General features: G+C 45.1%; 1 protein-coding gene across 1 annotated transcript; it reads left to right on the top strand.

Moving 5' to 3' along the window:
• Positions 1-10,250: 10,250 nt before the first annotated feature.
• DGAT2 (diacylglycerol O-acyltransferase 2) lies at positions 10,251-46,192 on the top strand. The gene is made up of 8 exons (XM_040340028.1): positions 10,251-10,362; positions 31,033-31,161; positions 32,424-32,531; positions 35,541-35,611; positions 40,546-40,750; positions 41,262-41,436; positions 43,997-44,199; positions 44,841-46,192. Exons 1-8 carry the CDS (start codon positions 10,323-10,325, stop codon positions 44,993-44,995), a joined length of 1,086 nt encoding a protein of 361 aa, XP_040195962.1. The 5' UTR covers positions 10,251-10,322; the 3' UTR covers positions 44,996-46,192.
• Positions 46,193-70,938: the final 24,746 nt, after the last annotated feature.

Genomic DNA, 70,938 nt, shown 5'->3' with positions numbered 1-70,938 from the left:
TGCTGAGAGCCTGAGCCAGCCTGCCCCTCTACAGCTCAGCACTCAACAGTGTTTGATCGCTCGGTTCTCAGTGTAGAGGCACCTGGGGACAGATGCAGCATCGGACCGATGCTGCATCCAGTTAGGTTAGTATAAATTGGAAAAACTAAAATCAAACCCATACTTCTCTTTTATGCTTTGACAAGAAAAAAAAATGGAAGCTAATTGTCTTCTATGCAGAGCTGCACCAGATTTTGCACAGTTTTAGTAAATCAACCTCATTGCCTTTTATTCTTTACTGATATACTGGTGTTGTGCACAGGCCCGTCGGAACCCGACAGGCAAAGCAAGCATTTGCCTGGGGCCCCCGAGCTGGCCAGGGGCCCCAGCAGGGAGGGCCCTTGCCGCACCGTCCTCCTGCAGTCCGGTCGGCCGTGTACCATAACCGCGCGGTACAGGAGAATCAGGTTCCTGTTCCCGGCCGGACTGACAGGAAGTGCACACACTGAGTGTTCACTTCCTTTCAGTCCGGCCCCGGGAACAGCAAACTGAATCTCCTGTACCACGCGGTTATGGTACACGGCCGACCGGACTGCAGGAGGACGCAGCGATGCGGCAAGGGCCCTCCCTGTTGGGGCCCCTGTGCGGACACCAACATATGCCGGCGCGTGCGTGTGAGGCGGAGGATAGAGGTAAGACGCCGAACAACCCCCCCCCCCCCCCCGCTTCTCAACTTGAAATGTCACTTATTTTTTTTGCTTGGGGCCCCCAAATGTCTTCGAACGGCCCTGTTTGTGCAGCACCATTCTCCCCCAGACAGCAGGGGGAGTGATAAAGCCAAGCAAGCCCATAGACTTCTATGCAGAGTGCTGAGAATCCGGTGAGTTGTAGTTTGATACGGCAACCATATAATGGGGCCAATTGACACCCTACACTACAGATCCCAATATGCACTTGGCAGTAGGACGAGTGAGGGATAGTTTTTTTGAAAGTGCCCAGGAAAGTTCTTCCTCTTGGTACCAAGGGATTGAGAGAGAGAGCCCTTCTGTCTGAATATTCACCTGCCAGTGAGACCATACCAGCGGGAGCGGAGATCATCTGAAACTGGAAGTGAGAACACCCGGAGGGGGCAGCGCAAATCCGTCCACATCACAGCATCTGGCGTGTGATGTAGGGTGTGCGCACATCGCGGGCCCCCCACCACTATGGCCTACCTGGCCTGGGGTCGCGCGCAATGCGGAGTTCTCGACTCTGGGCCCTCCTGGCCTGGAGCAACTGATGCCGCAAAGGGGCCCCAGTGACTTACTGGGTCCCCAATTCTACTGAGGAGATCCCAGGCTGTATGCCATTCAGTGGGGGATCGGCTTGAGGAAAACCCGGAGGCAGGTTATCCAAAAGGGCTTGAACGAACCATCAGGGTTCTGGTGACCGGACATTGACAGGTACACGTGCATTGTCAACCGGTGACCCTGAAGTGATTTATTGGGAAGATTCGCTCTGCTGTTCACATTGTCAGCATTGAGCCTGTGGCAGAGGTTTCATCTGGCATCCTAATCGGTGGCAGAGACTTGTTTCTCCCAGCAATCTTAAAGTGACATCACGGCTGCCAGGTCTGTGGCAGGGGTCTGTCTGGGGGAACTTCACCCATTCTGGCTAGAGTGGCGACGAACTGTACTACTACAGAAAGCAGGATTGCTTTCCTTCTATCCAAAGCCTGATACCGCAAGGTTCCTTTACTTCATCAACCTTTTCTGTTCTACCTCAAGTTGATGTTGGTCGTGTTGGGCTGAGAAATAAAGCATTCAGAAAACCTTATCTACGAATTGGACATTCGCTTATTGCTCTACTCACTACCTTCACCCCTAGACAACACATAGAGGTAACTTAATACGCCGATCCCAAAACAATCAGCGGCTCCTGAGGGGGTAGCGCTACATGCATGAACGTGTTTCTCATCGTAAACCAGCCCGACGAGAAACGCAACGAGGAAATTGAGACTCCCGACGAGGAAAAAGAGAACTTGTTCTCTTTTTTTTCTCGTCGAGATCCACGACAGTTTTCTCGACGAAAAACATACACACGGCCGTTTTCCTCAGCAAAAAAGCTCTGCCACCAAGTTTCTTGATGGATTCTGTCGAGGAAAACGGTCGTGTGTATGAGGCCTTACTGTGTGGAGTTACAGACAGAAGAACAGGAAGTGAGGATTTCTCAGAAGAAATAAGGACATTTAAAAGCAAAATGGAAGGATGAGGTAAGTGAAGGAGGACTGCACTAAGGTAAAGGAAGCTATTTAGGGGAAATTTTTTTATCTTTACAACCCCTTTAACCACTTGAGACCCGCGCTATTGACAAAAGACGTCAACAGCGCGGCTCTCAAGTGCCAACTGGACGTCTTTGGACGTCATTTAAAGTGCATTACCCGCGCGCACCCCTGGGGGGCGCGCAGCGGGTAAACACTGTCCCGGCGCATAGCTGGGAAGCCGATGCGTGTACCTGGCGGCCGCGATGTCCGCCGGGTACACGCGATCGTCGGTAACACAGCAGGGACGTGGAGCTCTGTGTGTAAACACAGAGCTCCACGTGCTGTCAGAGGAGAGGAGACCGATCTGTGTCCCTTGTACATAGGGACACAGCATCGGTCACCTCCCCCAGTCACCCCCCTCCCCCCACACAGTTAGAACACACCTAGGATACACATTTAACCCCTTCCTCACCCCCTAGTGTTAACCCCTTCACTGCCAGTCACATTTATACAGTAATTAGTGCATTTTTATAGCACTGATCACTGTATAAATGTGAATGGTCCCAAATTTGTGTCAAAAGTGTCCGATACGTCCGCCGCAATATCGCAGTCCCAATAAAAATCGCAGATCGCCGCCATTACTAGTAAAAAAAAAAATATTAAAAAAAATCATAATTCTGTTCCCCATTTTGTAGGCGCTATAACTTTTGCGCAAACCAGTCGCTTATTGCGATTTTTTTTTTTACAAAAATACGTCGAAAAATACGTATCGGCCTTAACTGAGAAAAAAAATAGTTTTTTTTTTTTTTAAATTGGGATATTTATTATAGCAACAAGTAAAAAATATATAATTTTTTTTTAAATTGTCGCTCTTTTTTTGTTTATAGCGCAAAAAATAAAAACCGCAGAGGTGATCAAATACCACCAAAATAAAGCTCTATTTGTGGGGAAAAAAGGACGCCAATTTTGTTTGGGAGCCACGTCGCACGACCGCGCAAATGTCAGTTAAAGCGACGCAGTGCCGGAAGCTGAAATTTTGCCTGGTGCACGAAGGGGGTTTATGTGCCCAGCAAGCAAGTGGTTAAGGAGGATGGGGCTACCTCTACACTGGGAGTGAGACTACATAGTGAAGATATAGCATATATCCACACATGTAGTAATATGTTGGAGTGACCTTTTTGTTTTTTTACAAAGCCATTTACACTGTATAGAAAAATATGTTGTGCGCGTACACAGGCTATGTCCTGAGACCGAGAAATTATGATAAAGGACATTATTCTCCCCCCCCCCCCCCCCCTTTTGTTTCATCACTTTCTAAGTGCTGTTGTAGAATATCAAAAAAAAAACTTTATGGCACATGAGGGTTCTTGGCACACAGCGGGAGGAATATTACAGCTAATTATGTCGCCATCGAGTTACTTGTGCCCTCCTTTCTCAAGCACTTCTATAGATGTGTATTTATTTTTATACGATGACAAGTGGCACCTTTGTTCCAGCTGAGTGGGATCCTGTTTTGCCATTCTCTGATGCAGACGGAAATTTCCGGCCAAGGTGGGTGCTGTGCCAAGGGGGCATCTGTGGCCATCGGTGATGACAGACAGTGAAATCCAATGAAGGACAAACACCTGTCTGTATCACTTGGATGTCTGTCAGTCCGTCTGACCTTGGTGACCTTGGTCAAGATTCTATTCCTCACCCCAGTTTGGGGACAATGTCACAATGAAAGGCTTAGGAACCTCACTTTTCCTCTACAATCCAAAAAAAAGTCTGGTGAGTTAAAAGCTTCCTCTATTTTTTTTACCCCTATAATATTTATGAGTATCTTAGGGAAGTTAAAGGGGAACTCTAGTCTAGGTAGGTATATCATTAAAACATAACATAACTACATGTATTTTTTTTAACCACTTCAGCCCTGGAAGGTTTTACCCCCTTAATGACCAGGCAATTTTTTTGCGATACGGCACTGCGACGCTTTAACTGACCATTGCGCGGCCGTCGTGCCACACTGTACCCAAAGATGTCCTTTTTTCCCCCCCACAAATAGAGATTTCTTTTGGTGCTCTATGATCGCCTCTGAGTTTTTTATTTGATTTTTTTTTTGCACTAGAAACAAAAAAAGACTGTGGCCCAGATTCACGTATAACGGCGTAAAATTGTGCGGGCGTAACGTATCTGATTTACGTTACGCCTCCGCAACTTACACGGGCAAGTGCTGTATTCTCAAAGCACTTGCTCTGTAAGTTGCGGCGGCATAGCGTAAATTGGCCGGTGTAAGACCGCCTAAATCAAATTTGAATCAGGGGGGCGTGTTTTATGTAAAACTACTGTGACCCGACGTGATTGACGTTTTTGCGGAACGGCGCATGCACCGTCCGTGGAATTTCCCAGTGTGCATTGCTCCAAAGTACGCCGCAAGGACGTCATTGGTTTCGACGTGAACGACGACTTACGCAAACGACGTAACATTTTCAAATTTCGACGCGGGAACGACCACCATACTTAACATTGTTACGCCGCACTTATGCCTCATATAGCAGGGGCAACTATACGCTGGGAAAAGCCTAACGTAAACGTCGTAACTTTACTGCGTCGGCCGCGCGTACGTTCGGGAATTCGCGTATCTAGCTAATTTGCATACTCGCCGCGGAATTTGACGGAAGAGCCACCTAGCGGTCAAAAAAAAATGCAGTTTTGATCCGACGGCGTAAGAGACTTACGCCTGTCGGATGTAATGGATATCTATGCGTAACTGATTCTAAGAATCAGGCGCATAGATACGACGGGTCGGATTAGGACTTACGACGCCGTACATGGCACTGCGCCGTCGTAAGTCCTTTCAGAATCTGGGCCTGTCAATTAAAAAAAATAATAATAATTTTTACTTTCAGCTATAAAACATATCCAGTGACAAAATGTAAAAAATATAATTTCTTCATCAGTTTAGGCCAATATGTATACTGCTACATATTTTTGGTAAAATTAAGCGTATATTCCAAACTATGGAATATTTTTATGGCATTTTTATTGTTATTTTTACTAGTAATGGTGGAGATCAGCGATTTTTAGCGGGACTGCGACATTGCGGCAGACAAATCGGTAGATAGAGGTAAATAGATTGTGCACATTGCAAAGTGCAATTGCACTCTGGAAGTGCAGTTGCCCCAGAGCTTAGTAAATTAGGTAAAGCTTCACTTTGCGAAGAATACCCAATCGCGTGCAAGGAAAATAAAAGAAACAGCATTTTTGCTTGCACATGATTGGATGGTGGAAGTCAGCAGCGCTTCTGCTCATTTACTAAGCTCTGGAGCAACTGCTCTTACAGTGTGCAACTGCACTTTGCAAAGTGCACAGACTATTTGCCTTTAGTAAATCAACACCTTAGACCAGGGGTGTCCAAACTTTTTTCAAAGAGGGCCAGATTTGATGAAGTGAACATGCTTGAGGGCCGACCATTGTGCCTGACATTCTTTGAACCATTAAAATTCGGTCTAAGGGCCAGATTCTCAAAGGCGTTACGACGGCGCAACACCATTAGCGCCGTCGTAACACCTCATCTGGCCCCGGGTATCTATGCGACTGATTCTCAGAATCAGTTGCGCATAGGTACCCATTAGATCTGACATGCGTAAGGCTGTTACGCTGTCAGATCTTAAATGTATTTTTTTTTCCCGCCGCTAGGTGTCGCATCGTCGCTTTTCCCCGTCGTCTATGCAAATGAGGTAAGTACGGCGATTCCCGAACATACGCGAGGTCGACGCAGCGAATTAACGTCGTTTGCGTAGCGTACCCGACGCGTAAGGTTGCCCCTGCTAATTAGCAGGCGCAACCAATGTTAACGATGGCCGTCGTTCCCGCGTCGAATTCAATAAAAATTACGTCGTTTGCGTAAGATGTCCGTGAATGGCGCTGGACGCCATTTACGTATACATCTAGGCAAATGACGTCGGGGCGACGTCATTTAGCGCAATGCACGTCGGGTAATTTACCCGACGGAGCATGCGCAGTACGCTCGGCGCGGGAGCGCGCCTAATTTAAATGGTGCCCGCCCCATTTGAATTGCGCGGGCTTGCGACGAGCAATCTAACGCTACACCGCCGCAAGTTTACAGGTAAGTGTTCTGAGAATCAGGATGTAAACCTGTAGACCTGCGGCGGTGTAACGTAGATCTCATATATTCCGCTGCCCAGGAGCAGCGCGAATGTATGAGAATCTGGCCCTAAGTGTGTTCGTCCGAGCAACTAATACACTGCCCAACAAGAATTCTCTTGCCTTTGTGGCTGTGTGTGGTGAAGAGATGGGCTTGGACATGTTATTTGGATATACCGTATTTAGGAGGGAAGTTTCAGTGAAAAAAAATGTAAATAAAAAAATGTGAAGCAAAATAAGGGTCATTGCCCATCAATGCAGCCTAATCAGTGCCCATCTGCAGCCTCGCCATTACCTTGAATGCATCCTCTCCATTGCCATGAATGCAGCCTGATCGATGTCCATCTGCAGCCTCGGAGGGAGGGGGGGGGGGCGGTATGAGCACCAACAGATTACATACAGGAGAATTTAAACAGCAGCCTCTTTAATACAATTTCTCCCGCCTCCTATGATAGACAGAGGAGTCGTTCAATGGCATCCCAGAAGACGGGACTTCCTATTACAGATGCTGCCGAGTAAACAGGAGATTCTCCTGTATGTAATTTGACAGCACTCGTTCCCACTCTCCCTGTCCCCTCTGAGGCAGCGCCGATAAATACAGTATATATCCAAATTACCAGGGGGGCCACATTAAACTGGAACGGGGGCCGCAATTGACCCCCGGGCTGGACTTTGGACATGCCTGCCTTAGACTCATTGGAGTTGATTGACTACAGTTTTTTTGCCTTTAGTAAATCAACCCCTTAGTATGCGTTTCCACATGTTACTAGAATGTGAACTGGTCCTTAAAGTGATATTAAACACAAAACCAAAAACCATAAATGTAATATATTGCAGCTTACCAATCATTCGATGTGGTAGCTGCATATGTTTTCTTTTTTTTTGCTTACTTTCACCTTTTTTTCACCTGGTGATCTAGCCAGTAACACACCTGCTTTATTAGAGTGCCTCCACTCTGGATGAAAGAGCACAGGGGGTGCAGCAGACAACAGCATTGTCAGCCGGTGGGGGGGGCAGTGGTTATATTCTCCAAACCTTCTAAACAAAGGGCCAGTTTACTGCCCTTTAACCTTAACCTTTAGGGAGCCAGATTGTGTATAGGTGGGAGCAGATTTAGATACACTAACAAATTGAAGATAAACTCTACCTCTAGCGAGAGAGGGAGAAATAAAGAAAGAAAAGGGAGAGAGAGAGAGAAAATAAAGAAAGAAAGAAAGAAAGAGAAAGCGAGAGAGGGAGAAATAAAGAAAGAAAAGGGAGAGAGAGAGAGAAAATAAATAAAGAAAGAAAGAAAGAAAGAGAAAGCGAGAGAGGGAGAAATAAAGAAAGAAATCAAGAGAGAAAAAGAGAGAGAGAAAGAAAGAAAGAAAGAAAGAAAGAGTGAGAGAGAGAGAAAGAAGGAAAAAAAGAGAGAAAGAAAGAAAGCGAGAGAGAGAAAGAAAGAAAGAAAGAAAGAGAGAAGAAAGAGATAAAGTACAAAAGAAAAAAAGAAAGAACGAAAGAAAGCGAATGAGAGAAAGAGAGAGAAAAAGAATGCGAGAGAGACAGAAAGAAAGAAAGAAAGAAAGAAAGAAAGAAAGAAAGAAAGAAAGAAAGAAAGAAAGAAAGAAAGAAAGAAAGAAAGAAAGGAAGAAAGAAAGAAAGGAAGAAAGAAAGGAAGAAAGAAAGAAAAAAAGAAAGAAAGAAAAAGCAAGCAAGAGAGAAAGAGAGAAAGGAAAAAAAGAAAGCGAGAGATAGAGAAAGAGTGAGAGAGAGAGTAAGAAAGAGAGAAAAAGAAAGAAAGAAAGAGACGGAGAGGGAAAGAAAGAAAGAATAAAAGAAAGAAAGAAAGCAAGAGAGAGAGAGAAAGAAAGAAAGAGTGAGAGAAAGAGAGAAAGAAGGAAAAAAAGAGAGAAAGAAAGAAAGCCAGAGAGAGAAAGAAAGAACTAAAGAGACAGAGAGAGAGAGAAAGAAAGAAAGAAAGAAAGAAAGAAAGAAAGAAAGAAAGAAAGAAAGAAAGAAAGAAAGAAGAAAGAAAGAAGAAAGAGAGAAAGTGAAAAGGAAAAAAAAGAAAGAACGAAAGAAAGCGAATGAGAGAAAGAGAGAAAAAAAGAATGCGAGAGAGACAGAGAGAAAGAAAGAAAGAAAGAAAAAAAGAAAGAAAGAAAGAAAAAGCAAGCAAGAGAGAAAGAGAGAAAGGAAAAAAAGAAAGCGAGAGATAGAGAAAGAGTGAGAGAGAGAGAAAGAAAGAGAGAAAAAGAAAGAAAGAAAGAGACGGAGAGGGAAAGAAAGAAAAAAGAAAAGAAAAAAGAAAAGAAAGAAAAAGCAAGCAATAGAGAAAGAGAGAAAGGAAAAAAGAAAGCGAGAGATAGAGAAAGAGTGAGAGAGAGAGAAAGAAAGAGAGAAAAAGAAAGAAAGAAAGAAAGAGACGGAGAGGGAAAGAAAGAAAGAAAGAAAGAAAGAACGAAAGAAAGAAAGAAAGAAAGAAAGAAAGAAAGAAAGAAAAAAAGAAAGAAAGAAAGAAAGAAAGAAAGAATAAAAGAAAGAAAGCAAGAAAAAAAAGCAAGAGAGAGAGAAAGAAAGAGTGAGAGAGAGAAAGAAAGAAAAAAAAAGAGAAAGAAAGCGAGAGAGAGAGAAAGAAATATTTAAAGAGACAGAGAGAGAGAGAAAGAAAGAAAGAAAGAAAGAAAGAAAGAAAGAAAGAGAGAAAGTGAAAAAGAAAAAAGAAAGAACGAAAGAAAGCGAATGAGAGAAAGAGGAAAAAAAAGAATGCGAGAGAGACAGAGAGAAAGAAAGAAAGAAAAAAAAAGAAAGAAAAAGCAAGCAAGAGAGAAAGAGAGAAAGGAAAAAAAGAAAGCGAGAGATAGAGAAAGAGTGAGAAAGAGAGAAAGAAAGAGAGAAAAAAAAGAAAGAAAGAGACGGAGAGGGAAAGAAAGAAAGAAGGAAAGAAAGAATAAAAGAAAGAAAGAAAAAAAAGCAAGAGAGAGATAAAGAAAGAAAGAAAGAGTGAGAGAGTGAAAGAAGGAAAAAAAGAGAGAAAGTAAGAAAGCGAGAGAGAGAAAGAAAGAGAGAAAAAGAAAGAAAGAAAGAAAGAAAGAGACGGAGAGGGAAAGAAAGAAAGAAAGAAAGAAAGAAAGAAAGAAAGAAAGAAAGAAAGAAAGAAAGAAAAGGCAAGAGAGAGAGAAAGGAAAGAAAGCGAGAGATAGACAAAGAGTGAGAGAGAGAGAGAAAGAAAAAAAGAGTGAGAGAGAGAGAAAAAAAGAGAGAGAAAGAAAGCGAGAGAGACAGAGAGGGAAAGAGAGAAAGCGAGAGAGAGAAAGGAAAGAAAGAGAGAGAGAACGAAAGAAGAGAGAAAGAAAGAGAGCGAGAAAGAGAGAGAGAAAGAGAGAGAGAAAGAGAGAGAGAAAGAGAGAAAGAGAGAGAGAGAAAGAGAGAGAGAGAGAGAGAGAGAGAGAGAGAGAGAGAGAGAAAGAAATAAAGAAAGAAATAAAGTAAGAAAGAAAGAACGAAAAAGAAAGAAATATAAAGAAAGCGAGAGAGAGAAAATAAAGAAAGAAAGAAAGAGTGAGAGAGAGAGAAAGAAGGAAAAAAGAGAGAGAGAGAAAAGAAGAAAAATAGAAAAAATAAAATAAATGCAGCTTTTGGGGTTAATACTGCTTTAAATATCTATGTGCTACATTGTTGATGTCGAGACGTATCTAAAATGTAGCATAATGACTATAACATGTTGAAAAGGTACTAAGTATGTAATATAAAATATGAATGTATTAGTGTCAATGTGCAATAATAATACAAAGACTGGATCTTTGCCAAGCTGGCCTGCGCTCTCAGTTCTCCTCAGAGCGGCCACTAGATGTCGCCGTGCTCTCCTATCTATATATAAGGCGGTGCTGTTCTCTGGGCTCAGTGCTGCACAGTGCAAGGGAGAGGATAGTGACAGCTGAGCTCCTCCACAAGCACCAGCACCTCCTCCACCATGAAGACCATCATTGCTGCCTACTCTGGGATGCTGAGAGGTAAGAGCCTATAGCAGGAGCCTCTCATCACCTCCCTAATCCCCCTGCAGGAATCCATGGCTTGCACTATGTTATTGCTTTGGCAGTGAACAGGTTAACTGCATTCCCCTTTCAGTTCCTAATTAGCAATTAAGTCACAGAGCTCAAGCCTTGTAATACTGTAATGATCTGCATTTCTATTGCATAACCAGTATGCAGGTGGAGGGGGTGTGCTATAGTCTGATTTTATTTATTATATTATTTTTCCTCTTGCATGATGATGTCATTGGGTTTGCTAGGGAATTTTTAAGCCTGTTTTGGAGCTTGCCATTATCTGCCTCCAGATTCTACAGCCTTGTTGCTATTGGTTCAGTCTGCGTTCTGTCGCTGTTCTGCAGACTTTTCCATTGGACAGGGTGCTGGGTGACGCGAAAGGGGTCAGGTGCATGGAGTGTGTTTTGCAGGCCTTTTGTATGCAATTGTTAGTTGCTGCTGAACAGTTGCAGGTAAAGGTCTGTGTGGCACTACAAGTACCAGCAAGGCTTGTCAGATAAAACCAGGGGCAGCAGAGACCTGCTAAAGTGTGGCGGTGGTGGGCAACTTGTAGCTTTTATTAACCCTTTTTATTTGTAGTCCGACTACCTGCTTTATTAGGTTGAATTCAGTTCCCGACGTCTTATGTGTTTAATTCTGATCAGCTTTGTGTTGAAGTCGGGGAAAGCGATCAGAAGTTGGCCATTGCTGATCCCTTATAAGAATGCTACTAAAAACCTAATAGCTTAATCCTTTCAGGTCAACGACTTGCGGCATTAAGGGCCTGTTTCCATTGGTTTTATAATACATGAGTGTTTAACATGCATTGCATTAGGGGAGCTCATTGAAACCGCAAGTGTCATTTTTGCCTTATTTTGGGCTCCATCGGTGGGACTGATTCCACTAAGGTGCTCCAGGCCACGGTTGCACCCTTGCCTCCTCTATGCACAATGCATGGTTATTAGCCCTGCATTGTATGTAACAATGAGAGAGTGCCCACAGCTTCAGAGAGGAAATCGGTGAAGAAGGCGGGTAAGTAACCCCCCCCAAGACATAAGCATTTAACACTTGTAGTACAGGGGTGGGGGGCAAAGGTAGATTTTCCCCTTCTTGTAGTTTGGGTTTTAAAATGGACATCCACTTCCCTAAAATTGCATGTTAAAAAGAAATCCTCATTACTGCTTAACTTTTTTTTTTTTTTTCCCCTCTTTTCACTAAAAAAACTGCAAGATTTTACAGTATAGTCTAAAAGCAACTGGTGGTTAGTGGGAAGAATGCCTCTATTACAGTGGTGGTCAAAATGCTACCCTAGCTAAAATTTCCATTGGTGGCGTCATACGGCTGGCTAATATGGCCATGGAACTATTTGGGTGTCCTCATATGGGGGCGGTCAGTGGGCCGCGGCTCAGGTGTCCTCATATGGGGGTGGTCTGTGGGCCACGGCTCGGGTGTCCTCACATGGTGGCGGTCAGTGGCCCACAGCTCAGGTGTCCTCATATGGGGGTGGTCAGTGGGCCACGGCTCAGGTGTCCTCATATGGGGGTGGTCAGTTGGCCACGGCTCAGGTGTCCTCATATGGGGGTGGTCAGTGGGCCACGGCTCAGGTGTCCTCATATGGGGGTGGTCAGTGGGCCACGGCTCAGGTGTCCTCATATGGGGGTGGTCAGTGGGCCACGGCTCAGGTGTCCTCATATGGGGGTGGTCAGTGGGCCACGGCTCAGGTGTCCTCATATGGGGGCGGTCAGTGGGCCACGGCTCAGGTGTCCATATGGGCCGGTCAGTGGGCCACAGCTCAAGACACCCCTAGCAACCATGGAACGCTGGTTGAGTATAGCTGATCGAAACCCTAAATGGGTGACAGACGTACTGACATTTTGTTCATTTTTACTTTTTTTTTTCCTGTCCCAGAGGTCCCACGGCAAGTGGTAAGAGACACATGAACATTATTATTAAGACCTTTTATGTTGCTGTAAAGTGAAGGAATGTCATCCGCACATCAAGGATTTCTCGAAAGGGTCCAAAGCTTTATTTCCATGGTCTCATCATAAACCTACCTTTATGCAATGTTTCAGATCCAAGCAGGGCCCCTTTACCCAATGAAGGGGCCTGCATGGCTCCAAAACATTGCTTTGTTTATTACGGTGCTGGCCTTTTTCATATGGGGCACCCCCCTAATCCATGTGCCTGGCCCATGATCTACATGCAGGGCACCGAATGCATGGATTTTTTTATTTTAAATTTTTTCCTCAAAGCACATTGGAGCCATACGCTCTAGTTGGCTTTTAAAATGGTGGGCTTTAGGTGCAGAGCGCTGCACCCAGAGCCCACCCAGTTTTGACAATAGCTAATTAATATTTGCTATTGTCTTGATTCTCCTCCCAGCCAATCGGGAAGCAGGTCCCGAGACCCAATTGGCCCAGAGGAGAAGCGACTATTGGCGGCCGATGAGGAAGAGACGCAGGGCAAGCCATGGAGGAGAGACAGGAAGGATCTGAAGCTGCCTGTGATCTACATAGGGTAAGAATGTGGCTGGTGGGTGGACGGAAGAGCGAGCAACCGGACGGGGGGGTGGTTTGTTTTCCACTCCTTCAAAATGTGGCACCAGCCACAAAGGGTTTATGTGCCAACGGAAATAAAGCTTTGGACCCCTTTGCGGAATCCTTGGTGTGCTGATGACCTTCCTTCACTCTTTGATCATCCTTGGTTTCCAGCCTGTGGTCATTCCAGCACTATTAACCCCCCTGGCGGTGTTCCCAAGTGTGGCTCGGGGTAAGATTTCTGTACCAAAAGCGGGATCCCGAGCCACACTCGGGATCGCCTCGCAGCAGCCACAGGCAGGTTTTACTTACCTTGTCCCTGGATCCTGCGACGCTGCTGCGCTGTGCGAGCGAGCCGTGTCTCCTCGCTCGATTCACAGTGTCCCTGTGCCTGCCGATCTCCTTTCCCTGCGACGTTACAACGCACGGGGGCAGAGAACGGCGCCAAATTCAAAAAAGTAAACACATTACATACAGTATACTGTAATCTTATAGATTACAGTACTGTATGTAAAAAATACACACCCCCCTTGTCCCTAGTGGTCTGCCCAGTGTCCTACATGTACTTTTGTATAATAAAAACGGTTCTTTCTGCCTGCAAACTGGAGATTGTCCATAGCAACCAAAAGTGTCCCTTTATGTCAAAAATGGTTTTAGAGCAGCTAGAAAACAGCGATAATAAATTATAATCACTTGCAGAATTGAGCGATAGCGATTTGTGGGGAAATTCGTCATAAAAAAATAAAAGTAATGACAGCGACAATTCTGCAACTGAGAAAATTTCAGTGATTTTTGAGCTGATTACATTATTGAATAATTGTTGTTATAATTATATTATTATTTGTTATAATTATTATATTCTAATTTATGATTTTGTTTTTCAAACTTTATCATACCCGAGATGTCTACTAGACTCTTGTTTGGTCAGATTTAAGTGAGTTATTCCTAAGAATTGCAGGCCTACAATATAAAACGCCAAATTTCCTTGCAAAATAATGGTACCGCTTTCAGCACCTAAAATCTGAAATAATCATACCGCCAGGGAGGTTAAATAGCGGTTTTATTAAACGCGTTTATGGGGGATATTGGACTTTCACAGGTCACAGATCTGAACCAGGGAACACAGATCTGGTGTCCCACAACGCCTTAGTGGTCCAATCTGGACTCCTAAAAGTTGTGTCAAAATGCCCCAAAACCCAGAATTCTGGGCTGCATAATGGTGAAATTTGATGTAATAAGTCTTAAAGCGAAGCTCCACCCTAAAGTTGAGCTCCCGCTGATCGGAAACCCTCCCCCCCCTCCGGTGTCCCATTTGACAGGTATTTGCACCCACATCCGGCCACAGTCTCGGGCAGACTGCGGGCATGACGTCACCTCCCGTCCCCCCGTTCCCATTGTGTTCTGGGAACACTCGGCTCATAGTACGCAGCGGGAGCCAATCGGCAGGCGTAGCGCGACTCGCGCATGCGCCGTAGGGAACCGGGCAGTAAAGCCGGAGCGCTTCACTTCCTGGTTCCCTCACCGAGGATGGTGGGGGGGCAGCAGAGTGACGAGCGATCGCTCGTCCTCTGCAGCGGACGGCGCTGGACTCCAGGACAGGTAAGTGTCCTAATATTAAAAGTCAGCAGCTGCAGTATTTGTAGCTGCTGGCTTTTAATAAAAATATGTCAGCGGACATTCGCTTTAACAAAAATCCTGTTTTCTGCTAGACTCGGCTAAACGGTGAGCTGGCTTACCATCTGATATCTACAGCAGTCGTTCGGCTCGGGTAGCGTGACCCGTTTAGTAAAACTATCCCAGCTTATAAATATTTATACGTTGTTCTTCAGCTAATGAGTCTTCATGAAATAAACAGCGGAGGTGCTGTGTGTGTTTCCAATTTATGAGCCCCTTGTAGCAGATCCCGTACCTGCTGAATGATGGCGAGGAAACGGTTTAGCATGATGCCGGAATTTCCAGGGAGATTACAAGATCTAGTTAAGGGGTTTTCTGCGGGGGAAGACTGGGCATGATGTGTAGTCTATTAGGGCTCATTCTCACCAGCAGTGCTGCTAAATGCAAGAATTTGCCTAATGGCCGCGGTTGAAAACATGTGGTGATGTGCACTAAAAAAAAGAACAAAAAATACTTATTGTGTTTTATATCGCATCACAATGCACTGCAGCACATAGGACTATATGGGGGGGGGGGGGGGAGCAAGCCATGCATTGCAAGGCATGTTTACACTGCACACACAATGTACACGGCCCAACATGCTTATTTCAAGTCAGTGACTTGAAAACATTTAATTGACCACAGCCAGGCAACTTGCATTTTCAGAATGCAGAGGTGCTGAAATCACTACATAACTGGTCACCTACCTCCTCCTTTCTTTTCTTAAAGCGGGAGTTCACCCCAAAAACATTTTTTAACATTAGATTGATGCTCATTTTGTCTAGGGGAATCGGCAATTTTTTTTTAAAATCGAAGCAGTACTTACCGTTTTAGAGAGCGATCTTCTCCGCCGCTTCCGGGTATGGGCTGCGGGACTGGGCGTTCCTATTTGATTGACAGGCTTCCGTCAGGCTTCCGACGGTCGCATACATCGCGTCACGAGTAGCCGAAAGAAGCCGAACGTCGGTGCGGCTCTATACGGCGCCTGCGCACCGACGTTCGGCTACTTTTGGAAAATCGGGACGCGATGTATGCGACCGTCGGAAGCCTCTCGGAAGCCTCTCAATCAAATAGGAACGCCCAGTCCCGCAGCCCATACCCGGAAGCGGCGGAGAAGATGCATCTTTAAAACGGTAAGTACTGCTTCGATTGTAAAAAAAAACACCTGATTCCCCTAGACAAAACGAGCCTCAATCTAATGTTAAAAAAAGTTTTTTGGGTGAACCTCCACTTTAAGTCTCGGTACACACTAGCGCGGCTACAAAGTCTCGCTACAGGGCGCAACTTAATTGCAGCTTGCAAATGACTTTAACAGACTTTAATGCAAAGTCTTTGCAGCGACTTGCATTGACTTCAGTTGAAGTTATTTGAAAGCTACAATTAAGTTGCGCCGTGTAGCGAGATGTCGTAGCCGTGCTAGTGTGTACCGAGACTTAAGAAAAAGAGGAGGTAGGTGATTAGTTGGGGGGGGGGGGGGGGGGAGAGTGGGTATCTGATTTTGGGGCACCCACTTCCGGAGTGGGCAGGGGGGCAAGCAAAGCCCAGGATGCATAGTGCGTGGGTGTGGTCTCATTCACATGAGTGCCAGAGTAGCCCCCTGCAGCCCTCTGGCACACATCGCAGGACCAAACACTTATGCCCTGTACACAGGATTAGTTCATCTGATGAAAACGCTCTGATGGATTTTTTCATCAGATATCCGATGAAGCTGACTGATGATCATTCGTGCCTACATACCATCGGTTAAAAATCCGATCGCGTCCAACGAGGTGACGTAAAACACGACGTGCTGAGAAAAATGAAGTTCAATGCTTCCGAGCATGCGTCGACTTGATTCTGAGCATGCATGGATTTTTAACCGATAGACTTACCCACAGACGATCGTTTTTTTCTATCGTTTTTTTAACCATCAGATAATTTTAAAACCAGTTCCTAGTTTTTTGACTGATGGATAAAAAACGATGGGGCCCACACACGATCGGTTCATCTGATGAAAACGGTCCATGAGACCGGCTTTCATCAGACAAACCGATCGCGTGTACGCGGCATAAGTGTAGAACGGCTCACGCATGCAGTTGTGCGGGGAATGCAGTTGGCTGTGAAGCCACAAGGCTTCACTGATGGCTTTCCTTGGTGAAGATGCTGGCACTTGCACCGGCTTGGTTGAGGACATCACTGGATCCTGGGACAGGTAAGTGTCCTTATGTTAAAGGGGAACTGCAGCTTCCCTCCAACCACTTTGCATATTTTATATACTGTGATTCTGTACTTGCCAAATAAGCTGCAGAAATTTCCTTCCACCAAGTCTGGCTGCAACCATTTTAACTGTGGGCAGCTGAAGCTGCTGCCTGTTCACTTCCTGGATTAACACAGGCACACCTCCAGCTCTCATTGGCCCTCTTATAACCCCCTCCCCTCTTCCTGGCAAACTTGAGAGAGAGAGCCGTGCATGATGTTGTAAGCCTGAGCTAATGATCAAACAGGGAGAGGACTGTATGAGGGATTTACTGGCAGAAAGAGGACAGCTACAGTATTTGTAGATTGTTAGCTAGATTCAGGTAGATGCGCACATTTTTACGGCGGCGTAAGGGTATCGTATTTACGCTACGCCGCCGTAAGTCAGAGAGGCAAGTGCTGTATTCACAAAGCACTTGCCTTTTAAGTTACAGCAGTGTAGCGTAAATGGGGCCGGCGTAAGCGCGCCTAATTCAAATGAGGGGGCGTGTTTTATGTAAATGGGTGGTGACCCGACGTGATTTACGTTTTTTACTAACGGCGCATGCGCCATCCATGTACATATCCCAGTGTGCATTGCTCCAAAGTACGCCGCAAGGACGTATTGGTTTCGACGTGAACGTAAATTAAGTCCAGCCCCATTCAGGGACAACTTACGCAAACGACGTATAAAAATGTCAAATTTCGACGCGGGAACGACGGCCATACTTAACATTGACTACGCTGGCGTACCTCTTCTGGAAACTGCGTATCTTTACTGCAACGGGCAAGCGTACGTTCGTGAATCAGCGTATCTAGTCATTTGCATATTCTGCGCCAAACTCAACGGAAGCGCCACCTAGCGGCCAGCGTAAATATGCACCCTAAGATATGACGGCGTAGGAGACTTACGCCGCTCGTATCTTAGCCTAATTTAGGCGTATCTGGTTTCCAGAATATGCTTAAATTTAGGACGGCGTAGATTCAGAGTTACATCGGCGTATCTACTGATACGCCGGCGTAAAGCTACCTGAATCTAGTTATGTGTTTTTTTGTTTTTTTTTTATATTTGGGGAGACTGGAGCTCCTCTAAGAATTTCCTGACATGTCTCCAGTACAGAACTCTCAATGGCATAACACATACCGCAGACATTACCTGATGGAGGTTCAAACCCTTACACTATGAAAGCATTGAATACATATAATGTTTTTCAAATGTAAACCTAGCCTAACATTTGTCTATCTGCTATAGGCTGAAGGCCAACGCCGCCATTACACTTTAGTGCCCATGAGTTTTTATTTCACTTTAACCTCAGAGGGCATATGGGAGGAAAATGTAGCTTATGTCAGGTGCTCTTTGATATAATTTGCTTTATATTGGGTTTGTTTACATAATGTTTGCTCTAGTTGCTTCTGAAGCAGGAAAAGTAAAGTTGGCTGTAGAAGATGGACAGCTGTTCACTTTTGCTGTTTAAAGCGGTGGTTCACCCTAAAAAACAAGTTTCTACCATGCCATCCAGCATACTAGCGTGAGCTACAGTATGCCTTTATTTTTATTTTTTTGCGCCGTACTCCCAGTTTAATCCCGTAGTTAAGTTTCAGACTCCCCGTGGGGAATGGGCGTTCCTATGCAGAGGGGAACATGATTGCTGGCTATGGCGCGTCACGCTTCCTGAAAATAGCCCAAGTAGGACTCGGCGCTATACGGCGCCTGCGCACAGACTAGAAGCTGACTGCGCAGGCGCCGTGAAGAGCCAAGTCCTATTTCGGCTATTTTCGGGAAGCGTGACGCACCATAGCCGGCCGTCAATCATGTTCCCCTCTGCATAGGAACGCCTACTCCTCGCGGGGAGTCTGAAACGTAACCACGGGATTAAACTGTGAGTACGGCGCAATAAAATAAAGGCATACTGTAGCTCGCGCTAGTATGCTGGATAGCATGGTAGGGAAAAAAAAAAAATTTTTTAAGCTTTGCTGACCTGATCAAACCTGAAAGCTAGGATACCTAAATGGGATACCCAACATGTCAAATCTTAAACATGTCGGTGCCCTAAATTTTTCATAGGCGATACTTTAAAAGTCCCCTATAAGTCATCAGTTTAGCGTTGCATAAGGGGTCTGGTGCTGGAATTATTGCTCACATATCGCCACACACGCCAGGATGGAACATGTATCGCAGTTGCCATTTTCAGGCTACTTTTACGTTTGTATATGTTGGAGTGGGGGGGGGGGGGATTTTATGTGCTTGAGTGTAAGGTAGGGTGACCAGACATCCCTGTTTTCTGGGGACAGCCCCTGGATTAAGGACACTGTCCCCGGACCAAGTCTGTCCCCAGTTTTGTCCCCAGATTGGATTTGAACAGGGGCTTAGGCCATTTCAAAGACAGTCAGTGAAGAATAAAAAAAAAAAAATCTGAATTACACACCCCCCCTCTGCCGCTCCTACTAGCTTAGGGGTGTACTTTTTTCAATTATCTGCGCCCCTTTCCTTTTTTTAGTTTCGGGTGCATGCCTATTCAGCTCCACTCGCATGTTCTTCTGCCTTAGCTCAAGTCCCCGCCAGCTGCCTGTCTGCTTATCTCCTTGCCTTCCCTGGTGAAGTGATCTTCCTCTGCTCCCCATCCAGTAGTAGCCGGGGCCCAGAGAGTAAGACTTGAGAGGCTGTGAGGCGGGCGGCGGCGATGGGCAGTGAGTCACTTATTGACGGCATTACTAGTAAAAAAAAAAATGTCCCCGGATTTCAGTTTGAAAATCTGGTCACCTTAGTGTAAGGCCTCGTACACACAACCGTTTTCCTCGACAGAATCCATCAAGAAACTTGGTGGCAGAGCTTTTTTGCAGAAGAAAACGGTCCTGTGTATGTTTTTCATCGAGAAAACTGTCGTTGGATCTCGATGAGAAAAAAAGAACAAGTTCTCTTTTTCCTCGACAGGAGTCTCAATTTCCTCGTCGGGCTGGTTTTCGACGAGACACATATTCGTGTGTATGCTTAGAAACCCGCGCATGCTCAGAATACAGTATGAGACGGGAGCGCACCTTCGGTAAAAGTAGCGTTTGTAATGGAGATAGCACATTTGTCACGCTGTAACAGTCTGAAAAGTGCAAATCGTCTCTTACCAAACTTTTACTAACACGCAGTAACATGAGATTGGCCAAAGCAGCCCCAAGGGTTGTGCCAGTGGAATCAAACTTCCCCTTTATAGTGCCGTCGTACGTGTTGAACGTCACCGCGTTTGAGAGCGACGAGATTTTGTCTTGACAGTGTGTACGCAAAGAAAACTTGTCAAGATTCTCGACAAGCCTAACAAGGAACTCGCCGAGGAAAACGATGTTTCATTTACGACGAGTTCCTCGGTCGTGTGTACGAGGCCTAACTTCATTTTTTTATTAATTCACCCATGTGAATGAACACTAAAGCTGGGCTCGACAAACCCTTGGCACCAGGGGTGCCAGACACTAATTCTCCCCATGCCTACGCACTATGCATCCCAAGCTTCACTTGCCCACCTGCAGGCCCTGGACCGGCTTAGCAGGTGCCACCAGGTAATGAAGGAGAGCGAACACATGTCCGCCCTTCTAGTTGTTGACCTGTAAGTGACGTCACATGTTCACAGGTTTTTCTGGCCATCAAGACCAGGAAAGAACGTATGTGCATTGCATTCCATTCAGTGAAGCACAGGGGAGACCTGCAGGAACTTTTAGACCCAAGATATACTTAGGTCTAAGACCCTGGCCAGAAACACCTGTGAACATGTGACGTCACAGGTCAACTAGAAGGGTGGACATGTTCCTGATCTCCTTTCACTCTACCTGGTGGCACCTGCTATGCCGGTCCAGAGCCTGAAGGTGGGCAAGCGAAGCTTGGGATGCATAGTGCTTGGGTGTGGGGAGAATTGGTGTCTGGCACCCCAGGTGCCAAGGGTTTGTCGCGCCCTGCTTTAGGGCTCATTCACATGGGTGCCAGAGTAGAAAAGCCTGTCTCCTGCCAGCATGCTGACGAGTGGAACCCTTGCTCTCTGTGTGGGGAGGAGTGAGCTGACAACAGAGGTCAGGCCTATATCTCTGCATTCCACAAAGCTCACTTTCTGCTGATTGGCAACCACTGGTGCGGGGGGTGTGATCTCTGCATAGAAGCCACTGGTTCCCCACAGAGCAAGGGTCCTGTAGCATAATGGCAGGGAGCAGGCTTTTCTACTTGGGTTGTGGCTGAATTTTAAAGTACTGTAATGCCCCGTACACACGATCGGAATTTCCATCTGGATAAACTCCAACGGATTTTTTTGACGAATTCTGTTCAAGCTGTCTTTCATACGCACTGTCATACCAAATTCCGACCGTACAAAACACGGTGACGTACAACACGACGACGAGCTGGGAAAAATTAAGTTCAATGCTTCCGAGCATGCGTTGACTTGATTCTGAGCATGCATGTTTTTTTTTTCTCTGGAGTTCCATACAGACAAACAGAATTTCCGATGAAAATGTTTTCATCGGAATAAAGGAGAACATGTTTCTAAGTCGTCGGCATTTCTGATGGGGGGGGGGGGGGGGGGGCTCAGATGGGGCACACACGCTCAGAATATCCAATGAAACAATTCCATCTGACTTTTTCCATCGGAAATTCCAATCGTGTGTACAAGGCATAAGGCTGCATTCACACTATAACGCGGCTATTTTACCTTTTTTTTTTTTTTCTTTTTTTGTTTTTTTTTTACTACACTTTGTCTATGCCGAAAGCCGCCTGGGGGAAAAAAAGGGTCCGGGACTTTTTGGCAGGCGTACGGCGTTTCGGCGTGAGATGTGAACCATCTCATAGACAACAATGTAAAATCGCCCCTCCAGCGGCTCGGGCGTAAATACGCCAAGGTGTGAATGCAGCCTAAGACTTTGCGCACCTTTTTTGTTTGCTTTACCTGGAACATATTTGAACATATTTGGGTAATTTAAACAGTTCAATTGGGCTTGAAGGAATAAGTGCTCTTATCCTGTTTGTTCCCCTTTCCGAAGTGCGCACTTTTTTTAATTGATCCTTTATGGACTTCTATGGATCAGTCTTCAGAGGCCAATTTTTTATTTATTTTTTGTTCTGGCAATACTTCACAGCATTTAGTGCTGATTCTGGGTGCAGAAATACTGTAGCTGTGCCCATACACAGGAGGTTAATGAACACTACTTATTTACATGCCTGCGGCTGTACGCTATCAAGTATTTCTCCCTGACCCTTCCTGGCACCAAAATCCAGTTTGAGACGCTTGAGTGATATTTATGAAGTTAATAATAAAGGTCATGTTTGTATTTGGCAATATTTCAAATAGTTTGTACCAGGAGCGTCCAACCTTTAGCTGGGGGCCCGTGTCTGCTGCACCAAGCTTTACCAAAGGATTTTTCTGTAATTGGTGTCTGCAAAGGATGTACAATGTAGTTGCAGAAACCTATGGTGTTATGGGTACACCTTTTATATTCTATATTATATTTTTCTATTGGCCCTCATCCTAAATGGTGTCTTCATAGTTCCAGGGCTGTCTTAATGAGAGGGCACACCTGGGCACTGCCCAGGGGCCCCAGCTGCATCTGGGGGCCCTGCCCTTTCCCCAAAGCAGCTGGTCCTTGAGCCCGGGCTACCCCTCTACACCCCAGATATCCCCCCAGCACTCTGACCCCTCTACACCCCAGATATCCCCCCCAGCACTCTGACCCCTCTACACCCCAGATATCCCCCCCCCCCCAGCACTCTGACCCCTCTACATCCTAGATAGTCCCGCCAGCACTCTGACCCCTCTACACCTCAGATATCCCCCCAGCACTCTGACCCCTCTACACCCCAGATATCCCCCCCAGCACTCTGACCCCTCTAAACCCCAGATATCCCCTGCATCCTACCTACTCAATTTCTGTTTACCTGCACTGTTTCCATTATAGGGGCCCATGATGCTATTAAGACGGCCCTGCATAGTTCTCTCATGAGTGGGTTACTTTATAAAGGGGAACTAAACCCATTGATTTAAGTTACATTGCTTGTGCTCGCAACCAAACCATCAAATGGCTGGTGTCACAACTGATCACATACTTGGCAACATGGCAACTTCCTTGGCTGAAAACGAAATCCTCCTAATATTGGGCATTAGATGGATCAATTATGAGCCATGCTCCAATAACATAAATTGGGCTCCTCTCCCACAGCTGTTGTCCTCCACTTCTTGGTGTTGAATCCCTCTGCTTGATTCTGACAAATGGGTCCTGAGGAAGCAAAAGCGAAACGTTGACCAGCTTTGTCCAAGCACTACCATGTGTGGCTCGTCTAATGAGTCTAATTTATTTTTAAATGTTACATTGTCTAATTTCCCTGTTCGTCTTTCAGGACAGGTACTGTAGAGAGACACAGGCTCCTCCCCTCTTAGGAAACACCGCCTTCCAATTAAGGATTTAAGCCTCATCCTCCCTCAGCTCCTCAGTTTATGGTGTTTCCTCCGGCAGGAGACACCGCTGGGGCCGAGAGCCAGACAGCTGGGGAGGCTGGGGCTATGTTTTCTGAGGAGGGGGGTCCTGGACTCCCTATTTCTCAGTCCTGCAACTACCTGATTGAGCTAGTGAGCTCTAAAAATCGAAGGTACCTGTTGCGCTGCGTGCCTCGGCGTTCTTGGGGAAGTATTCGACCGAGGGGGTCCTTTTCCTTTCGTCCAGGGGGGCGCTGCAGGCGGCGTGTCGGCTCCCTGTGTAATCACACAGTTGGGTCAGGAGCTGAGACCGGCCGGATGACGGGTGACGTCAGATCCGGAAGGGGCGGGCACTTCCGCCGGATACGCGTCTCCTAGGCCCAGACGCGGCAGGGGATAAGGACCACACGCCAGGCTGGTGCGGCCTACGCTTTTCAGCCGTGGGGACGGCAATCGGAGCGTGTCCATCGACCACAGCCTAGACCGGAGATGTCGGAAGCAGAGGCTTCACACGCGCCTCCGGAGGACAGCAGCACCAGCCACTCTAAGGTAGGAACCCTGGGGTGGTGTTCCTTTACCTTCTTTCAGCTTCACTGGTGTATTCTCCTGGTGGTCGGGGGGTGAGGTAGTGTGTCCCTTGGTGATGGTTGGCTGGGGGAAAACACTCCTGGTGGTTTGCTGCTTTTAAAGAAACGCTGATAGCCTCTCATACCTGCTCTTGCTTTTTACTGTGTTTTACAGAAATCCACAGAAAAATCGGGTCATAGCTCCAAGAAGAGGTGTCCTTCCTGTAAAACTTCTTTAGGAGAGACCTGGAACAAAGCACTGTGCAGACGCTGTATTGAGGGGTTAATCAGGGAGAAAGAGGCAGAGCAGGGTTCTGAGCTAGCAACTACAGTGAAAGAGCTTACCAGCACTTTTCAATCTTTTAAGGATCTGTTTGCTGGTTTTCAGTTGCCACAGAGTAGCCCTTCTCCAGTGCAGCAGGTTATTCCACCTAGTCCTGTGGTACTTCCCTCCGTAAGTGGAGAGAACCCAGAGGACTTCAGAGAGGACGCTGAGGAAGAGCGAGATAGTGCCGCTTCTGACTCCCAAGGGGAGTCTGAGGGGGAAGGGAAGGAGGGTGAACCCTCAAGGAATTCCCGATATAAACTTTCCCTTGAAGAAGTGGATGACCTCTTAGGGGCAATCCACGCTACGTTGGGGATCCCTGAAGAGAAAAAAGCACTATCGCTCCATGACAGAATGTTCATGGGCTTAGGGGAACAAAAGAAAAGAGTATTCCCGGTCCATGAGGTCTTGGTCCAGACCATCAAAAAAGAGTGGCAGGATCCGGAAAGGAAACCCTTCTTTTCAAATGCCTTGAGGCGAAGATTTCCCTTTTCTGAGGAAGAAGCCCTAGTTTGGAACAAAATTCCCAAATTAGATGCGGCATTCTCACAGGTGTCCAGACACACTGACTTGGCGTTTGAAGACATGGGGGTGCTTTCAGACCCCATGGACAGAAGAATGGATTCACTTCTGAAGAAATCGTGGGATTCTTCACAGGGGAATCTCAAGCCTGCCATGGCAGCTACAGTGGTAGCTCGCAACATGGAACATTGGCTCACGCAATTGAAAGCGCACATTGAAGCGGGGACACCCAAAGAAACTGTTTTGGCCTCTTTTCCTACACTACTGAATGGGGTAGCGTATCTAGCAGACGCATCAGCAGAGTCTATACGCATGTCTGCGCGCTCTGCGGCCTTGTCCAATTCGGCAAGGAGAGCCTTATGGCTCAAGACATGGCAAGGGGATAGTGCATCTAAGGTTAAATTGTGCGGTATTCCCCTCACAGGAGACCTGCTGTTTGGACCAGGTTTGGAGGCTGTTCTTGACCGAACAGCCGACAAAAAGAAAGCCTTTCCCATAAAGAAAATGTTTGGGGGACAGGCAAAGAAGAAGTTCTGGTCCCAGAAGAAAGTAGAAACCCCTAAACCAGAAGGGAAAAGGAAGTTTTGGGGGCTGAAAGGTAAGGGGCGTGGAGCAGCGATTTTTCGTGCTCCTGAACAGCCCCAAAAACCACAATGACGAAGTCAAAGTGGGAGGAAGATTGGGGGCCTTTCTCCCACAATGGGAAATGATCACCAGCAATCAATTTGTGCTGGGGATCATAAGGCGAGGATACAAATTGGAATTCTCAAAGCCTCCTCCGTTAAGACTTTTGATCACCAAGCTACCAAAATGCAAGGAGAAATCATTAGCTCTTCTTTCCTCCCTTCAGGAGTTGGAGGATCAGGAGGTAGTGGTTCGGGTCCCGACAGAAGAGACAGGCAGGGGCTTCTATTCCCACATTTTTGTGGTTCGCAAACCATCAGGAAAGTTCAGACTTATACTGAATCTGAAGCCCCTGAATCTCTCGGTCACTTACAAAAGATTCCGGATGGATTCAATTTACTCAGTAAGGACCCTTCTCCCCCCCAATTGCTTTATGGCATCAATAGATCTGAAGGATGCCTATTTGCACATCCCTATAGCAGAGGGTTATCAGAAGTTTCTGAGATTGGCAGTAAGGTCCAAGGAAGGGACATTTCACCTTCAGTTCAAAGCCCTTCCCTTCGGGCTCTCCTCTTCCCCCCGCATCTTCACCAAAGTTATGGTGGAGGTCTTGGCGTTCCTTCGTCTCAGAGGGATCTCAGTGATAGCGTACCTGGACGACCTGTTACTGTTTGCAGGGTCACCGGAACAGCTGTCCCAGGATCTCCGGGTAACAAGAGAGGTCCTGGAAAGCCTGGGATGGCTTTTGAATCTGGAGAAATCCAGTCTAGTGCCATCTCAAAGGGTCACCTTCCTGGGGTACGAACTGGACTCAACCAGACAGATGGTCTTTCTCCCAGCAGAAAAAATACAAAAAGTAGACAGGGCAATGCTACTCCTTCAGGGCAGCTCTCAGCTCACAATAAGGAAAGCCATGTCAGCCTTGGGTCTTCTAACTTCCACACTTCCGGCGGTACAGTGGGCAGGGTTACATTTTCGTCCCTTACAACTTTACATCTTAAGTGTCTGGGATCGCAATCCGGGGTCCCTGGATGCTCTAATTTCAGTACCGATTCAGGTCAAGAGAGCCCTCTGGTGGTGGAGGAAGGGGGCGAACCTGTTACAAGGGCTGGAGTGGATTTGTCCAATATCCAGGACAGTAACAACGGACGCCAGTGGCACAGGATGGGGAGCACATCTGAATTCTTCTCTGATGCAGGGTACCTGGAAAATAGAGGACTCAAAGAGATCCTCGAATTGGAGGGAGCTGAAGGCTATAGATCTGGCCCTCAGAGCCTTTCAAAGAGATCTTCAGGGTCATCATGTCCGAATCCGTTCGGACAATTCCTCCGCAGTTGCCTATATCAACAGGCAGGGGGGCACCAGGAGCCAGTCCTTGTGGAAGCTGACAGAGTCCATCCTCAAATGGGCAGAGACCAACATTCTGTCTCTTTCTGCGATTCATCTGAGGGGGGAGCAGATTTCCTCAGCAGGAAAAAGCTGAGGGAGGGCGATTGGGTCCTGAACCAAAAGGTTTACGAAGTGATCACTCAAAGGTGGGGAATACCGGAGGTGGATCTGTTCGCCTCAAGGGGAAATACCAAGACACAGCTATTTTTTTCCCTGAACAGGTGGGACGGAGCACTAGGGGTGGATGCTTTAGCACAGACCTGGCAGTTCGTCAGGTGTTATGCTTTCCCCCCTCCGGTTCTGATTCCAGCAGTCTTGAGAAAGCTGCAAGGGGAAAACACAACGCTGATTGCACCCCATTGGCCCAGGAGACCATGGTTTTCCATCCTGAAGAGTCTATCAGTAGAACCTCCTTGGATTTTGCCAATCCGGGAAGATCTTCTTACTCAGGGTCCAGTCTGCTGTCCGCAGGTGGAGAGGTGGAACCTAGCAGCCTGGCTTCTGAGGAGGAGCTGCTAAGAGACAAGGGCTTTTCAGAACGACTAATAGCAACCCTTCTAAGCTGCAGGAAGAAGGAGACGCAAGCAATCTATCTTAAAGTTTGGAAGCGTTTTAACAACTGGTGCTTGGAAAGCTCTTTCAAGGTTCATAGCTCGATAGCAGTATTGGAATTTCTGCAGGCAGGAGCAGACAAGGGGCTGGCCATTAGCACACTGAAGGGTCAGGTCTCAGCTTTGAGTGTTTTCCTAGAAAGACAGTTAGCGTCTGACCCATGGGTTTCTAGGTTTTTTAAGGCCTTGAGTAGAAGAAGACCAGTTAGAGCCCCCAACTTCCCAGTATGGGATCTTTCATTAGTTCTACAGGCTCTTACAGAGGAACCGTTTGAGCCGCTAGAGAGTAGTACTTTAGAGGTGATCACACTCAAGACTGTGTTCTTGGTAGCGATCACCACCGCTAGAAGAGTGAGTGAACTCGAAGCCCTGTCAATTAGGGCGCCCTTTTTTCAGATTTTTCCGGACCGCATTATTTTTAAGACGGATCCGGCCTTTTTACCGAAGGTATCTTCTAATTTTCATAGAAGTCAAGAAATTACATTGCCTTCTTTTTGTTCGAATCCTGTGAGGGAACAGGAACACAAATTTCACAGTTTAGATGTAAGGAGGTGTGTCCTACAATACTTAAATAGCACAGAGCAGGTCAGGAAAACTGATTCTCTTTTTGTTTTATTTCCGGGGTCCAAAAAGGGGTCCAGAGCCTCTAGGCGCACGATAGCCAGATGGTTAAGATCGGCCATTATTCAGGCATATGTATCTAAGGGGGTGGAGCCTCCACAGGGTATTAAGGCACATTCCACCAGGGCTGTAGCAGCTTCACAGGCAGAGTGTGCTGGTGCTTCCCCGGAGCAGATCTGTAAGGCTGCAACATGGTCTAGTTTCTCGACTTTCGTGAAACACTACAGACTGGACCTGCTTTCGACCAAGGATCAAGCCTTTGGACGCAAAGTACTACAAGCAGTGGTCCCACCCTAGGGTAAGGTGCTCGCTTATCCTCTCTACAGTACCTGTCCTGAAAGACGAACAGGGAAAATTGGGGTTACTTACCGGTAACATCCCTTTTCCAGGAGTCTTTCAGGACAGCACTTATTTGACGTGTTCTTGTGTCTCCCCAGCTGGCCGGAGGTACTCTGGAAAAACTGAGGAGCTGAGGGAGGATGAGGCTTAAATCCTTAATTGGAAGGCGGTGTTTCCTAAGAGGGGAGGAGCCTGTGTCTCTCTACAGTACCTGTCCTGAAAGACTCCTGGAAAAGGGATGTTACCGGTAAGTAACCCCAATTTTTATAACTGTATGTGTAGCGCCTGTGTACTTTCAGTACAGGTGCTATGTCAAATTTAGAGGGGAGTGAGCGTTATTTTGCTCTCATTCAAAATGATTAGTTAAATTAGGTTTCTGTCCGGATGGACTGTCCTGTGGTTCCATTTTGTGTTCCAAAGATACTGTTCCATCTTTGGATAGCAGGTGGCGCTAGAGGGGCCCAGGGAAGGGTGCCTTCTGTAAGCACGCAATCAGGGGAGTTTATCCCTCGCAGGGCATGCTGGGGGAGGGTACTTCTAGGGCGGACGCCATTTTGTGGGGTCTTCGCTGGTTCCGGGTGCGGCACCCACCTTTAGGGTGTGCGCACATCACGGGCCCCGGCGAGATGGTCTACCAGGCCGGGCGCACGTGCTACGCGGAGTTCCCAGTTCTGTGCCCTCATGGCCCGGAGCACCTAAAGCTGCAAAGGGGCCCCAGTGACTTACTGGGTCCCTACGCTTCATGAGGAAGATCCCAAGCGAGTTGTGCTGTTCGATGGGGAGTCAGTCTGAGGTGAGCCCGGAGGCAGGCGATCCAACAGGGCCTAGACAATCCATCGGGGATCACGGTGACCGTACACTGACAGTTTGTTCGATGGCAACCTGTTAGTCGGTGACCATATGGAAAAGCTACCTGAGAGAGATTCAGCAAATTGTATTTACTGAGGATTCGCTCTACTATCTTCGTTCCTGAGCAAAGGGCCTGTGGCAGAGGTTCCACTTCTAATTGCAAATTTCACTAGAGCCAAGTCGGTGGCAGAGACTTGTTCCTTCTCAGAAGTTCTGATACTCTGGCTGCCAGGTCAGTGTGAGAGGCCTGTTAGGGTACACTTTACCCACTCCGGTTGGAGTGGCGACGTGAGTTAAAGTCCCATTGGAGGCAGGACTGCTTCCGTTTATCTATAGGCCTGAATCTGCAAATTCTCCTTTCACCAACCTATCTGTCTACCTCAAGTTAACTGTTGGGCAAGTAAATAAATCACAGAAAACGACACCCTGCTGTTTGGACATTCCATTACTCCATCATTATCCCTAGACACATCACAGAGGTAACATAATTATGCCGTCCCAATCTAACCAGCGGCTCCTGAGGGAGTAGCGCTACAAATGTGTATTCCTTTTCTGGTACCTTAAAGTCCGCACCTAAGTCCTACAATTTTTGTTAATAGTCTATATGGATGTGATACCCCCTTGGCCCTTTTTTCTTATGTTGAATGCTTGATAAATCCCCTCCATTGTGCAGACAACTCGGGTATTGTCTGATTCTGAGATGTACAACTTTAAAACATGACGGATGTTTTTATTCTGTTTATGGCACGTTCTCCCAAGTTCCTAGAACTCCCACAAAGTGTGTGTGTGTGTGTGTGTGTGTGTGTTAGTAGTCTGTTTCTGTATGGCAGTGAAATGGTGGCGCCGGAACTATGTAGGACTTAAGCCATGGGTCTTCAAACTACGGCCCTCCAGTTGTTCAGGAACTACAATTCCCATCATGCCTAGTCATGTCTGTGAATGTCCGTGTGTTACAATGCCTCATGGGATGTGTAGTTCTACAACAGCTGGAGGGCCGTAGTTTGAGGATCCCTGACTTAAGCTGATCAGGGAGGCTTGAAGGCAGAGTCCAATGTGTGACGTTTGGGACTCTTGTTTGTTCCTTGTGAAATATTCCCACTGGTTTAATGGCTGAGCCATGTCCCCGTCTACCACCACATTGTAATTGCTTCTGCAAAGTCCATTGAACAGGTCAACAACTGCTGCAATTGCTAGAGAAGGTGTATATTTTTTTTTTTTTTTTTTTTCTTATGCGTGTTGGAACCAAATTGTATCTGGCTGCTATGAAAAAGTGATCTGCAACCAAACAACCACATTTTTCTTCTTTAATTGTTATATTCTACTGACACATGCATGCCACAAAGTGGACAACACCGAACCATCAATACTTGTCCTCGGAAGACCATTCTGAACCACCATTATTGGTCCTGGAGGAGTCTTATGCCGCGTACACACCATCACTTTATGTGATGGGGAAAAAAACTACGTTTTTAAAAACGTCAATTAAAATGACTGTGTGTGGGGAAAACGTTGTTTTATGTCTTGTGAAAATGACAAAAGACCGCGTGTAGGCTAAAACGACGTTAAAAACGACGTTTTTAAACCAGCGCATGCTCAGAAGCAAGTTAGGACGAGAGTTTGAATGGAACAGAATGCCGTCGTACGTGCTGAACGTAACCGCTTTGCTAGAGCTTTTGGAAAAAACAATGGTGTGTATGCTACATCGTTTTTGAAAATGAAGTTTGATAAACGTCTTTTTTTTTTTTTCCATCACGTCTGTACGCGGCAGCATACTTTAATGTTGCTAAAGCAGTTATCACAACATACATTGCACAGTAGGACACGTCGTCTGCAAAATATTCTCACCACTTGGGTCAACCATGAGAAGTGTGTGTGTGTTTTTTTTTTTTTTTTTTGGGGGGGATTTTTAAAATGTAAAACGGCACCTCTTAAAATATTGTATTTGTACTTAATTGTGGCTTCCTCTTCTTCTAGGGACTGGATCCAGCCTCCTCTCAGCTGTGCAGGACTTTCCGTCCATGCCTTGGTTATCAAAGTCTCGGGTGGAAAGACATCTTCAGATCATCTCAGTCTTGCAATGGGTCATCAGCTTCCTCATTATGGGTAAGCTTTCTTTTATGTGTGTGTGTCAGCAAGGTACTTTCTGTAACTTTTGTGTTCATTCTAGGGGGTGTACTGCTGAAAGCTACCATCAAGTCTTTTGTGTAGCCTTCTAATGTTATGTTTTTGTAAATGCAGACCTTCAACCAAATGGACATGTGGGATATGTATGTACAGCAGGAATGATCTTGTAGGGTTGTGGCCTGCATTATATTGCCCTGCTGGTTATATGGCCTAAGGCTCCAATCTTGCATGGCATTCTGCTTTGCAGGTGACAGGCGTTCCATGATTCTGTTTGTGCGATTACAAAAATATATATATATCGCGATTTGTCAGGCAACAATTGAATGGCACCCAAATTGCAGAGCAATTTTGCCTCAAAGTACCAGGAATTGTAGGGGGGGGGGCTGCTATTTGTGGCAATTCCACCTGCAAAACAGACCTCCATGGTTTGAATGGAGCCTTAACGAAACGTTTTCCTTGTGTGCAGCTGGTAACAGTGAGGATTTGTTTAGTACAGGGGTGTCCAAACTTTTTTCAAAGAGGGCCAGATTTGATGAAGTGAACATGCGTGAGGGCCGACTATTTTGCCTGACATTCTTTGAACCATTAAAATTCGGTCTAAGTGCGTTCGTCCGAGCAACTAATACACTGCCCAACAAGAATTCTCTTGCCTTTTGTGGGTGTGTGTGGTGAAGAGATAAGCTTGGGCATGTTATTTGGATATACCGTATTTATCGGTGTATAACACGCACAGGCTTGCCATTGCCATGAATGCAGCCTCACCATTGCCATGAATGCAGCCTGATTGATGCCCATCTGCAGCCCCGGAGGAGACAAGGAGGGGGGGCGTAAGTGCTGACAGATTACAAACAGAATTTCTTGTTTACACGGTTACCTCTTTAATACAAAGTCCCGCCTCCTATGATAGACAGGACAGTCATCCAATGGCATCCCAGGAAACTTAACTTCCTATTAGACGCCGCTGAGTAAACAGGAGATTCTCTTCATGTAATCTGATGGTGCTCGTCTTTCACCCCTCCCTGTCCCCCCGAGGCAGCGCCGATGGAGTATATATCTTTTTTGGCCCTGGGGGCCACAATATATATATCCAAATCCCCAGGAGGGCCTTATTAAATCACCAGGGGGGCTGCAATTGGCCCGCGGGCCGGACTTTGGACATGCCTGGTTTAGTATGAACCCTCTGGATTCCCCCATCTGCAGCCTTTATAGCTTAGCTTTTTTTTTTGTTCTGCATCTTCCAGGCATTGCATGTACAGTGATCCTGATCTACATTTTCTGCACTGACTGTTGGCTGATTGCTGCCCTGTATGTCTCCTGGCTGGTGTTTGACTGGCACACCCCCAACAAAGGTAAGATCTTTTCTCCAAGTGAAAGATGAGACTTGCTTAGTAAAAAATATTTTCGGCTTGCTTAATTGTCTTGTCTAATGTATACAATAGATTTTGCCAAAAATGTACAATGCATTAGCAAATTTTTTTTTTGTCACAATAGACAGTGCATTTAAATGCTCTTGCTGAGGAGCAAAATCAAATTGCACATCTGAGGGAGGACACACCCCTTGCACTCATAGCAGAGCTCAGACCATTCTGGGCTTTCCTAATGGAAAACCCAGCATGTTTTGCACACCGATCATGAATGTAACTTGTATTAAATGTTTGGCTGTTAAAAAAACGAAACAAAAAAAAACTTTAAGCGGAGTTCCACCCAAAAGTGGAACTTCCGCTTAATCCACTCCTTGCCCCCTTACATGCCACATTTGGCATGTAATTTTTTTTGGGGGGGGGGGGTAGGGGCTTCAGGAGGAGTGGGACATCGTGTCCCACTTCCTCCTTACGCCCAGGGGCCGCTAAAGCGATGCGTCATATCGCCTTTTGGCGTCCCCTTGCTGTAGGCGATCGCCTGGGACACATGACAGGTCCCAGGCGATCGCCTGTCCAAGCAGATAGCGCCGCTCGCGCATGCACAGTGAGTGCCCGGCCGTGAAGCCGAAAGCTGTCACAGCCGTGTGCCCTCAGTAACAATAAGGACGCTGGCCAGAGGGAGGGGGGGAGGAGCTCTGGCCGCCGCGTCGCTGGACCGTGGAGCAGGTGAGTGCATGTTTATTAAAAGCCAGCAGCTACACTTTTTGTAGCTGCTGACTTTTAATTAACATTAAAAATGCCTGGAACTCCCCTTTAAGCTTTAAGTGCCGGTTCACACTACAGCAACTTGGGATCCGACTTGTGTCGCCCCCCCACATGAGAAATTCCATTGAAGTGAATGAGACGTCTTAATGTACACTACTGAAGTCACTCCAAGTTGACTTGTAGGCAACTTGTACCCATAGATTTCAATGGAAGTTGCCTCCAAAGTCGGATCTCTGTCTTAACTGAAGCAACTTTACAGGATAAAAAATGGTTTACCCAGGCAAACCCCCTCCCTCCCACAGAGCTGATTTTTCTGTGATTGGCCACAGCCAATGTTGTTCTGGAGGCAACTTTGAGGCCCCGTACACACGTCCGAGAAACTCGATGGGCAAAACACATAGTTGAAATTTCCCATTGAACAACGAGGAAATAGAGAACATGTTCTCTATTTGGCCCAACGAGATCCTCGTCGGCTTCCTCGGCCAAAAGTGTACACACGACCGGGTTTCTCGGCAGAATACGGCTCCGGTCGAGTTTCTAGCTGAATTCTGCCGAGAAACTCGGTCGTGTGTACGGGGCCTGAGTCGCGCTGTAAGTCGGGTTGCCCCTGTGTGAACCGGCACTAAAGGTAATCGCTAAACACAAGTGTATTCGACTTTGAAGTTTATATATAACTAGCTTGGCAGTATTTTCCAACTTCTTGGCAACAAGATGAACACTCGCCAGCTTCTGCAGCATGGCTTCCTCTATGGCCATACCAGTGAGGTTTTAGCTTTGTTTCTGGTGAGATTCTGTGGCATCTCAGCCAGCAAGGGAGTGGCACCTAAGGACCAGCTAATTACACGTCAGTACATCTCCACAATAAATGTGCAAGAATTTTCCAAGCCTGGTGAAGTTATAGGCCCGGATTCAGACGGGAGTTACGACAGCGTATATCCGGATACGCCGTCGTAACTCGAGTGTGCGGGGTCGTATCTATGCGCCGGATTCGTAGAATCAGTTACGCATAAATTTCCCTAAGATCCGACCGGCGTAAGTCTCTTACACCGTCGTATCTTGGTTGCATATTTACGCTGGCCGCTAGGTGGCGCTTCCATAGATTTACGTGAAGAATATGCAAATTAGGTAGATACGCCGATTCAGAAACGTACGTCCGCCCGGCGCATTTTTTTACAATGTTTACGTTAGGCTTTTTCCGGCGTAAAGTTACCCCTCATAAAGCAGGGGTAAGTCATGTTGGGTATGGACTTTGGAAACACACGAACAGCGTCGTATTTTACGTAAGTCGTTCGTGAATAGGGCTGTACGTAAGTTACGTTCACGTCGAAAGCATTGGCTTTTTGCGGGTTAATTTGGAGCATGCGCACTGGGATACGTTCACGGACGGCGCATGCGCCGTTAGCCAAAAATGTCATTTACGTGGGGTCCGCCTTCTTACCATACAACACGCCCACTGCATGGAGAATTTGAATTCCGCGGGCTTACGCCGGACCACATACGCTGCCTTAACTTGGGGCGCAAGTTCTTTCTGAATACGGAACTTGCGCCCTAAGTTAAGGCGGCGTAACATATCTGAGATACGTTACGGCCACCGATAGATACGCAATTGTATCTGAATCCGGGCCATAGGGAGTAATGAGCAATTTATTTATTTTTCTCCCCAAGAATAAGGTAAATATAATTTAACTTTATATATAATGAACATGCTTTAGCCTAGGTTCACACTGATGTGCAGGGAACCGCATGTGATTAAGACAGGAATCGCACTGTATTCCTGTTCAAATCGTACAATTTTTTGCAATGTAATTTTGAGCCTATTGATGTATGACTCAAATTGAATGGTACGTGTGTGTGTGTGTGTGTGTGTGTGTGTGTTTTTTTTTTCCGCACTGGAATCCAATCACATGGGTGATCACACCCGTGCAGCCCGATTCTGCCAATCGCACTGTTTTGTGAACTGTTTTTGTGGTGTCATTGCCTTGATACCCGCAACAGTTCACATGAAAGGAGTGAAATTATGATGCAGTGCTGGAAATGCACAGGAATCGCTGCAAATCCTGCACTGAACCTAGGCTTGGATGGGGAGATGAGGTCTAGGGGTTTATTAGGGAAATGTTAGGTCTTGGGGTAATGTGGGAAATGTTTGGTGTACACTTAATTTTGGTTAACTGAAGATTTTTGCATTTCCTGTATATTTTGCAGCTAAAATAAAATTACCCTTTCATTGCACAGGTGGCAGACGATCCACATGGGTCAGGAATTGGGCAGTCTGGAGGTACTTTCGAGACTACTTCCCAATCCGGGTAAGTTGACTCGTGATGTTAGAAGTGACAATCTTTACTATGCCAGCCCCCCCCCCCCTGCATGCATTAGTTTGCACTCGAAGCACACTGACTAATTGGACGGTTTTGTGGCTCAGTAGCACCCTAAAGTGGTGATATGGAGAATTGCAGTAAAGGTTTTTCACTTGCAACATAAGATGTGAATCATCAGGTCAAGTTGGTGACGTACTGTAGTTGCTCATTATCCTTTAGTGTTTTGTGTGTCGATTTAATGTATGGCTCAGTGTCAGTTTGTACTTTGTACATTTGTTCTTACAGGGTGAGAATTTTGTTTTCCACAAGGAGTGATAATGACCTTTTTAATCCAAATGATAAAGAAGGAAGCTCTGTTTACACTTCATTAAATTGCTTTGGCCTTGGGCTTCTAGATTAGGATTCAGGTGTGGTGTGTAAAGAGCATTAGAAATCCTTGCTTGATATTGGATCATCTTTGGCCTTTGGTACATGGCAGCAACTTCCCTGAGCTCCTCCATACTGGCATCCATTGCGGATTGTATGGTGGCATAACTCCCCAACTTTTTGAGGTAAAAAATGTTAGCACTTTGTGAAAAAAAACTTTTTAGCACTACCCCTGTAGGAGCTGCTGGTTTAGATTTGGGTCTTGCGCGTTACCTCGTTCTTCGTGGTCTAGGGGATGAGAGAGAGTCTGTAGTAAGTTCAATGTCCACACAGGTCCTAAAGCCTTTTTCTTTTTGCTTTTATTTTCCAAACAACTTGCATAGGTAGAGTGATGAAGGATCAGGGGAAGGTTCAGGCGCACAAGGCAGATCACTGAAGAATGGCTAAGTTTCAAGATTACTCTCACGTTTCCTTTAAGTGAGTTTTGCTCACCCAGATAGCAGTGGCGGCTGGTGCTCAATATTTTTGGGGGGGGGGCGCAAATGAAAAAAAAAATTGCAGCCTCACTGTGCCCATCAAATGCAGCCACTGTGCCATTAATTGTCACCACTGTGCCATGCCATCAAACACAGCCACTGTGCCCTTTAATTGTTGCCACTGTGCCCATTGATGTCGTCGCTGTGCCCTGTAAAGTGCCACTTACCTTTACTGGAGTCAGCCATCCACGTCCCTCGATGTCTTCTTCCGCCCTCGATGACTGACAGGCATCTCAGCCAATCAGGTTACCGGTAGCCAGAATCGGCCAACCTGATTGGCTGAGACTCCTGTCAGTCTTATACAAGGGGCGCATCCCTAGTGCGTTCCTTGTATAAGCTTCCGGGACCCGAGGGCTGTCCTCGGAAAAGACTATCAGAGCCGTTGGCTTTGATGGGCACTTCCGTACAACCAACCAGCTGCCGTTATTCAGATGGCCGGACGTGAGCGCCGACCATCTGAATAGAACAGCGGCAGCGGTGATCATAACATAGATTTGTGCAATGCATTAATCTATGTTATTAGACTCGGTGGCGGTGAGAGCCAGAGGGGGCAGCGCTCCAGCGCCCTCTATGGACGAACCGCCACTGCCGGATAGGCCCCTAATCTGGCCTAGCAGCCAGAGTGAAGCACAAACAATGATTAGTAACAGTCTGCCACAGACAGGTTGCAAGCATAAATGAACAATTCCGGAATCCTCTGCCACAGGATTTGGTACCCGGATATCCAGCCTTGCAGTCTTGGAGCCTTTAAGCCAACCCGGCACACTGCAAGGTTTCGTAGACTATGGTGCATCCTCCAATAAAGTTACCAGGCCTCTCCCAAAGTACTAGCCTTTCGCTCAGTCCTTTCCGGGACAGGTCCTCCCCTGGTTTTCTCCATTGAGCAGCTTCTTCCTGCAGGACAGACAGCACAGGATCACCTTCAAAGCATAGGCCCCAGTCAGAGCAAATGGGCCTACCTGGCAGGAACGCAACCTCAGGCCAACATGGCCCCAAGGCCAAAAATCATGCAGCACATACCTCGCGCCAGTAGGGCCACGAGGCTAAAAGGGGCCTGGGAAAATGGCGTCTGCCCCTCAAGTATCCTTACCCAGCGGGGAGACTTCTCCCACTGGGCTGTTCCTGGAGAAAGACACCCAATACACCCTGACCTGCTTAGGTTCCAACATTGGCCTGTGGTGGTAACTCCACCTATAGGGAAATCCCTCCAAGCACAGCCAAAGCCGGAACAGAGGCTGATTTAGCCTTAATTAACAAAGTCTGAGCTAATTATCAGCTCAGACACCCATTAAATTTGAACATAGCGCCTGGTCATCAGGAGCAGGGCACTATACAAAGAACATCTTGAACAATGTAGGTGAAGAACACAACCCAACAATGTCCAGTTATGTTTACCATGAGTTGAGTTGGGGGTAATTTGTTTAAACGCGCAAGGGCTTTTTCCCTAAATACCAGTTTTTAGAAGTTGGATGGAATGTTTAGTGTAGGGCATCAAGTAACAAATTTTTATAGAAGTCTAGGAAAGAGTAGGAAAGAAGGACATGGGGATTTGGTTTCAAAAGTAGGAAAATGGGGAGCTATGGGGATGAAATCTTCCTTCTACAGGCTCATCTAAAATGAACAATGAACTTCAGCACATCCTGGGTCTACCAGCTGGTGGTGAAGTAACCAAGATTAAATCAATCGTTTTCTAATCTAGGCATTTTAATGGTTTGTTTTTGTTTTTTGTGCTCCTGCATTTATTGTGAACCTTTTGAAATGTTCAACAACCTGGTGGTCATTCAATGCATGTCAACATGTCCTAGCATAGTATGCAGCAGCCAACACAAACACAACCTTGCACCACATGTGTACTCTGCATTGTGAAAAAAGGGCTTTGTACTTTTTTTATTTGCAGTGTGTCCGCTCCTTTATGTGAAGGGGGGTGCCACAGAATTGAAATTAACGTTTTCTAGCACTGCCCTGAGCTACCGCATACCACAAGTTCTGTGGCATGAGTGAACGTTTTAGGGACCATGAACCCATCACCACATGACTGCACTAGGCTGGATACTGTCATGGAGAACTGCATTGTGGGAAGGCTGAGCAAATGTTATAGGGGGTTTCAAATACGCAGAACACCAGTTATGGATGGAAGGGGCAAAGTGGGCATGTAAAGTGAATCTGTTTAAACAGCACATGCAGAAATGAAGGTGGTTCTTTTTGTTACTGCGGTTTCAGATGTTCAAATAGAAACCTGGGTGCAGCTCTACTGTTTGTGTTTTATGGGGTGCCGATGACACTTGTTTGGGGTAGATGGTTTCAAGGCTCATTCAGACCTTGGCATGCTGGTGCATTGCATTAAAATATGGCGAAGGCTCTTTAATGGATTACAGCCGTGCTGTTCGTTCTCTACTCCTGTGACCCATTTTCACTGTTGCAGAGCTGGTCCAGGCTCTGGAAAGATGTCCAATTTTAGAGTTGGAATTCACTCAGGTGCCTCTCAGGAGAGCCTGAGCCACAACACTCCCATCCTTTGCACAGCCTTCAGCTTACATGAGTGCTGGAGGGGTAGAGCAAAGGGCTGGTAACTCAACAGTTACTGGCTCAATGAAGGCAGAACTGAGCAATCGTGGCTTTGATCACTCGGTTCTCAGGCTTAGAAGTGTGTGTGTTACCCCATACTTTAAATGCTGTTTAAAAAAAAAAAAAAAGTTGCATTAAGACTATTCAAATGAATGGGCTGGCAATGCACCAATACATGCATAAAATGCATATGAACCATTTTCAGCAACACTGTGCATGGTGGTGAGATTCAAATCATGTATTGGCGCTGTAATAGCCTAATGTGGGATTTACTGCAACGCATTGCAGCGAAAGTTTTTTTTTTTTTTGGAGCTAGTAGATCATGTACTTTTCTAAATTTTGGATCAAGTAGTCCATTATGATCTTTGTATATTGGGTGCCATGATCTTATTACATGGGGTGTAATAGCAGTGGCACTTTTTTCAGGACAAGGAAGAAATTCCAAAATTGAGCAATTGTCTGTTATCATGCTTTAAGCTTTTTTTTTTTTATGGTGTTGAACTTTGTCACTGGCTGACAGATGCTCTCCCATAGAGAGGCCTTTGTCACTTGTCCATGACTGGTTCACGTGTTTCCTTTTATCTAGGTGCTACCTAATTAACGCGGAGGTTCACCCAAAAATCAACTTTCTGCCAATAGATCCAGCATACTGCTGACATCTGCAGTATGCTGAGTTTTTTTTTTTTCGTACTTATCGTTTTATCAGCATTGTTATCCGGATCCGAGCGGGGATTCCTTCGGGGAATAGGCGTTCCTAAGCCAAGCGGATTTGTTTGACCGGCTGCTAAAGCGCGTCACGCCTTCTGAAAATACCCGAAGTGGCACTCGAGTGTTTACGGCGCCTGCTGTGTAGAGCTGACTGCGCAGGCGCCGTAAACACTCGAGCGTCACTTCGGGTATTTTCGCAAGGCGTGACGCGCTTTAGCAGCCCGTCAATCAACTCCGCTTGGCTTAGGAACGCCTATACCCGGAAGGAATCCCCGCTCGGAGCCGGATAACAACGGCTGATAAAACGATAAGTACCAAAAAAAAAACAGCATACTGCAGATGTCAGCAGTATGCTGGATCTATTGGCAGAAAGTTGATTTTTGGATGAACCCCCGCTTTAAGGTCCTTGGTTGTAGGGCACAATTGGATCTATCGCTTTGCCAGGAATACTTCTAAGGCGCTGCTTTTTGCTGCTATGAGGGCTTTTTTTTAGCACTAATTTTACCATGCGAAGGCTGTTGGCTATAATTTTATTCTCAAATACTGTATTGTAATTACAGTTGGTCAAATGGCTTATGGGTAGCAAAGCATATCAATGCTTGATGACTGTTGCATACACTAATTGAGTAATGGCTGTTTTAATCATGTACCAGGACCACCCCTAAATCACTCATGTAGCAGAGTTACAAGTCCAGCTTGTATTATCTTGGTTTATTTTCTTAACTTTTTTTTTTTTTTTCTTTCCAGCTTGTAAAAACGCAAAATCTGCTTCCCAGCCGCAACTACATCTTCGGCTATCACCCTCATGGTATCATGTGTCTGGGTGCATTTTGTAACTTCGGCACAGAGGCCACTGGTGTGTCCAAGAAGTTCCCTGGGATAAAGCCATACCTTGCCACGCTAGCTGGGAACTTCCGAATGCCAGTGTTAAGAGACTACCTGATGTCTGGAGGTAATACCTGGCTTTAGTCTTTAGATTTAGCCGTTATGTAGAGGTTTGGATCCAGGTCTTATGTCCTCTGATTTGAACAAGAGTCGAAAATGAGATTCAATCGTCAACAATGGACCTTCAGCTGTGGCTCTGCTCCAGTGTTTCTTGGAGTCTTGCCAGCCACTCTAGCTTTGATCGGTATTACTGCATAGTTCAAGGACATGAAGTAGACCTCTGTAACCTGGATCAAAATATTGCTAGACTTGCCTTTTTAGTAATTATATCTTATTACTGATTACATACCTTATTACCAAATCCATTATAATGCTCATAAAAATGAATGTCCTATATTCACGGCCTGATCATAGTCTTGGAGATGAGACTGGAACCAAAGCACTTGCAAAAGCAATGCCATTCACCCATATTAAAATGCTGCGTAAACTGTTGGCACTATATAAATCACGTATAATTATAACCATGATTGAAATCTTCACAAACGCCTATAATAAACCTTGAATTGCTTTTCCACCAGGAATTTGCCCAGTGGACCGTGATACTATAGACTACATCCTCTCCAAAAACGGGACAGGAAATGCTGTGGTGATAGTTGTCGGTGGTGCTGCAGAATCTTTAGAATGTCGGCCTGGGAAAAATGTAGTGACTCTAAAGCAGAGGAAAGGATTTGTGAAGATTGCATTGCAGCACGGGTAAGAGGAAAATGCACAAGGTGTCTGTATTAAGCAAGATCCTCACTAGGGATGAGCCGAACACCCCCGCGTTCGGTTCGCACCAGAACGTGACAACATTTAGAACCCCATTTTAGTCTATGGGACTCGAACGTTCAAATTCAAAAGTGCTCATTTTAAAGCCCAATATTCAAGTTATTGTTGGAAAACGTCTTTGAGAACCCGGGTCTTGCCCCAGGGAACATGTATCAATGGAAAAAAAAGTTTTAAAAACTGTAGTTTTTTTTTTCTGGAGCAGCGATTTTTTTTTTTTTTATTTTTTTTTTTAATGATGCTTAAAGGGAAAAAAAATGAAATTCCTTTTAAATATCGTACCTGCTGGGTGTCTATAGTAGTGGCACATGTTTAGAACTGTCCCTGCACAAAATGAGTACTCTCAGAAAAAATACATTTAATACTGCTTGCGGCTTCAATGTAATGTTTGGTCCCTGCAATATGGATAAAAATCATTGAAAAAAATAACAGCAACTACGTTTGGGTGCAAATGAACAGCATGGTTGCAGTAACAACAACGTTTAGGTGCAAATGAACAGCACAGTTGCAGTAACAGCAACTACGTTTAGGTACAAATGAACAGCACACTTGCAGTAACAGCAACTACATTTTTAGGTGCAAATAAAAAGGACAAGTGCAGTAACACCGAGTACGTTTAGGTGTAAACTAAACGGCACACAGGCAATACAACATGTTGGAGCACTGCAGCTAGCACAATCTACTGCCTGACAAATGGGAATAGCTGATCTAGCTAAGCTATACAGTGTATAAATATATGTACAACTCCTAGGATGTGTGTGTGTGTGTGTGTGTGTATATGTATATATGTATGTGTGTGTGTATATATATATATATATATATATATATATATATATATATATATATATATATATATATATATAATCTCTATCCTCTACACACTGTAAACTTAACTCCCTCTCCCCGTTTTTTTGCACGCTGTGATTGGCCAAGCATGTAGGGTCATAGTGCATGCTTGACCAATCATCAGCGCGCAATGCCGCAGTGAATTATGGGCCGTTGCGCGTCACTCGAATTTGGCGCGAACGACCCGTTTTGTTCGAATTTCCTCGAATGTACGAACAGACTCAAAGCTCATCCCTAATCCTCACCTACTCCTCTAGTGTGCAGTATATGTACAATACACTTCTATATTTGCTCCTTTTTTATGGCTGTTAAATATACCATAATGGTCCTCTAAAGGAGAGTGGGAAACATTCTATAATCCTAATATACTTCCTGTCTTGACGACCGTTCTCATCCATAGAAACGGTGCAAGCAAGTAGTCATCTTGAAACAGAACACCTGCCTAAAATAAAGAGGACCAAAGCTTAAAAACGAATGCAGCACGACACATGAAAACTTATAAGCTGCAAAATATTAAATTTATGTTCTTTGGTTTAAAACCATTTAGGCTGCCATTTCACTAAAGGGTCTTAAGGAATAAGTTCCCCTTTCATAACATGTTACACCAATATTTGGGGGTGTAACGTGTTATGAAAGGACTGGCCCCTGTTCCACACTTTGACAGATGGCAATGGAGCCTCTGGGTGTCATGTTGTGGCTGTCAGAGCCTTGCTATGCCTCATGAGACTTGTAGTTCTGCAACAGCTGGAGGTCTGCTAATTGCATATCCCTGCTTTACAGGATCCTGCAAAAAAAAACACTATTTATTTTACATTGGCTACACTGTAAATGAGCACTGATGTGTAGTTCCAGGGCCATGACACAGAAACAGAGTTTCAAGGGCTCTTTAAAGTCTCAGTTGCTGACCTTTTAACCTGCTTACATGCTATCTTCCAGGTCCCGAGTATTCATGATGTCAGCACAAACTCCTGTAGTTTACCTTCCTGAGCTCTGTTACATGATGTGGTTATGCACACAAAGAAAATGGCATGTATTGCAACCATTAAACCTTGCCAAATGGCAACTATCACCATCAAGGGCCTCTTATGTCCTAGCAAGGCCTAGAGCCTTGGTCATAAAGTTAGACTCACTGAAGGGGGCAAATTTTACAAATCATACATGAGCAGGCTTGCCTATGATTGATTAATTCTTGCATAGGCTCCATTACTTTAAGTTGCTGGGGGGGGACGGGGGACCATTAAAAGTGTCCCTGACAGTCTTGTAACTTTTGTTCCAAACCTTGTCTTTGTCACGTTTGCACCATTTAATCTCTATGTAAATGTGGAGAAAGGGGCACAAAAAATAATTGATATACTAAATACCATACGCACATGCATACAGTCCCTATCGACAATCCATTTTTGCAGTGTGTGTGTGTGTGTGTGTGTGTGTGTGTGTGTGTGTGTGTGTGTGTTCAACCGAACATCCCAACTAATTTTCCCAGTGAACTTGATAGGTCTACTGTGAAAAAATTAGCTTTTTTAGATGAATTTAGCAAATCCTCTTCTTAAAGAGAAGGTTTCATATTTGATCATTTAATATCTAATTGTTTGGGCATTAAGTACTCGTACAATTCTTATGCTAGTTCTTGTTTTGTTTACAGTGCTGATCTGGTGCCAGTCTACTCATTTGGGGAGAATGAAGCTTATAAGCAGGTGGTGTTTGAAGAAGGTTCCTGGGGCCGCTGGGTACAAAGGAAGTTCCAGAAATATGTTGGATTTGCCCCTTGTGTCTTCCATGGTTGTGGCTTCTTTTCTGCGGAGAGCTGGGGTCTGGTTCCATATTCCAACCCAATCACCACTGTTGGTAAGCTCATGGAAATGAGTAGACATGTACTCAAATGGGAACTGCCTAAATTATCTGTTTATAGAATATAAGGGATAAAATACTACTGCAGGGTTTCACTAGTTCTGGCCACTGCAACTAGCGATGTGATCTTACAGCAAAGATCACCTGTCCAGATTAGGGGTCTCCAAACTTTCTAAACAAGGTCAGTTTACCTAAGACTTTAGGGTGGCTGGACTGTGGCCATCGGGAGTAGAAAAGGTTCCAACATCGGTAGGGGGGGTTTCATTGTGGCACTATGTTGGGGGGGGGGGGGGGGAGCGACCGGGTATTTTATAAAACCAACCGGCTGCAGTTAGGAAACTGGTCAAGTTTTTCACATATGCCCAGCACTGATGGGAAAGCTGGGGGCAATATTTCCTCCCAAAATGTTAAGCTGATTCTCTAGATTTGGTGCTTTCTGAGCTGCAGATATAGAGATCAAGAAGGCAGAAGTGCTATCTGCATGTGCATTTAGAGTATTGTACATCACAAATGGTTGATTTAGGAGGACAGGTTGCCAGTGACTGTTTCCCTAGCTAAAGACAATCACTTTGCTCATAATTTTAGTATTTCTGATTTTAAAGTAGATTAGGTGACTAACCTAATTTCTTTCCTTTCAGTTGGAGAACCCATTACTGTCCCCAAAATGGAACAGCCCAACCAGAAGGATGTGGACCTCTACCATGGCATGTACCTGACTTCCCTAGAGAAGCTCTTTGACAAATACAAGACCAAGTTTGGCCTCCCAGAGTCTGAGATTTTGGAAATCAATTGAAGCTTTGTCAGTCATTGACTGCAATAAGATTGTGCTTCTTGGGAAGATGTCCTCTTATTGGGAAGCCTATCCCAGGTTGCTTTACATCATTCCGCAAGGCCTGATTGTCCTTTTTTAGACTTGACCCACAAAGCTCACAATATGACTACAATTTTTATGGTTTTACTTATGTTGGCACTTAACCATTGTACATAATGGCTGTTATTACCAAAATATGTTCCATTTTTGGTTAAATTCAGATTGTATGTCAAATTCATAGGTAGACGTTGTGACACTTGAACGTGATCAAGTTTGGCACAGGTTTGTCTTTGCTTGGAGCTGTAAATGTGGGACAGTGTTCATGTTGAACTGATGACTGGAATGTACTTGCTGGGTCTGTCCACTGAAATGTATTTTGAATTGATGCCAATGGGTTAACATGCCTACTGGGATTCTGGCAATGGGGTTTCTGCATTCCTACTTGGCAATTATTTTCAAGATTCAGTCACCAATATTTTTCCATATGCAGAGCATGAAACCAGGATAGTTGAGGCTCCTACAATTATTATTGGTGAAGCAGGGAATCCTGTCAGAAGGATCTCCATACCAAAACCCTGAGCTGCACAGAAAGCCAGTGGGTGGGAAGCCACCAGTCACTGATGGTCTAGCTGGACTTGGCCTTCTATCTCCAGTTATAAAGTGCTGGTAGACCACATATGGTAATGGTATCAAGACGTTTTGCTGTATCCTTTACGGTGGAGTTATGACTCTCGTCAGCATTGTATAGCAGATGTGCCTAATGTTGGAATCCCGAGAAGATATATTTTTTTACAAATGAGCTGGAGGTTTTTTTTTTGAGGGAGAGAAGACTTGAGCATGCTTATGTGGCTTTAATGAATTCTACAGTCTTGTTCTGGAGCTCAAACAAAGCACTTATTTTGTAATGGTTGGTTTGTGTGCAAAGTATGATGGCCCTTCTAAAGGCTTTCAAAGGGCACCTGTTGGATATACATAGTTCAGAATCAAGTCTGTAATTGGACTAATATTTGTAGAGGCAATCTGTTTCTTAACAGTATTAAGATACTTATGAGGAACAAAGGACTTGGCGACTCATGGATAAAGCTGGTTCTTGCAAAATCCATGGGTAGTATTTTGCTGTAAAACAAAATGTCTGGCAAATGACACCAGATCTGATACATGTCTGGGGTTTTTGTTTTTCGGCAGAAGAGTTGGGATAGGGAACGCTGCTGATGGGGGTCGATGAGCTTTTTGTATTGGTCGTAAGGTTGCTTGGTACTGGCCCAAACCCCCAAGTAGTTTTCTCCCTAATGGTGCTTCAGAGACCAAATACACAAAGGCTGCAGACCTAGAAACAAGATGTTTGTTTAAACACTTAAATGCTTTGTGCCTGTGACCAGGTACAAGTGCAGATCAGATTGTTCTGTTATTTCTCCCGACTCTGTTGGCAGTGCACTTCTGGGTTGATGCAATGCCAGGCAACAAAGCAACACCTTTTTGTACCCATTTCCTTTAATGGTTTGCATGCCATTTAATTATCCAAAACTTTAACATTCAACCATTAATGAATGTGCCTTTTTGCGGTTCTGTTATGATTCTTACCAGCTGTAGCTTCCCAACTTCCTTGCTGCTGCATATCTACAAGCCTAAGGAGGTTTGAACTCATTAATGAAAAGGTATAGAATTTATCTGACTTTAGAGCAACCAAAAGAGTAAATGGGATTTTAAATTGTGCCGAGACTTCCCCACAGAAGGCACTTAAACGAAACCTGCTCATAAAACCAAAAAATGGTATTACGAAGTTTTGGAGTAGCATTACCTGACTTTAGTAGTCACCATGGCAAGCTATAAAGGGGTTGTAAAGTTGTTGTTTTTTTTTCTAAATCGGTTCCTTTAACCACTTGCTTACTGGGCACATATACCCCCTTCCTGACCAGAGGACTTTTTGTGATTCTCAGTGGCCAGGAGGAGCGGAGGCTGTAAAAACACGGCGAGAATTGGAACCACCCTGCGGCCGTATAAAGTCGTACGGCCGTCGGGAAGTGGTTAAGCTAGTGCATTGTTGGTTCACTTGCCTTTTCCTTCGATTTCCCTTCTAAATTTTTTTTTTTTTTTTCTTCCTGTTCCTCCTCCAGCAAGCTGTTCTGGCTGGGGGTTAGTCAGCCAGAACGGCTCAGATGGGGGCAAGCTTACTGAGGAGGAACAGGAAGTGAGAAATTCAACAAAGGGGGGGAAACATTTTAGACGGGAAATCGAAGGAAAAGGTAAGTGAACCAACAATATACTAGCTTAAAGGAACCTATTTAGAAAATAAACAAGCCTTTACAACCTTTTAACTTGGACACTACAATACACATGGTGAACTTTTCCTTTCCAAAACAAATGGTAAATCTAACTGTAGGTTTCATATTTTGGGCTGCATTAACCAAGGTTCGTAGAATAAGATTTACTGGTCCTTGAACAGGCAATCTAGAAATGACCTGTGTATCTTTTATTTTTAGGATTTTAAACTTTTAAGTTCTGCCCATTAAGTGGAGGATAGTGTTTGAGGGTTGCTTAAAGGGTTTTCATATTTCTATACCAAAAAGATCGGTAGGGAGAATGAGTAAAATGTGTCGATCCCTTCAAATCTTTGACTTGGTGATATTGGGCTTGTTTCCCTGCTTTTAAGCAATGGTGTTCAGTGGAACTGGGCCCCAAAAAGACTAAATTACAAGCTAGAGAGGTTTTTAATCTTTTTATTTTTGTGGGTTTTTATTTTAATTATAAACTCTTTAAAGCTTGACTCCAGCCAAATGGCTAAATACATGTATAGCTGTTATCTGCCCAAAGGATTGTTAAACGGCTGTTTTCTAAAAAGTGTAAAAACCCATTGGTACTCACCTCTCCTAGTGGTGACCTACTACCCCACCACCACTTGGCGTTGGTGCACCTTTTTGATTTTTTTTTTTTTTCCCCCAGTGCAACATTGCTGTTCATCAGAATCTCTGCTGCCTTCCATGGGTTTCCTAGGCCTAGCACTTTATAAATCTGGTTAGTCTGTTAGTAGTTAACATTTAAAAGTCCTACTTGAAAGCAGGTACATTACTTTTTATTGGCTAGTAATCAAAGGAAGCGGTGGTGCTACAATTTGACAGCCCATATTGGGTGGCGGCAGACAAGCTGGTGCCAGATCAGCCACACTACTGTTGACGCCTGAGTCCATACAAATCGATTTGCACACCAGAGAGCTGCCTTAAACTTTTTTTTTTTTTTATTATATCCACAGGGATATAAACTAGCAGAATAGCTGGCATGTTTCTGCCCAAAAGGGCTTTAGTCAGTCATTATGACTAAGGCCCTTTTTGGGCAGAAACGCACCACCTGAGTTTATAGCCCTGTGGATGGATTAATAAAGAAGTCTTTACTGCAGCACTCTGGCGTGCCAATAGATTTTGTATGGGCTCAAATTCCTCTTGTCTGCCTCCTTGTGGTTTTGCTTTGTTACTAATGACTTGATTACTCAGACTATGGAGCTTTGCCACAACGATCCACTGCTGTATTTCAAAGTGTGGGGGGGTGGGCTCTGACCCCTTGAGCCAAGCCATCCCCAAAGTCTGTAGTGGAGACCAGTTTAGTGAATCCAAGTGTGCTACTATAAGTAAGCAACATGTGGACTTTATAGAACCAGATGTAGTAAGAAACTGCATGGAGTGGTTGGGTAAGGCCTTATGTTAAAGTGATTATTTTTTTGGGTTGGGGGGTTTGAAATGGACAAAACAATCGCTATGACATATGGTATCTTAAAGGTTGATTGTATCCAGCTTGGCTAACTTTCTGTCCAGCAATTCAGCAAAATCTGTTGCTATAGGGGGTCATGTGTTTATTTCCAAACATGGTAACTAATAGAGCAATACGCTGCACAGCAAAGTTACAAAGTGCCCCAACACTTATTTTCCATAAAATGTATTCAGAGCTTTGAATGTTTCTATTGGCTGCCTTGTAAATGCAGTGTTTTTGAAGAGCTGGATGTCCTTGGTTTCCCTGCACGGAACTTCTTGACCATTAGGCTAGGATCACATTGATGATACACAACTGTTATCCTACTTTGCCCTGCTACATCTGTCCTACATTGGTTCTACTTTCATCCGACTTGAACGAACAAGATAAGATTTTGCTCCAAATTTGGGATAGTACGACTTGTCCTTGCCAATCGAAACAATACCAGAGTGACAAATTCTCTTTACTGCTGCTGTAATCACCATGTCGGATGGTTAGGACAAGGATTCAACGTTGATCCGACTTCAATGATATTCAATGGGCTGAAGTAAGACCAAAGTAGTGTAGGGAGCATTTTCAATGTTGGACTGACTTGTGTCAGACCAGTTAAGACGTCTCCCATAGGGAAACATGGATTTGCACATGTCATGGGCTTCCAAAGTCGGAGCATTTGTCTTACAAGTGTGAACCCAGCCTGAAGGCTCCATTTACACTTATGCAGTGTGCTTTTTGGCTGTTCTTTGCTGTTCATCTTTGCTTTTCGTGTTTTTTTTATTTAAAAAAAAAATGGCAGATTAAAAACACAAATCGTAGTAAAAATGCACTACATGCTTTTCTGCAGATTCTCAATTTGTGTTTTTTAAAGTCCGACCCTTTCCAAAAATGCATTGAATGTTGATGTCCTGCGTTTCTGCAAAAAACTTGTGTGGGGGGGGGGGGGGGGGCATTTGAGAGATTCACATTGGTGTGAATGGAGCCTTGGACCTCCTCAGCACTTGTGTTTATAGTTGACGTTGTGATGGAAGTTACTAAAATTCCTATTTTGTGTTAAGCTAATTCTTTTATTAGAACCACTGAAATGTTTTCTCTTATATTCTTTTAATTTCTTTTATATTCTTATTTTCATATTCATTATCTATATATACATGTGAGTCAGGGCCTCATCTTCATCAACGTGTGTTTTTACTATGCATTACCATAACATATGGCACTCTTGTAGTGTGACACGCCTACACACTATTCACTAACAAAACTGCACAGTAGTCGCCAAGGGCCTGCACTGCAGCATATGGAATGTACCACATGTTGTGGTGCACTGTGAATTAAAAATGCAGGTCTGTTTTTTTTTTTTTTTTTTTTATTTGCAGCCCATTGAAAATGTATGCGCTGACCTAATGCAATGCACATGTCTGGTGAAAAAAATTAGGGAAAAATATGAAGGCGCCTTAGTGTAAACCAGGTTGGTAGTAGATTGGCTGTGTAAAAACACAAGACTGGCCGAAGACAAAATTTCAAATCCTTTTGATGGGTAAAAGAATATGGACCAGATCCACAAACAAATTACGCCGGCGTATCTATTGATACGCCGCGTAATTTCAAAGTTCCCGCATCGTATCTTTGTTTTGTATCCACAAAACAAGATACGACGGAATGAGGGATCGATCCGACAGGCGTACGTCTTACGCCGTCGGATCGTAGGTGCATATTTACGCTGGCCGCTAGGTGGCGTTTCCATCGAATTCTGCGTTGAGTATGCAAATTAGCTAGATACGGTGATCCACGAACGTACGGCCGGTGCATTTTTTACGTCGTTTGCGTTCGGCTTTTTCCGGCGTATAGTTACCCCTGCTATAGGAGGCGTACTCAATGTTAAGTATGGCTGTCGTTCCCGCGTCGAATTTTGTTACGTCGTTTGCGTAAGTCGTTCGCGAATAGGGCTTTGCGTAGAATGACGTCACCGTCGTAAGCATTGGCTTGTTCCGGTTTAATTTCGAGCATGCGAACTGGGATAGCCCCACGGACGGCGCATGCGCCGTTCAAAAAAAACTTCAATTACGTTGGGTCACGATGTATTAACATAAAACACGCCCCCATCACATACGTTTGAATTGCGTGCCCTTACGCCACCTAAGTTACACTAAGCCGCCGTAACTTACGGCGGGAAATCTTTGAGGATACAAAAAAAGTAAGTTGTGGCGTAGTGTATCTGAGATACACTACGCCGGGCGGAGAGAAGCGCCGCGCTTCGTGGATCTGGCCCAAAATGTATACATATGTCGGCTATGTTTAGTGGTGACCCCAGAATCTCTTTAACCCAATCTCTTGGCAAATGGCAAATTCTACTGTGCTAGTTTTCTTCTTTGTCAGCACGTGGCAGACCGCTTCGAAGCACAAGGAGTCGTAACTCCCAATATGATTGAAGCACAACCAATGCAATTGGGTATCTTAGACCATAACTTTTTTATTTTTATTTTCCTTATTTATAGTCTCCCCTGCCCACCATTCAGCAGTATGAATGTCTTTTCAGTTACTGACTGAATCCTAATCTCAGTGTTAATATGTAAATATTGGATGGGAGGGGGGGGGGGGGGAATTCTGGGAAAAGTGCAATTTCTTTTTTTACAGCATGATTGTAATAACGAGACTGGATATTTTATTAATGGACTGACAATGTGTATATACCACAAATGGACTACGCAAGGTTAATCGAAAATTGGTGATATTTTTGTAGAAGTGTTTACATGAATTCTATTCTTTCTGAATAGGTTACAGTGTGATCTCTTAAGCTGATTTAATCTTAATTATTAAATGTGCCTTGAGCTGTATTAATTGTATTTATAAAGTCTACCTTGTTCAGAATGGTTTGCTCTCATGTATCGCTGTATTTTTGTACTAATAAATGCTATGTAAATAAACCTATGAACTGTCTTCTAGACCATTGGTTTTTATTTATTTTTCCCCCCATGGGTATGTAAAAAAACTCTATATACTACATCTATCTTCTAGTAGAGTCGCATTGAACTGGACTTGTTCTGTTATGAAGATCGTAGCTACTACTTAAGTTTAAATATGGGGGGAGGGTTGCACCGATGGGGTTTTTTCTTAAAAAAATAAAAATCCAATAGTGTACTGATACTTTGCAGTGCGATTTGCATCAACACAAAAAATTAGCACAAATCCCAGTAAGCTTTGGGGTTTGATTCCATATGAGGTTTGTCAAATACAATACTGTTTAATTATTTCAGTATAATAATTCTATGAAATTATGCACATTTTTTTTTTTTCCACAAATACAAACAAATTCAAGTTCGTTTATCCGTGCTATTTTGAAGACAAGTGATACAAATGATATGCTTAAAAATATATATGAACTAAAAATACAGTGCAAATTAATATCGGGTAAAATTTTGTGATAATACAAATGCATGGATATATTTCTAAATATCAAAAATAAATGATACAAATAATCACATTTCTACTCAAGCTCTTATTACAAAATACCACATTTCAATACTTGCATGATACTGGGTATATTAAAGACTTGGTAACTTTAGTGAATAGCTCTCTGACTTCACAGACTTGTGATTACTTAGAACAGTGTTTTCTTATCAAAACAAACAGATCTTCTAACTTAAACTTTAAACTTGCACAGACAAAATGTCATATTGTGCACAGCTTGATGATTTGATCAAGACTTATTCTTTAAATTTAGCATGAATCAATGGTTTAACACGTATTATAACCAATCCAATTCTAAGGCCCCATACACACGATAGAATCCATCCGCAGATAAATCCCAGCAAATGGGTTTCTGCGGATAGATCCTATGGTGTGTACACGCCAGCGGATCTGTTTCCGCGGAGAAATCTCCTCTGGGATGGATTCCAGCAGATCGGATATTTGCTGACATGCACAACAAATCCATCTGCTGGAATCCATTCCAACGGATGGATCCGCTCGTCTGTACAGACTCACCGGATCCATTCGTCCAAAGGGATTCCCCGCACGCGTCGTAATGATTTGACGCATGCGTGGAATTCCTTATATGACAGCGTCGCGCCCGTCGCCGCGTCATAATCGCGGCGACGGCGCGACACGTCATCGCCAGAGGATTTCCGCGCGGATTTCAATGCGATGGTGTGTGTACACTCCATCGCATAGAAATCTGCGGAAATCTTTGAGAGGATTTATCCGTGGAAACGGTCCGCTGGACCGTATCCGCGGATAAATTCTCTCGTGTGTATGGGGCCTAAGACTTTGAAGTCGGTTTTGTGAGTGTGTGTGTGTGTGTGTGTGTGTGTGTGTGTGTGTGTGTTATATATATATTTCTCCCTTGTTTTAAAAGCGAAACAAATTCATACTGCAGTTAGAATCCACTCCAAAACTGAACCAACAATTGGATTTGTCAACCTTACGCTAAACTAAACTTCAATTACCTAAAAAGGTAAAATAAACAGAATAATACTTTACCAGGACTTAAGAAGTCTGTCGCTTTGAGAAGAAAAGTCCCAAAGAGACTTCTTCAACATTCCTGCATCTTTTCGCCTTTTAAGATCTCCTTGCATTCCAGAATCCTCATAGCATCCTTTCTGCCCGAGAGCCTCCTTCTGCTATGGGTAGCTACTTTGTATCCCACTCAAAAAGTGGGTGTGTTTGTCCCTACTATGTAATTGATGTAATATGACGATGTGTTTTATATCTTGCCATAACAACCAAGTCTAGCGGCCATCTTGAATTCTTACTATCTTTAACCTCTAGAGGCAGTGTTGTAGAAGAAATTACTTACTTTTTATTTTTGTTTGTCCAAATCAATTTGACAACCCTTTGACCTAGGCTTCACAGAAAACCATTATTTGACTAAGGTTGACATTAATGTGTCAATTTCCCTAGACATTCTGGCTCTAGCTTAGATATATGTATATGAGAAATTTTACCCCATCTAATTAGCTAAGGCTATTAAATTCCTTGAAACTAAAGTCATAATTCTAACGACAAGCATAACAGTTATTCATGAACAGTGTCATTAATAGAATACCATGTTTGTAACATTGAACATAATAATCTATATACAGTGCCTTGCGAAGTATTTGGCCCCTTGAACTTTGCGACTTTTTGCCACATTTCAGGCTTCAAACATAGATATAAAACTGTATAATTTTTATTTTTATTTTTTAAAGAATCAACAAGTGGGACACAATCATGAAGTGGAACGAAATTTATTGGATATTTGAAACTTTTTCAACAAATAAAAAACTGAAATTGGGCGTGCAAAATTATTCAGCCCCCTTTAAGTTAATACTTTGTAGCGCCACCTTTTGCTGCGATTACAGCTGTAAGTCGCTTGGGGTATGTCTCGATCAGTTTTGCACATCGAGAGACTGAAATTTTTGCCCATTCCTCCTTGCAAAACAGCTCGAGCTTAGTGATGTTGGATGGAGAGCGTTTGTGAACAGCGTTTTTCAGTTCTTTCCACAGATTCTCGATTGGATTCAGGTCTGGACTTTGACTTGGCCATTCTAACACCTGGATATGTTTATTTGTGAACCATTCCATTGTAGAGTTTGCTTTATGTTTTGGATCATTGTCTTGTTGGAAGACAAATCTCTGTCCCAGTCTCAGGTCTTTTGCAGACTCCATCAGGTTTTCTTCCAGAATGGTCCTGTATTTGGCTCCATCCATCTTCCCATCAATTTTAACAATCTTCCCTGTCCCTTCTGAAGAAAAGCAGGCCCAAACCATGATGCTGCCACCACCATGTTTGACAGTGGGGGTGGTGTGTTCAGGGTGATGAGCTGTGTTGCTTTTACGCCAAACTTTAAATTTTGCATGGTTGCCAAAAAGTTTGATTTTTGGTTTCATCTGACCAGAGCACCTTCTTCCACATGTTTGGTGTGTCCCAGGTGGCTTGTGGCAAACTTTAAACAACACTTTTTATGGATATCTTTAGGAAATTGCTTTCTTCTTGCCACTCTTCCATAAAGGCCAGATTTGTGCAGTATACGACTGATTGTTGTCCTATGGACAGAGTCTCCCACCTCAGCTGTAGCTCTCTGCAGTTCATCCAGCGTGATCATGGACCTCTTGGCTGCATCTCTGATCAGTCTTCTCCTTGTATGAGCTGAAAGTTTAGAGGGACGGCCAGGTCTTCGTAGATTTGCAGCGGTCTGATACTCCCATTTCAATATCGCTTGCACAGTGCTCCTTGGGATGTTTAAAGCTCGGGAAATCTTTTTGTATCCAAATCCGGCTTTAAACTTCTCCAACAGTATCTCGGACCTGCCTTATGTGTTCCTTGTTCTTCATGATGCTCTCTGCGCTTTAAACGGACCTCTGAGACTATCACAGTGCAGGTGCATTTATACGGAGACTTGATTACACACAGGTGGATTCTATTTATCATCATTAGTCATTTAGGTCAACATTGGATCATTCAGAGATCCTCACTGAACTTCTGGAGAGAGTTTGCTGCACTGAAAGTAAAGGGGCTGAATAATTTTGCACGCCAAATTTTTTTATTTTTTTATTAACGTTTGAAATGTCCAATAAATTTTGTTCCCCTTCATGATTGTGTCCCACTTGTTGATTCTTCAAAAAAAAAAAAAAGAGTTTTATATCTTTTATGTATAAAGCCTGAAATGTGGCAAAAGGTCGCAAAGTTCAAGGGGGCCGAATACTTAAAAAATCCATGATATCAGTTCTCAGTCATCCTATGCCCCTATAGGATGACCCTAGACCCATTGGTGAAGCTGACACAGGAGTACCCCACATCCTTCAAGAGTCTCTGGGTCCCACAGGCCATACCGTTACATCTGTAAACCCCAAGAGGGGGTGAAAATCCGGTGCGTGCAGGCCACATAGGAGCACAGTTTGAGGGGGTCACTGTGTGAAATAAGGAACTAGACGTTCACAAAGCATGGAGCAGTTTCTTTTTTATTTATTTATTTTTTACCTATATATTTTTCTGTCAGTTCATTTTATGCACATGTTTGGATTGGATATCACTAGTAATCCACATGAGGCACAAGGACTTTATTAATGTGCATTATTTAATCTGCATTTGATCATTTATTGTATTTTTTTTTTTTTTTTTCGCATAATAAGCACAGGTGCTCTTTAAAAAAATAGGATAAATCCAATATCCACATTATCAGTATTGCACTTTACATTCACGTATTAATTAAGGTAGCGCCATTCCTACCTCTATGCCTCACTCAATACTCCCGTAAACCCGCATACAGACTTAAAGGGGTTGTAAAGGTAAAAAAAAAAAAATCCCTAAATAGCTTCCTTTACCTTAGTGCAGTCCTCCTTCACTTACCTCATCCTTCCATTTTGGTTTTAAATGTCCTTATTTCTTCTGAGAAATCCTCACTTCCTGTTCTTCTGTCTGTAACTCCCCACAGTAATGCAAGGCTTTCTCTCTGGTGTGGAGTGTCGTGCTCGCCCCCTCCCTTGAGGGGGCGAGCAGGAGAGTCAGGACGCCCACTAACACACATCTCCTTTCTCTATCTGCAACGTAGAGAGCGTCCTGACTCTCCTGCTTGCCCCCTCCCCCTCAAGGGAGGGGGCAAGCACGACATTCCACACCAGGGAGAAAGCCTTGCTTTACTGTGTGGAGTTACAGACAGAAGAACAGGAAGTGAGGAATTATCAGAAGAAATAAGGACTTTTTTTTACCTTTACAACCCCTTTAATCTGACAACGGAAATCAACAGCAAGCTACATTATACTTGACACCTGCAGAGCCATATGGAATGTGATAAAGAATGTGGTCATGAAGAAACCAACATAACCAAATTGTGTTGGAGCTATTGAGGGGAAACACATGCGGGTCATCAATCCAGTAGCTAGTGGCAGTAAATATTTTAATTATAGTTTACTTTTTCTTTTGTTCTATTAGCAGTGGCTGATGCAAATTACAGCTTTACCTACATAGATATTGGGTCATATAGGAGCAGCTCAGACTCCAGCAATTTCTGCGCATTCCTCATTTGGGGAAATGCTACGTGAAAATACACTTGACCTTCCTGAGAACTGTTTGTTACTGGGAACAAGTGAACCGCCTCTACCTTATTTCTTTGTCAGTGATGAGGCATTCGCACCGGGTGAGCACCTGATGAGGCCTTACTCAAACCACAATCTGAATGTAGAGAAGAGGGGCCTGGATTCAAGAAGCAATTGCGCCTGTGTAACCATAAGCTACACAGCGCAATTGCTTACTTGCCCCGGCGTAACGAATGCTCCTGATTCAGGAACCTCGTTACGCCGACTGCAGCCTAAGATATGCGCGGCATAAGGCTCTTATTCCCGCATATCTTAGGCTGCATTCTTGCGATGGCCGCTAGGTGGCGTTCCCGTTGTGCTCAGTGTATAGTATGCAAATTGCATACTAACGCCGAATCACAACGTTGCGCGAGCCCTGCGTACGCAATTTACGTCGTTTCCGTACAGCGAATTTCGCGCAAGGCTGCCCCTGCTATTAGCAGGGGCAGCCAATGTTACGTATACCCGTCGTTCCCGCGTCGCGAAATTTGAAAGTTACGTAGTTTGCGTAAGTGAATCGTGAATGGCGCTGGACGCCATTCACGTTCACTTTGAAGCAAATGACGTCCTTGCGACGTCATTTGCCGCAATGCACATCGGGAAAGTTTCCCGACGGAGCATGCGTTCTTCGCTCGGCGCGGGAACGCGCCTAATTTAAATGATTCCCGCCCCCTACGGGATCATTTAAATTGCGCGTGCTTACGCCGGGCATTTTGCCAGCGCGCCCACGCAATTTACGGAGCTACTGCTCCGTGAATCAAGGGCAGCGCAGTAAATTTGCGGGGGCGCAGGGCAAAAACGTTGCCCTGCGCCTCCGTAAAAAATAGCGCAATTCTACCTGAATCCAGCCCAGGATTTTCAACTATCGCCTAACCAGGGCAAGGAGAGTAGTGGAGTGCGCCTTTGGTATTCTAGCAAATAAGTGGCATTTGCGCCATGGTCGGATTTCTTTAAACCTAGAGAATGCTATATCTGCTGTTAAAGCAACATGTATTCTACACAACTTTGTACGACAGCGCGATGGTTACCTTTTTGAGGATTCACTCATGCAGTCACATTGGACTTGCTAATAGGGGCTCTAACAATGTTGTCAAAATTCAGGAACATTTTCCATCCTACTTTATGTCGCCCGCTGGTGAGGTTGCATGGCGGCTTAATGCTATTTTGTAATGTATGACATGCTCCCCTGAATGCGCCAACTGCACGCCCGCTGTGGTATGTGGGTGACTCGCTCTCTGATATCCATGTCCTTCAGATACAGCTGATCACAGATCGGGGATAAAGGGCCAATCACAGCGGCACTTTACCATGTGATCAGCTGTGTCCAATCACATCTGCTCAGGATATAAACACAATTTTTTGTATCTGCATTCCTTTCCTCACGCTGACAGCGTGAGGAGAGCCGGGCACTGACTTGTGCGAAAGGGATAGCTAAACTGATAATCAGGGAACTGCTTGATTATCAGTGCAGCCCCAACAGAAGACGAATCAAAACTCTGCTCTTTTGAGGTCATGAGTCATAAACAACTAGCGCCCAGAAGCGATTCAGTTCGCATGTGTTGCGCTCTATAAATTTTTCATTCATTCATTCAACAGTGCTGCCTGTCAGTGGCCATCAGTGCTGACAATCAGTGCCCACCAGTGCTGCCAATCAGTGCTTTCTCATCAGTGTCACCTATCAGTGCTGTCTACTGGTGCCCATCAGTGCCACCTATCAGTGCCCATCAGTGCTGCCTATCGGGGCTACCTATTAGTGCCCTTCAGTGCCGCCTGTCATTGCCCATCGGTGCCCCCAATCAGTGCCCATCAATGTTAACTATCGGTACCGCCTATCAGTGGCCATCAGTGCTGCCAATCACTGCCCACCAGTGCTTTTTCATCAGTGTCACCTATCAGTGCTGTCTACTAGTGCCCATCAGTACCGCCTACCAGCGCCCATCAGTGCTGCCTATCAGTACCCATCTGTGTCACCTATCAGTGCCTATCTGGGCCACCTATCAGTGCCCTTCAATGCTGCCTGTCATTGCCCATGAGTGCCCCCAATCAGTGCCCATCAATGTTAACTATCGGTACCGCCTATCAGTGGACATCAGTGCTGCCAATCAGTGCTTTCTCATCAGTGTCACCTATTAGTACTGCCTACCAGCGCCTATCAGTACCGCCTACCAGCGCCCATCAGTGCCGCCTATCAGTACCCATCTGTGTCACCTAACAGTTCCCATCAGTGCTGCCTATCGGTGCCACCTATATAAAAATAATAGTGCAGCGCAAACAGTGAATACAAACTAATAAACCACATTAAATAAAGTGAAATCATACATAATTTCACTTTATTTAATGTGGTTTATTAGTTTTTATTCACTGTTTGCGCTGCACTATTATTTTTATATGCTCTGTTGAGGTGTTTTATTTGAATTTACCTTAAGCGCTGGCCTGCATATTTTAGTTTTCTGATTTATATTTTTTCCAGCGCTGAATAATGTTTTCTATTAGTATAGGTGCCACCTATCAGCGCCCTTCAGTGCCATCTGTCAGTGCCCCCTATCAGTGCCCATCAATGTTAACTTTCGGTACCGCCTATCAGTGCCCATCAGTGCAGCCTCAACAGTGCACATCACTTATTTTTTTTCACACTTTCTGTTTTTTTTTTTGATCATTTAGTAAAAAATAAAAAACCCAGTGGTGATTAAATACCACCAAAAGAAAGCTATATTTGTGTAAAATAATAACAATTTCATATGGGTACAGTGTAGCATGACCATGCAATTGTCATTTTAATTATTACAGCGCTGAAAGCTGAAAAGTGGCCTGGGCAGGAAGGGGGTAAAGGTGCCCAGTACGCAAGTGGTTAAAATGTTAAATAAAGGATGTAAGAAAAAAAAAATTGTAAACTATCAGAGAATTAAATCGAGCAGCACATTTCTTTATATTACCATTACTTAGCGACAAAGTAAAACCATAAATAAATTCTCCTCTCCTGCTCACGATGATCACAACAATACTACAAATATCTATATTAGTAGTTGTTGGTACCTGTAGTAAGAACAAGAAACAGTAGGGCCCTTTTTCCTTTTATTTATTTATTTATTGTGATATCCTAAGTAAAACAATGATAGTGATTTCAAACAAAAAAAAAAAAAAAAAAGTACTCAAATAAATACTGGTCATGACGTTTAACCAAGACCTATGACCCTGAACCTGTCACTGACCTAGATCAAACTTTTTTTTTTTTTGCCTTCACATGCAGGTAGATGGATATGCAGTTTACAGTGCACACAAACCATAAAAAAAAAAAAAAGTAAAACATTTGTACAAAATAAAACATACTGGCCCGGATTCAGGTACGACTTGCGCATTATTTGCGGAGGCACAGGGCAACGATTTTGCCCTACGCCCCCGCAAATAATTTGCGCTGCCCTCGATTCACGGAGCAGTAGCTCCGTAAATTGCAAGGGCGCGCCGGCAAAATTGCCCGGCGTAAGCGCGCGCAATGTAAATGATCCAGCCGGGGGCGGGGATCATTTAAATTAGGCGCGCTCCCGCGCCGAGCCTACAGCGCAGGCTCCGTCGGGAAACTTTCCCGACGTGCATTGCGGCAAATGACGTCGCAAGGACGTCATTTGCTTCAAAGTGAACGTGAATGGCGTCCAGCGCCATTCACGATTCACTTACGCAAACGACGTAAAATTCGAACGTCACGACGCGGGAACGCCGGGTATCCTATAGCATTGGCTGCGCCTGCTATTAGGATGTGTAACGTTACGCGAAACCCGACGTACGCAAACTACACAATTTGCGTACGCAGGGCTCGCGCAACGTTGTGAATCGGTGTTAGTATGCAATTTGCATACTATACACAGATCACAATGGGAGCTCCCCCTAGCGGTCATCGCTAGAATGCAGCCTAAAATCTGCGTGGCATAAGAGCCTTATGCCACGCAGATTTTAGGCTGCAGTCGGCGTAACGAGTTCTCTGAATCAGGAGAACTCGTTACGCCGGCGCAAGTCAGCAATTGCGCTGCGTAGCTATGGTTACGCAGGCGCAATTGCTACCTGAATCTGGGCCACTTTTTTTAGAGCGATCTGTTGCAGATAAAGTATCACATTCGTAATTTTTCCAGCCTTGCACGGTCCCGCTTAGCTTGGTCCTTATACACTGCTCAAAAAAATGAAAGGAACACTTTGAAAACATATCAGATCTCAACGGGCAAAAATCTCATGCTGGATATCTATACTGGTATGGACTGGGTAATGTGTTAGGAATGAAAGGATGGCACATCATTTGATGGAAATGAAAATTATCTACCTACAGAGGGCTGAATTCAAAGACACCCCGAAAATCAAAGTGAAATAATTATGCAGCAAGCTAGTCCATTTTGCCGAAATTTCAACTCAAAATGGTCCTCAGTAGTTTGTATGGCCCCCAAGTGCTTGTATGCATGCCTGACAACATCAGGGCATGCTCCTAATGAGACAACGGATGGTGTCCTGGGGTATTTCCTCCCAGATTTGGACCAGAGCATCACTGAGCTCCTGAACAGACTGAGGTGCAACCTGGCGGCACCGGATGGACCGAAACATAAAGTCCCAGAGGTGTTCTATTGAATTTAGTTCAGGTGAGCGTGGGGGGCCAGTCAATGGTATACATTTTTTTATCCTCCAGGACCTGGCTGCATGCTCTCACCACATGAGGCCGGGCATTGTCATGCACCAGGAGGAACCCAGGACCCACTGCACCAGCGTAGGGTCTGACATGGGGGCCAAGGATTTCATCCCGATACCTAATGGCAGTCAGGGTGCCATTGTGTAGCCTGTAGAGGTCTGTGCGTCCCTTCATGGATATGCCTCCCCAGACCATCACTGGCACAAGCACGAGCCGTGCTACGGAGCCAGCACCGGACTAGACGACCCTGTCTCATACCGCACCACAAGGTAGCGGTGACACGCCTGCAGCCCCAGTGCCGGTTAGGCACTTTTAAAAGTAAGAGGCCATCTTGGCCATATGTCTCTTGTTTTTTTCTACTTTTTATATAATAAATTTTAAAGCGATAATACACTATTGGCATTTCCATTGCCTTTTTTGTCTTCATTTTATATCCTATCTGGAATCCCTGGCATTGAGGCTCAATACTGATTTTCCTGTCCGATGTGCATGCAGGCACAATCCTGCATATGTCTAGAAGACTATTGTTTAACCATAATAGTCCACTAACTCTGGTAAGCACATCTGTTTGCTTCAACACCAATTAGAGGGTGATTAAGAAGATTGGATTTGTTGGTGACGGCTTTCCTTTTCTTTTTGCACATAAAGAATACTCAAGAAAGAAGATTTGTTTCATTTTTATGTGATGCATTGATTGAACACTTATTGGGACTTTTTACAGATTCTGAGGGGTCTTTTTTTGGACGTAGAGACACCTTTGGAATTCAGCATTATTTATATATATAATTTTTTGAATAGTTGTATTTTCATTCAATTAATTTTTCACCAAAGCACGTTGGTTTAACTATTTAGTAGCACTGAGTGGTTTAGCGCCCTCTACACATTTTTCCATCACTGACCCACCACCAAACCGGTCATGCTGAACGATATTACAGGCAGCATAAAGTTCACCGCTGCTTCTCCGGACCCTTTCACGTCTGTCACATATGCTCAGGGTGAACCTGCTCTCATCTGTAAAATAATGGGGCACCAGTGGTGTTCAATGGAAAATACCAGTCGAGCTCCACAGTGTCCAGCAGTGAGCACAGAGCACACTAGAGGACATCGGGCTCTCAGGCCACCCCCATGAAGTCTGTTTCTGATTGGTCAGAGACATTCACACCAGTGGCCTGCTGGAGGTAATTTTGTAGGGCTCTGGCAGCGCTCATCCTGTTTCTCCTTGCACAAAGGAGCAGATACCGGTCCTGCCGATGGGTTAAGGACCTTCTACAGCTCTGTCCAGCTCTCCTAGAGTAACTGCCTGTCTCCTGGAATCTCCTCCATGCTCTTGAGACTGTGCTTTGCTATCCTGGAGGAGTTGGACTGCCTGTGGAACCTTTATAGGGTCCAAGTATCGCCTCGTGCTACCAGTAGTGACACTGACCCTAGCTGAGATGAGTAGGGAAAAAAATGTCAGACACCTCCACCTAAAAAAACATTCTTGTTTTGGAGGTTGTCTCATTGTTGCCCATCTAGTGCACCTGTTGTTAATTTCAATTAGCTAAAACTGATTAACAACCCCCTCTGTATACACCCCTCCCCCTCTGCTACCTAACTGACCAGATCAATATCCCAGGAGTTCTGATTCAAAAGTGTTCCTTTAATTTTTTTGAGCAGTGTAACTAAGATCTCTGGTATCATACAGCTGTGAACAATCCCAAACCAGCCTGATCAGCTCCTCATTGTCCTGGGCCTTTTTGGGTGCTCTGGGTGACATTTTGCATGAATATCCCCACTTGTAGATTCCTCCTTACATGTGTGAGTAATACAGTACTGACCTTACAGCGCAGGAGAGAATGGCAAGGCCCTAAAGTCTAGCTGTATGATGCCTGGGATGGAGCAGATCCACAGCCGTGGAACTACAAGTCTCACCAGCAGTCTGTAGGAAAGAAACTCACTCATCAATACTGTAGTCACTACTTGCATTGGCAGGTGCCCTCTCACCACAATGGATCCCAGCAGATGTTAGACTCCGTCCGGAATCTCCTCCTGGTGCCTCTGTTAGTGACGATGGCATCACCACACCGTATTGCGACTCCTGGTGGGCTGAGATGCAGGTGGCTCCAAATGCTCTGAAACGCAGGCCAATCCGCCAGCTAGATTAGCAGGGCCGTCCTCCAGGATCCCTCTGAGGCGGGCGATCCGGCTCTCCGCTGCATAGGCCGCAGTCTCTAACTCCTGGTCACACACAGACCTCCTGCTGGCAGGTGTTGAACGGTGTCCAGAGAGGCCGAAAGAAAGCCGTGCCTGTCCTTTTATCTCTCCTCCCAGCAGGCTGTTCTGTGCGCTTTGCATTGTGTGTCCTGTAGTCCTAAGCTGATTCAATAAAACAAGTCACTTCCTCATCCAGACTACATATCCCACAATGCATGGCTTTGCTCAGTTCTCAGAAGGAAGGGAAATCCTGACAGAGTTCAGCAGACACTAGGAGCCAAACTCTTATTCAAGAAACAATGAACCATTCAACATAATAACTATAGTAGCAACCCCATGGCTACAATAATAAAGTCACTTTTAGTTTTACACTATGGCGAGCATTTCTCTTTCTCTACCCTTTGAAGGAGGATCCTTGGACTACTGGGATAATCTATATATTTGGGTGGAGTCAGGTGATCGGTGTTCTGTGCCACCTGGACGGTTGTCTGGGTGGACGTGTGTTGTACTGCCTGGCATAGGTGTGCGCAGCCTGTTACATTAGGGTGTGCACCCCAAAGCTCAAACACACATGCGTATATATTAGGGCAGCAGGGCAATGGACAGTGTCAGCAGAACAGTTGATGGTGTCGGTAGGCAGGGACTGTTGTCAGTAGTTTATTTTTATTATTTTTTATTATTACTTATTACAATTTTTTTTCTTTATTATTTTTTGCAATTTGTTTTACAATAATTCTTTATTATTTTCTTTTACAATTTTTTAGGAGCACCATCGGGGGGCTTTGGTGAGATATCAGGGGCCTAAACAGACGCCTGATATCTCACTTTTGAAACAGAGAAAGGGACTGAGGACAGAGATTCCCGAGTGCCTTTCTCTGCAGCCAAGCAGCAGGCTGAATCTGTGCAGCACAGGGTGATTAGGGTGTACCTCCGCACACCTGGCACACCCTGTGCGCACGCCTATGCTGCCTGGGCACATCTGGCTGCTAGGCTGTCTGAGAGCCTATTAAGAAGCAAGAGAGCAGTGTAAGGTTGGGATTGTGGCTTGCAGTCCAACCAGAAGTGACGGTTCTGCCAGCCGGAGAACCTGTTGTGGTCAGAGGTAGACGTCAATTGACGTCCGCCCCTTTGGCGTTCCCGGCGCGCGCTCCCGAGCGCGCAGCGGGGAAACACTGTGTTGGCCGTGTCCCTTGGACACAGCCAATCACAGATCGCGGAGATCATCTCTCATTGCCGGCTCACACAGAGACAGCGTCCTGTCTCTGGAGAGGAGACCGATCTGTGTCTCTTGTACATAGATGGATTGTACATAGATATACATAGATATCCCCTCCCAGTCACCCCCCCCCCCACCTACAGTTAGAACACTATATAGGGAACATATTTAACCCCTTCCTCACCCCCTAGTGTTAACCCCATTCAATGCCAGTCACATTTATACTGTAATTAGTGCATATTTATAGCACTGATCGCAGTATAAATGTGAATGGCGCCAAAAATGTGTCCGATGTGTCCGCCATAATGTCGCCGTCCCAATAAAAATCGCAGATCGCCGCCATTACTAGTAAAAAAATAAAAATAATAAATATTTTGTAGGCGCTATAACTTTTGTGCAAACCAGTCGCTTATTGCGATTTTTTTTTTTTACCAAAAATATGTAGAATACGTATTGGCCTAAACTGAGAATTTATTATTTATTTATTTTTTCTAAATTGGGCTATTTATTAGAGCAACAAGTAAAAAATATTGTATTTTTTTTTCAAAATTGTCGCTCTTTTTTGTTTATAGCGCAAAAAATAAAAACCGCACAGGCGATCAAATACCACCGAAAGAAAGCTCTACTTGTGGGGAAAAAAGGACGTCAATTTTGTTTGGGAGCCACGTCGCACGACCGCGCAATTGTCAGTTAAATCGACGCAGTGCCGGAAGCTGAAATTTCACCTGGGCAGGAGGGGGGTATATGTGCCCAGTAAGCAAGTGGTTAAACTCACTTGGTGCCTTATCTGCATTATTTTAGCCTTTAGAACCTGTGTAATTCATATGTGTTCAGGTTTAAAGGGATGAGGGGGCAACTCTAGTGGTGTGACATCTATTTATGTTATCTACAAAGGACAATTATATTTGTTTCATTTTGGGATTTAATCATTTTTGTTTCACTTATTGCTTTTCACAATTTATGTTGTCGAATTTCAGAATAATGTTCCTCAATGTAAAATTGCAAAGACTTTAATTATATCATCATCTATAGTACATAATATTGTCAAAAGATTACTAGAATCTATATGAGAAGCTATAACATGCTTGTAACCATCAAGTATACTAAACTGAAATCGTAAATGAGGGCAAATTCAGATGGTGAATATTACTGCCCGTCAATACAATGCAAGTACATAGAACGCGATGTCTGCATGTTACTGTATTGTGCTGCCATCTACTGGATATTGTTTGTATGACGGATTTAAAGCGTATTTTATTTTTAGTGTGGAAGGGTTACATTGGTAGTCAGGTTTCATGATATTATATAAGAGGCTTAAAGTGCGGCTTCTGTTGTCACCAAAGGGCTAAACATGAGATTCAGCAAATCTAATGCTACAGCAAGCTGTCAGAGACTGTAGCCATGCAGCAGGTGATGACATAGCTTTCAACTGTCCTTGCTTTCGAGGGACTGTTCCTGATTTTGAGGGACTGTCCCTAATTTGGAAAAATGTCCCTCTTTGCTCCTCATTTGTCCCTCCTTTTGGTCTGATCTATATAGTTGTATATAAAATGCACTTTTAACCTTTCAAAAAGTGTTTCCCAGCGCTAAACCTTTCATCCAATTTCTAAATTTCTGCATTTGTAAATTTCAACAGCCAATATAAAGGAAGAGTAGTGGTTAAAAAAAACCCTTGTGGGTTTAACCAATATTTTTTCTTGTTTAATTCTCCTTTAAGGGGGCGTGGCGGGGGGGGGGGGTGTCTTATGCCGACATACTTTTGCTAATAGGTGTCCCTCACAGTGGCGTACCAACTGGGGGCCGGGGGTCCACCCTGGGTGCCATACACTGGGAGAGATGTCAGGCCGGTGCCCCCCCCTTCCCCCGCGAGTAGGGATGAGCCGAACATACCCGGGTTCGTTTCGCACCAGAACGGTCGAACAGACCGCGGGTACGCACGAACATTTAGAACCCCATTGAAGTCTATGGGACTCGAACGTTCGAATTCAAAAACGCTAATTTTAAAGACCAATATTCAATTTAATGTTGGAAAACGTCTTTCAGAACCCGGGTCTTGCCCCAGGGAACATGTATCAATGGAATTTTTTTTTTTTAAATGGCCGTTTTTCCGGAGCAGCGATTTTAATGATGCTTAAAGTGAAAAAAAAAATTAAAAATTCCTTTAAATATCACACCTGCTGTGTGTCTATAGTAGTGGCACGTGTTTAGAAATGTCCCTGCACAACATGAAATTATTATAAGAACAAAGTAATTTAAAGGAGTTCTCTGAGCTAAAACTTTTAACCCCCGCTGTGCCCGGGCTGTAAAACTATACAAAATAAACTTTCACTTACCTGCCTACGATCCCCCGTTGTTCCGATATCGCCGTCCCGTTCTCCGGTCCCAGTCTCTTCCACTTCCTGGGGGTCGGTGACTCACAGTGCGCTCAGCCTATCAGCGGCCGCGACGGGACATTGCTGCGGCCGCTGATAGGCTGAGCGCACTGTGAGTCACCGACCCCCAGGAAGTGGAAGAGACCGGGACCGGAGAACGGGACGGCGATATCGGAACAACGGGGGATCGTAGGCAGGTAAGTGAAGGTTTATTTTGTATAGTTTTACAGCCTGGGCACAGCGGGGGTTAAAAGTTTTAGCTCAGAGAACTCCTTTAATACTGCTTGTGCACGTGCTGTGTGACAACAATATCTCGATTATTTCAGGGGTGGTGGGGGGGGGGGGCATTTTTTTTTTGTGAAAGCAAAATTGTAGAAAAAAGTGCACCCCTCAAACATGCTGTAATTGGAGCGCAACAAATAGCCACGTGCAAAGTATTGCATCAAAAATTGTTAGTAGGCGCCCCTGTTACACAGGGACACAAAAATGTGTCTGTAGGCACAACACAACACTGCAACCCCTCCCAATATCTGTAATTGGAGCGCAACAAGGAGCCATGTGAAAAGTATTGCATCAAAAATTGTTATCAGGCGCCCCTGTTACACAGGGGCAGAAAAATTAGGCCTTAGGCACAACACAACACTGCAACCCCTCCCAATATCTTTAATTGGAGCGCAACAAGGAGCCACGTGCAAAGTATTGCATCAAAAATTGTTATTAGACGCCCCTGTTACACAGGGGCACAAAAATTTGTCCGTAGGCACAACACAACACTGCAACCCCTCCCAATATCTGTAATTGGAGCGCAACAAGGAGCCACGTGCAAAGTATTGCATCAAAAATTGTTATTAGGCACCCCTGTTAAACAGGGGCAGAAAAAATAGGCCTTAGGCACTGGTGGCGGAGCACAGAAAAACAAAATTTCTTACTAGCTATCAGCAAGAAAAGTGAGGAGGAGAAGGATATTCCATCAGGAGCATAACAGGACAGTCACTCAGCATCAGCAGTCTCAAAGGGATCTGACATTTCAACAAACAATTATTATTCAGTAACATCAGCATCAGGTGCTTGGTAGCTGGTGTTGATCCAAGCCTGATTCATTTTGATGAAGGTCAGTCGATCAACAGAGTCGGTGGAGAGGCGCACCCTGTGATCGGTCACAAAGCCTCCAGCAGCACTGAATGTGCGTTCTGAAAGAACACTGGATGCAGGGCAAGCCAGTAGCTCAATTGCGTACTGTGCAAGCTCTGGCCAGTGATCCATCCTCAAGACCCAGTAAGCCAGAGGATTTTCGGTGGGGAAGGTGTCCAAGTTGGATCTTGCCGCTAGGTATTCACGGACCATGTAAACCAGACGCTGGCGATGGTTGCCGGAACCGGTCAGACCTTGGGACTGCGGACTAAAAAATTGTTTGAACGCATCGGTCAGATGGCCACCTTCTCCACCGCTCCTTCTCTGACTCACCGAAGCCTCAGCAAGACGTTGTCCAGGGCCAGGTTTTGGTAATCCCCCGGTTCTTGGAACGCATTGCACAGACCCTTCTGCAAGGCCTCCCGCAGAAGTTTCATCTTCTGCTCCCTCTGCGATGGCAACATAAGGTCCGCTACCTTACTCTTGTAACGTGGATCAAGGAGAGTTGCCAGCCAGTAATGATCCCTCTCCTTAATAGCATGTACACAAGGATCCTTACGCAGGCTTTGCAGGATCAGGGAGGCCATGCAGCGTAGGTTTGCAGAGGCATTCGGGGCACAGTCCTCTGGGTCACTGAGGATGACAGGATCCGCAGCCACCTCATCCCAGCCACGTAAAAGTCCACGTGTTCCTTGGGACTGTAAATGATCCCTTGAAGACTGCTGCTGTTCATGCTGAGTGCTAGGCTCCACCTCCATGCTGCTGATACAATCCTCCTCCTCCTCCTCCTCCTCATTCTCCTCCTCCTCTTCCTGTGTTCTAGGTGGGTAAGCAGGAACAATGTCTGGATAAAGGGGGCCTTGAGAGGTAAGGAAGTCCTCTTCTTCCTCCCTCTGTTCTGCCTCAAGGGCCCTGTCCATTATTCCACGTAGGGTGTGCTCCAACATGTGAATAAGCGGGACAGTCTCACTGATGCATGCACTGTCACTGCTCACCATCCTCGTGGCCTCCTCAAATGGTGACAGGACAGTGCATGCATCCCTGATCAAGGCCCACTGGCGTGGTGAAAAAAAAACAAGCTCCCCTGAGCCAGTTCTGCTGCCATATTGGCACAGGTACTCATTGATGGCCCTCTGCTGCATGTGCAGCCGCTGCAGCATGGCCAACGTTGAGTTCCATCTGGTGGGCATGTCACAGATTAGGCGGTTCTTGGGCAGGTTGTATTCCCTCTGGAGGTCTGTCAGCCGAGCAGTGGCATTATATGACCTCCGGAAATGCACACAGACTTTCCTGGCCTGCTTCAGGACATCCTGTAAGCCCGGGTACCTGCCCAAGAACCGCTGCACCACCAAATTGAGAACATGCGCAAAACAGGGAACATGGGTGTGTTTTCCCTGTCGCAGGGCAGAGAGGAGGTTGGTGCCATTATCGCTGACCACCATTCCAGGCTTCAGCTGGCGTGGCGTCAACCACCTCTGAGCCTGCCCCTGCAGAGCTGAAAGAACCTCTTCCCCAGTGTGGCTCCTGTCTCCCAAGCACACCAGCTCTAGCACCGCATGGCATCTCTTGGCCTGCATTCCTGCGTAGCCCGTCGTACGCCTACGGAGCACGGCTGGTTCTGAGCAAACATCACCACAGGAAGAGGCCACAGAGGAAGAAGAAGAGGAGGGGGTGGAGGAGAGAGGTGTGTCACAAGCAGTAGTAGTGTTTTGGAGGCGTGGTGGCGGAACAACCTCCAGAACTACTGTACCTTGCCCTGCGTCCTTTCCAGCTGCCAGCAGAGTCACCCAATGGGCCGTAAAAGACAGGTAACGTCCCTGTCCATGCCTGCTGGACCATGAGTCAGCGGTAAGATGCACCTTACCACTGACCGCCCTGTCCAGCGAGGCATGGACATTGCCTTCCACATGTCGGTAGAGAGCCGGAATCGCCTTCCGGGAGAAAAAGTGGCGTTTGGGTACTTGCCACTGAGGTACTGCACATTCCACAAAGTCACGGAAGGGGGCAGAATCTACCAACTGAAAAGGTAGCAGTTGAAGTGCTAGCAATTTTGCTAAGCTAGCATTCAACCGCTGGGCATGTGGATGGCTGGGAGCGTACTTCTTTCGGCGCTGCAGCAGCTGGGGCAGGGAAATTTGTCTGTTACTATCATTAGATTGCCTGCATGTACTACCACTACTACGTTGTGACACACCTATTTCTACACCTTCGGTGCAGGCTTCAGAGAGGACTGGGGGGTCTAGTGGGGTTGGAGGTCACAGAAGGGCAAGGGGAGGTCTGCTTCGGTCTTTGGTGTGGGTCTTTCTGGTATGCTTGCCAACAAGCTGCATGGCAGCTCGACATATGTCTGGACAAACATGTGGTGCCCAAGCGGGTGATGTTTTGGCCACGCGAGATACGCTTGAGACATATGTTGCAAACAGCAAAGGTACGATCTGATGGACGTGTTTCAAAAAAGGCCCACACCAAAGAACTTTTGCTGTACCGTTGAGACACAGCAGTGCCACGTAATGCAGTTGGTGTGCTGCCCTTAAGCTGACCCCTGGAGGGCATCCTGTCTCTTTGGAGA

This window comes from Rana temporaria, chromosome 2 (assembly GCF_905171775.1).
Source record: "Rana temporaria chromosome 2, aRanTem1.1, whole genome shotgun sequence".
In the NCBI taxonomy this organism is placed as follows: Eukaryota; Metazoa; Chordata; class Amphibia; order Anura; family Ranidae; genus Rana; species Rana temporaria.
Note: the sequence above shows the minus strand (reverse complement) of the source record. Positions and strands in the feature narration are given on the sequence as shown.

Excerpts from the sequence above, each read along its gene's own strand:
- DGAT2 (XM_040340028.1), top strand. The coding sequence starts at position 10,323 with ATGAAGACCATCATTGCTGCCTACTCTGGGATGCTGAGAG. Across the intron at positions 31,162-32,423 it reads CATCAGCTTCCTCATTATGG|GCATTGCATGTACAGTGATC; the intron begins GTAAGCTTTCTT and ends TGCATCTTCCAG. Across the intron at positions 41,437-43,996 it reads AAGATTGCATTGCAGCACGG|TGCTGATCTGGTGCCAGTCT; the intron begins GTAAGAGGAAAA and ends TTTTGTTTACAG.